The 50912-nt window shown below is 37.5% G+C and overlaps 3 protein-coding genes and 1 long non-coding RNA gene across 4 annotated transcripts; 2 read left to right on the top strand and 2 right to left on the bottom strand.

Annotated features, from left to right (window-relative positions):
* Positions 1-25221: 25221 nt before the first annotated feature.
* LOC147489313 (uncharacterized) lies at positions 25222-25629 on the bottom strand. The gene has a single exon (XM_086574612.1). It carries the CDS (start codon positions 25627-25629, stop codon positions 25222-25224), a length of 408 nt encoding a protein of 135 aa, XP_086430738.1.
* A 903-nt stretch (positions 25630-26532) lies between these two features.
* On the bottom strand, positions 26533-27612 carry LOC147489312 (uncharacterized). The gene has a single exon (XM_086574611.1). The coding sequence runs from the start codon at positions 27610-27612 to the stop codon at positions 26533-26535; it is 1080 nt and encodes a 359-aa protein (XP_086430737.1).
* A 3967-nt stretch (positions 27613-31579) lies between these two features.
* LOC147489310 (choline/ethanolaminephosphotransferase 1) lies at positions 31580-48993 on the top strand. The gene is made up of 19 exons (XM_086570211.1): positions 31580-31737; positions 31820-31962; positions 32176-32185; positions 32284-32334; positions 34773-34850; positions 43829-43904; positions 44026-44048; positions 44133-44233; positions 45380-45474; positions 45601-45669; positions 45796-45865; positions 46156-46219; positions 46294-46334; positions 46413-46497; positions 47275-47337; positions 47721-47779; positions 47919-47971; positions 48354-48426; positions 48711-48993. Exons 2-19 carry the CDS (start codon positions 31826-31828, stop codon positions 48730-48732), a joined length of 1170 nt encoding a protein of 389 aa, XP_086426337.1. The 5' UTR covers positions 31580-31737; positions 31820-31825; the 3' UTR covers positions 48733-48993.
* On the top strand, positions 34859-37682 carry LOC147489311 (uncharacterized). Its single transcript, XR_015200866.1, has 2 exons — positions 34859-36338; positions 36487-37682. It is a non-coding gene; the product is annotated as an uncharacterized LOC147489311 (long non-coding RNA).
* Positions 48994-50912: the final 1919 nt, after the last annotated feature.

Below are 50912 nucleotides of genomic sequence, written 5' to 3'. Positions count from 1 at the left end.
CTTTTTTGGCTATTTTTTCTTGTTATATATACTCTTGTTTTGCTATAATATTGAAGCATGGGATGGTAATCGAATTGAATCAATTGAAAGTGCACCACACTCAATCATGGCATGACTTTCTCCACACATGGACCTAATCACCTAATATTGATTTCAAGAATTTGTTTCATCAATTCTTCAATAATTCATAGCATGATTTTCTCCACACATTTTGACATTGTACTGAGTCTTCTAACTTAAAAGAGAACTGAAAATTCGAGTACGGCTAAGCAACTTATGCTAAATTCAAAAATTTCGTTCATCAATTTTCGGTCATACGACCATTCACAAGAAGCACATGCATTGCACAAGTTACTCAAAGACAAAATAACTTATTCCACCAGATCTCTACATACACTAGCCATTTGGCCCGGCCTATGGCCGGACTTGCTACATAGATAGCTAATGACTAAAAAAATCTAAAGTCCATTTGAATAAATAATATATGTATATTAATAGCTACTGATTTATTGGGCTTATTTTGTCTCCAGTACGTTAAAAGTTTAGTCAGTTGGAGAAATAAGCACAATTATGAGAATGGATTTTTGCTCGCGGTGTACTGTGATTTCATCAATATTAATCTAAAGAGCGAGAAATAAAATGTGTGCAAAACAAAAGAAAAGAAAAATTAAATAAATATGTACAAACCGATTATTTAAAAAAAAAAAAAAATCAAATCCTGTAAAAAGAAAATTTATATACAATTAGATCTCAGGGTGACTCAAACATGTATTCATATTCAACAGTTGAAATGACCACTTTCCAATTTTGTCATCCTTTACAATATGAACATATGACTACAATGAAAAAGTTATAGTAAAAGTCTTGTGCCATGAAGAGGATAACGGAGAATGTATTCAGGCAGTACCAAGAGCTCCTATGCCATAATGATTTCTCACATAGTGATTGGAATCAATCCTCGCCCTTCTTAAATCCTGAGTACTTGCAAACCCGCATTGTTACTACAATTTCTTTATGCTCTTGAAAGAATATATACAACCTTCCTCGTTCAGCCACCTGTAACATGAACTATTATCCCAAGTACTTGCAAATCCGCATTGTTACTGCAATTGCTTTAAGCTCTTGAAAGAGTATAACCTTCCTTATTCAGCCATCTGTAACATGAACTGTTATGAGTTTTCCATTGCCATTTCTTACATATAGTTTTGGTTATCTGCGATCAGCATACAGTTGCCTTGTACTAATGTTCCTATGTTGTTATTGAATAGGTTTGTATGCTACTGAATTGCATAGGTATTCTTATACCGTTCATCTGATGTCTAGCAGCAGTAGAATTAATCATATAACTCAATGGTGAGAACATTTGGTGTTGACTTCATTCTACATATCGAAAAAGAACTTATACGAAAGTGAATAATTTAATAACCTAGGCCAAGTCAGTTTTAAAAAAGACCAAGACAAAGATCTTAATATCTTATATACCTTCGCCCTCCTTTATTAGCAATGTCAACATATAACATGGGACCGCATCATATGCACAAAGGACTAGCTAGAAGTACCAACCCACTGTATGAGAGTTCCTAGGAGACAAACTGAGAGTTGCAAAGATAGCTTCTTAATATTAAAAGTAAATCCTTGAGAAGATTAAAGATGCAAAATAGCTTATTAGGATAGAATCCAAGGAGTTAGAGAAAAAGTCAACCAAAATCAATAAAAAAAAAATGAAGAAAAAAATGTAGAATCTTGCATAATAAACAGTTAAACACAGCCAGGAAACAAAGGTTTGTTTCGAGACTTGCCCTTAGCGATCTTAGCGTTAGGTAAGGAAAATAAAATAGTTCCACTATATCAAAAGGGGAAAGTTTACAATTATCAAAAATCTCGTACATGATGACCAAGTCCCGTGATTATCAATAGCAGTGCTACAAACCCTACAAGTTGCAACTGTATGTGCCACATATGGAGGAACACATGTCAAAAGACCCATCTTGACATGTGTTAAAATACTTCAGTCAGCATGTGTCCACTTCATGGCTTACATGATCCTGACTAACATAATCCTGCTTGGTACCTAAACACCAAAGCATCTACCCACATGAAGCATAGTTACCAGATTCGTCCATACCCCCTGCGTTTCCCGTATCGGTTCGTCTGCGTACCCTTTTAGGGTACTTTTGCAATTTGTGAATTCAAACACTAATTTCAGCTAATTAACGTCCCCAATTGTTATGAATTGAAAGAAGAGCAAGAATGAAGAAAATAACTGGCAACAGAGAATAGAAAAAATTACCATGGAATACTAACCTTTCTTTGTCACTGCAGTCTTATGTCTCTCTCCCTCTCTCTTGTAATAATCTACTTCCTGCTAGATGCTGTATTTCATTCTTTATGCCTGTGTAATGCGATTAATCGTTCATGAATGTTTCAAGCTTTAATTGTTATGACCTTTTGTTCCAATATGTTTTCAATCTAAGTTACATTGACACGGGTATATGTATCCATATCCAATACTAACACACAGTGTCCGACAAACTTTGAGGTATATATATATGAAATAGTTGAATTGTTTTTATGAGAATATATATATATATATTCTCATAAAAACATATTATAGCGAATTACAACTCCAATGAGCCGGTACACTTAGGAGCCAAACTAAAGCGTACTCACATAATTAAATAATGTACCGAAACACAATTAGAATAGATGGATCAGCCAATATATCTCCACTTGTAGATACCATTACAGGATCAACCACCAAAGTTGCCTTCAAATCACGACCATATCAGAACAGATAAGAACCAATACAACCAACCAACTTGTTAACAGCACAAACCTTGAACCGGGAACTCCAGTGACATAACAACTTCACCACACCAATAGAAGGAAGCATGCCTGTTTTTACCTAACACATTACGCCAAAATGCGTAGTATGGATTACCATTTCTAGAAAGTATAATGTGTACTACTGCATATCTAAACTTACCACATCAACATGCATATCGACAAAGACTAACTTCAATTGCTCGTAAACAAAGTCCTCGGGAACACCATGAACTCCTATCAACAAACAATATATAATAATAAAACTCAATAAATATTATATTTCTAAGGCATAGTAATAAAACGAACCTGAACTCTAGTCTCTATTCCCAACTTTAGTTGTGATTTTGGTATTCCTTGAATGCTTTTGTGGGAATTTTACTTGGAGGACTTCATTCCTTATTGACTGGGCTTATTTATGGGGGATTGCTTCGAGTAGAAGGAGCTCGATATCCTTTTTTTTTTTTTTTTTGCTCGATGAAGTAGTGGGGCTATTGTGAACTTTTGCTTGGAATTCTTGATTGGTGGGAAAGGGCAGAACCATCAGAATTACATATTCAACAAAGTATTTCATATAAACTGTTCTAACTTCACTTCTGCATTTTTGCAAAAACCTTTTACACCCGTCACAGAAGAATATGCAGATAAATATACATCATTTGGATCTCATAATATATCTTTGCTTTTTCTGTGTTGTAAATGGAAAATAGAAGGAGGAGTGAATTTGGCATTCATGTTCCATTTAAACTTTTTTTTCTTCTTCTATTGACTACTTCTGCAATTAGCCTTCCAGTGGAATAGCATGTAGGAGTGACCGAGTGAAAAAAAAAAAAGCTTCATATAACATATGGCCTAACACATTTTCTGAAGCAATCAGCGTCATACTCTTTGAGATGCCTGCATGTGCAGATCGAAAGTGACTTCAGATATACGTATAATGATCACCGTGTGGGTTGACAAAATGAACACGTGAACAGAAAACCAAGGCTGAAAAACAAATATACCATTTAGTGCATTTGTCATCTTAACTTAACCAATTATTAAAACGTGAAAAAAATCCAAGTTGCTGTTCCAAAACGGAAGGCATGTCATATTGTAAAACGATCATAAGATGTGAAATTCTAAATTACAGCAGCAATAACATACAAAGCAGAATGCAATTGCATCCCCAACTCAATTCTGAATACATTGTCAAAATATTCACTATAAAATCCACCATTGATCACTTGCTTCTCATTATCCGGTCTTCGCAAAAGGCTCACGGTCACCATTGTACCATGAGTCACTTGGACTTTAACGCTCTCTATCACCTTCACCATACTATAGAGTTGTGCTTTTCAGCTTACAACTACATAGTTTTCAGACAGATGCCAGATATTAGCGACATACGACAAAGATAAATACACCAATTAGAGATATTGTTGCTGCCATCAAAAGATATGCCATCATTCCCTCATGTGTACGTAGAGGTAAATAGAGCTGCTGATCATTTAGCCAAGCTCTCTCTCTCGCATTACCTGAGATGAATATATTTGCTTCATTCCTCCCCTCAATTAGAGTTTGAAGTTTGAACTATACAAAACATAAAAATTTAACAACAAAGTCAAATTAAAACTTGAGCAACAGAACCACATGGTATATGGCATAGTTCATTTGGGTCAAGATTAACAAATGTTATTAAAATCTTGTTGTGGTTTCACTGTAAATGAGAATATCACCAAAACCATTGGTGCTAATCAGAGTATCTTCTACACTCCACCGAGTAACCACTTCTCTTCATGTATTATCCTCTTTGTATTCATGTAGAAAAGTAGATCCGAATCTCAGAAAGTGAGAGAGGATAAGGGCACATAAGCGCTATATTCTAAAAAGTGCCAAAAAAAAATTCTAAACAAAAAGTATATAAATTTAGTTCTATAGAAGCAGTCAATACGGAAGAAAAATGAGGTTAAGAAATCCATGAACTTAAAGAATCATGCAGCCATTAATAAGTATGATAAGCTTATAAACATAAATGTTCGATTTCTCCCAAAACGGTACTTCTACAGAAACAGAAAACATTAACAGGTCTTACTTCAAATTAGCCAATTAGGTGGGCTAAATGATTAATTTTATCTCCATTGTGTATATCGGTTTTCCAAGTTTTGTGGTTACTTTTTTTGTTGAGAAACAGAACGCAGTCATATATTGGTAAGGAGTATGTATACCTGTTGACAAAGGACGTCCATCATCTTACTAAACAAGTTTTATGGAAAGTAGATTACTCGTTTAATCAAATCTCTACTTAGGTGTTCGGTGAGGGTTGGCTTCTTTTGTGCCTCTCAAAGAGTAATGATACACCATTGACAAAAAACGTTCATCATATTAGTAAGTAGATTTTATGGAAAGTAGATTACTCTTTATCAAATCAGTACTTGGTGTTTTTGGGTGAGGCTTGGTTTCTATTGTGCCTCTCTAATAAGCATTACTTTTCTGAAAAACAAAACAAAATATATTAATATGAAAATGTTTTCCCATAAGAACAAAAATGGAGTAGATATAAGATAGATGGAACGGGTGAGAATATAAAAAATAAACAATAAAAAGTTCGATTAAGAATGGAGTTATTGACACGGTAGGGCCAGTTTTAATTAGCTTATTCATATATCTGCATTTGCTTATTTTCCGGCCAAAAGGAGCACGACATGAGAAAAACGTCTATTAGGTTCATTTTTAAAGGTGTCATGCAAACCTGGAAAAGATCAAAAGGTACCTGCCATGAGAAAAAGTATGAGGTGAATCCCTATGATACGTGGTGACCTTTATTCTAATAGTTACTCCAAATGAAGATCAGTTATATGCCCTATCGTTTTCTGTCTAATGAATACATATAAAAACCAATTAATTCTTACAGATGTGCGTGCACTACAAACAGCACTATACTGAAGAAATAGAAACCACTGTTGTTGGACCTGACAAAGTGATGACAAACCTGGGTATGTAGCAATAAGATATAGCACATGCCATTCTATACGGTATACGGATAAAGAAACGGAGCTAAAAAACATCCCATGATCATAATTCAATTATTAATCACATTACACACACATTGGATTCAAAACACCAAGCAATTTGAACAAAAGATTCATCCAATTTTGCAAGTTAAAACGGTAAAACCACACGTGACTTACCGGATTTGGGGAGAGAGAATTGGAATCGAATTGAGCTAGAAAGAGCAAATTTGGAATTCCACTTCGACTTTCTCCACCACCCCCACAGAAAACTAACAGCGAACTACTCAACTCCGAACAGAAAACTAACATCGAACTACTCAACTCCGAATCTTGTTCATCGTTCTCCATTACCTCATTTACTTTTGGAAGAAGAGAAGAATAAGAGAGAGGGTTATCTTGGAAGAAGAGAAGAATAAGAGAGAGGGTTTAAAGAGATGAATTTTTTTTGGAGATTTGGGAGTGTTTTGTAGAATTGAAAAAAAAAAAAAAAAAAAAAGTATAGAAAGAGGTTTTTATCTATTTTGGGTTACGAACAATTGAAATCGCCAAAAAAGAGTATAAAATTTCTTTTTTATGTAAAATCTGATGTGTCAGTCTCAGAGAAAAAAGGGAGGCTGACGTGGGTCACTGAGAGCATTCTCAACTACTCAGTATTAATGGTCTTTGATGCCTGCATGATATACATACTTACAAAAAACAAAATTGTATATATCAACTAGCTAGGCCTTTAGCCAAAAAAAACTAGCCTTCATCAAAAAAAAAAAAATAGCTAGGCATGCATTAGGAATTTAGGATATCGAGAATGATATTGCCGCACGAAGAGATGCCCTCGGTTATGTCAGTATCTTCTCACTTATTATCCCCCATTTACATGCATCTATCGTTTTTGAGTAGACGATATCCATCTTCTTCATAACCTAGGCTTTCTCAAGCAATAAAAGTTTGACAAGCCTTAGCTCGCTCACACTTCCTTGAAAATCATCGATCTTGACGCTCACAAGGCACTTCAGTTGACGCTTGTATACTTGTATCTTGGATCGTCCTTCATTTCTGATTGAGCAGTACGTCTACCAAATTAAAGTAATAACTTGTGAGTTTATTAGAAGGTGAGGTGGACTGTACGTTTTAAACTTTTAATACGTTGTAATAACCACAATTCAATACGCCAATAATATATTTAAATCATTATGTTTAATTTTCTTGTCATACCTCCTGACGATCCACAAATATGCAAAGTCGCAAGTTTGGATAAACCCTCAGTAACAAGAATATCATGATGCTTTATGGTAGGAAGTATATGTAGACTCAATTTTTTTTTGGTAAAGTATGTAGACTCAATTGTTTCAGGCTACGACATGTAGAAGGCAGTAATGCTAATAACTTCGGATCCCTATAAAGAGACTGAGCACAAGAAGTATTCATTGTAAAGCATTACCATAATTAAATTAATAAAAAAGAATGGTATATATAGAAAAAATTATGAACTTTTGCTCATTTTTTATCAAATTAGGCCAAAATTTTTATTTTTTAGCAAATTAGGCCAGCAACTTTGGTTAATATATCATGTTAGGTCACCGGTGTGTTTCTATTACTTCAAATGCTTGTGTATTAACAGATGTCAATGTAGCATAATAGAAGCTTACGTGACACTGTTGTAATCAACACCTAGGAACAACTTATGTGGCCTGCATGATGATGTCATAATGTCATCATCCTTATGTCATTGTAAAATCACGCTTGTTGCACGTAAATTAGAAGCGGTAATGACTTATGGCTAAAAAATCCCCAATATTGTAATCCCTAATGGCAACAATCCCCGCCCTAATTTATTGTAATCCCCAACGACTAGAATTCTCTAGTACTCTAAATTCTCTATTTCTGTCTTTCTTATCTCTCCTCAAAGTTTTAAATTTTCAATTCTCTAAATTCTCATTTCTCTTTAAAATCCCTAAATTGAGGTTTTCGTGTCATTTAAAGATGTCAATTATTTCAAGAGAAACTTCACAATCATTGCGCTCGGTTAACTCACATCCTTACTGCTGCTATGGAGAGCTTTCTCCTATCACTTATTCATGGACGGACAAGAACCATGGTAGAATGTTCTTTGGATGCATTTACTTTGAAGATGAGGAAAGAAAATGTGAATTCTTCCAATGAAGTCGAGAGAAATAACAATAATAATTTTGTTCTAGCACTTTAGTCTAGAGAAATAACAATGATAATTTTGTCCTAGCACTTCAGTCGAGAGAAATTAGGTTTTTGATTTAAGAATTTGGAGATTAGGGTTTCTATTTGAATTTGGGGATTTCAGACTGGCTAAAAAAATGAGAAACGCAACTAAGGGTGTGTTTGTTAACTGGCAAATGAGGGTGGCTAATTGTATTTTCCCACTAGAAGCACCATTTGCCGGTTTTGGGTTTTAAGGGCCCGGCAAACAAACACATTTGGAATTAGTCGACAAATCAAATTATCCCACTAGAAGTGGGAAAATAGAAAACACCTCCCCAAAGTTGAATTAGTCACCCGTTATTTTCCCACTAGATAGAAAAATAAAAACACCTCTCCCTCTCGATCTCTCTCTCTCTTTCTCACTTGCCTCCTCTCTCCTCGATCAACTTCGCTCTCTTCTCCGCGTATTCTCTCTCGCTCTCATCTCTCATCTCTCTTTTCTCTTTCTCTTTCAAACTATGGGTCTCTCTTTCTCTCAATCTCTCTTTCTCTCTCAAACTCTCGGTCTCTCTTTGTGCTGTTGTGGTGCTGATTTAGTGTGTGTGTGTGATCTTTGGCAGCGTGTGTGTGGGTAGTGTGTGTGTGTGTTGCTTTGTGTGTGTGTGTAGTTTGTTTTAGCTAGCACTTCTTTGTAATTAGGGTCATGTTGGGTTAAGATGCAAGTTTGGAAAACAATCATGTGTGTGTGTGTGTAGTGTGTGTGTAGTGTGCTATGTGATAAAAGAGTTAGTTTTACATTTAAAGGATTCTAGATACTTTTCATGTTCATAGCATATAAAATCTGTAGTTTTGTCTTAAAATTTGTAAAACATGTATGTTTACTCTAATAATGTGTTTCATTGAATCCGAACTTCGAAAAGATCTTGAAGTTTTCTTTTCTGGACTGAGCAACAACGGCCGGATCTTTGCATATTTCTCGTTACGATTATCTTACTATTTTAACTTAACTCTTTAAAATCTTCAATTTCTTCCACGTCATCTCTAGCTCTGCGCCATCTCAATCATATGATTTTGGGTTTGATTTCTTTTTTTGGGGTTTTGATTTATTTTGATTTTGATTTAGTTCTCAAATTGGTATTATTTGGTTTGGTTTGGTTTGGTTTTAATTTTGATTTTGATTTTACTGAAAATAGTGTATGTTGAACAAGGCTTATAGATTTTGTTGAACTATTTAGTTGATGGATATTGTATGGTAACAATGATAACAATGCATCACCAATGGTAAGTAAGTTGTATCATTACATATTCATGGTCTGCTTCATTCTTTGCCTTGATTGTTATTTAGAGTTGTAAGCACTTGGCCTATATTCACTCCAAATCCCCTTTTAAGAGCTGAAAACCATTTCAAATATTTGAATTCTACAAGATTAGGACTCCATTAGTAAAAGTGCAATGCTAGTGTCATCTCCTAGTCACGAACCTCCACAATAATTATGCATTTGGAATCGGGCTTAGCAACTTTAGGCTCACCAATGAAGGCATCTATGTGTGCACTATATGAGCAGTGCAACTATAAGCATTGTGAATTTATTATAATCACCTAACATTAAACGCTTGAACTATGGAACTATGGATAATCTTGTGATCCAACATTTTGTATCTTTAATGAAAAGCGTAGTCATTAGCATTCTGCGGCTTAAAGGAAGCAAGTAGAGGAATGGAAACGAAAAGATTGTTAAGATGGAAACTTGCCCATCCCTCCGGAACTCTAGATGAATATTGCAACTGGATGAGGAATATTTTATTTAAGTTATGAATACCGAGCGGGATCTAATGTTGGAGAAAAAGCAATGAATATCAAGAACCATAATATGGGCACCTCAAGTGGTAGAAGCCGACCGGTTTAGGAGTTTATTAACTTCGCCTAAATACATCAGGTATGCACCTTGGATTTGTGGCAGACTCGCTGAAAAAGAAAATTGTTTACGCACTTACCATTTTCATTTGGATTAAACACCAATTTTTATTGCACTACTTTTTCTAGTAGCTTTGAGTCTGTTCCGCACCTAAACACTTCCTATAAGACATACTGAAAACTATCCTTGCTAGAATTCTTGCTAGCACCAATGCATCCTTTTTGTTTATATTACGCTAATATCTCAAATTAAACATAGAATTTGTGGTGGTGGTGGTCTTCTTTAATTATTTGTGTGTGTGTGTTGATTTGGTGATGTGTGTATTGAGTGTTTTGGACTAGTGGTGTGGTGGTGGTAACATTGCTTTCGGTGTTGTTAAAATGATCTTTCTTCTTCTTTGATGTTGTTTTGTCTTTGATCTTTTCTTTGTGTTGCTTGATATGTGTGTGATAGTGTGATAGTGTGACTCTGACTATGACTGTGATTGTGATTGTTTGTACCTACTTAACACTTGTAATATCTGTTGACTTGCATGCTGCATTTTTTATTTTTTATTTGTAACTTTTTAATCACATTAACTTTTCTATGTTCTTACTAGTATTTGTAACGGCATTTGGACCAAGTTTGAGAAGAAGTACTATGAGTACTATTAATGTTGGGTTGTATTGTCTTTACTTTTATTTATTTTGTATTTTGTATTTTGTATTTTGTATTTTGTATTTTGTATTTTGTATTTTGTATTTTGTATTTTGTATTTTATTTTTTGTTTTTTTTATATTTCATTGAGTTTGAAAACTAAAAATATATATTTTTCAAAAGTTGAAATATTATTTGTCATGGGAAAAAAAAACTATGTAAACAAACACGGGCAAACCGGCAAATCTAATATTTTCCCACTAGAAATTTTTTCAAACAAAACAAAAATTGAAATTTTCCCACTTAAATTAGCACGGCAAAACTCTAGTGGGAAAACATTCTAATATTTTCCCCACTGAGGTTTGCCCGAGAAACAAACACACCCTAAGTGTAACTTTTATGTTACAATGGCTATTAGAGCATTCCCAATGCACTACACCAGTTTTGAAAAAAAAAGACAAAGCTACCGACACTTTTGTTTTGTCTTTTTGTGAGCACGCCTACCACGTGTCGTTGAACTCCACCTAAGCGTCGGATCACATTATCACAACCCATAGAAAAAAAAAAACCACATTATCCCAAAAAAATAACCTGTTTCGATCTCTCTCACCAAAATAAGAAAAAACCACTCTCAAAATCACTCTCAAAATCTTCATAATATTTGATCAATTCTCAAATCGCTATCTTCAGCAAATCTACAATCTCTTGAGAATTTCAATTATTTCTTTATCAAATCTACAATCTCTTTATCGAGATCTAAGCGATTTCGTTTAGATTTTAACGTTTTTAAAGATTAATTCATATAATCTTTAAACATGTAATCAGTTCAAATTAGTTAAACATTTAGTGATTCATTGATTTGTCATTTGTTTTTCGCTTTGGTAATGAAACCTAATATTTATTGATGCATTGATGCATAATTAAAAGTTTAGAAATTAAAAAATTACCAAATTCAACATTGTGATGATATTCTTTGAGTATTATTTGTTTTGAGTTTTCATGCCATACTCGTTTTTCACTTTTAAAATTTCAGCTTAGTATAATAGGAAATATAAATTCTCCTCGTGTAAACCTGTTTTCTTCATTCTTTGTAGAGGTTGTGTGCGATGAACATTGGAGACAGATGGTTTTATCGTGATAAGGAAGGAAAAAAGATTTATCGTTCCCTATACAACAACGTCATTTTAACTGCCCTTATCAATTAGGAAATAGCCCCGGATGTGATCGGCCACATTCACTCAAGTATTTAATTGGTTCACTTTCTAGCATAATTATCAAGTATACATAATTATCAATTATACTTTTATCTTGTGGATGAAGATATGCCCGATATATAGCTAAACTAAGCAAGGATGTCATTTCAGAGGGATTGAGTTTCAAACGAGTTGATGTATGCCTATTTGAACTACATGAGAGAAAAAGAGCAATGTGTGGTCCCTCTTTGGAGGAAACTCTATCCTGAAATTATTTGTTACTAAAATTGAAATTGATATTCTTCTATTTCAGATAGCGAAGAATCTCTGAATCGATGGAAGAGCACATTAGTGGCCCCGAAGCATCATTTGTTTAAGATCTACTTCCTGAGATACTGAAAACATACAAACTATTTTGTATATAGATCAGTGAGAACCGAACGTTTCTAGGTACATATCAATTTAACTTCTTGTCACATTCAGATCGAGTTTTACGTGTTTTACATTCATCTTATGTATAGAATATGATTATGATGTATTTAGTTTGACGTGGTTTGCTAAAGATTTTCTAGCTAAAGAGTTCATGCATCAGAACCAGTAGTACCACACATGCCTTCTTGAGAATGCATTTAAGAGACTTCAAGTCCCTCAAGTGGTGCATTAAGTGTCTTTTTTTGTTGAATGTTCCCTATTGATTCTGATACCCCTATTTTTCAAATATTCTTCACTTCATTGGTAAAAAAAGGATAAGCGTACAGTAACTATATGTAGTGTAAATGACATGGACGATGCCCAGTGGCCTACTAGCCAAGCCTTGGGAGGTTGTCCAAGGTCTTGTGTTTGATTCCCACCTTGACCGGGGAATAGTTATCTAAGGCGTTATAGAATAAAGATCTAACTACTGATTAAAAATAAAATACCTTATGAGTTACCAAAGCAGAGATGATAGTGTAATAGCTTACCTTGAAAAGAAGAGCACGATGGCGTAACTAGTAGTAAATTAAGTAATTCAGTAGTTGTCAACAACCCTAAGTGGGAGTGTGGGACTCAATTGAATTTTGCCATTCATGTAAGAGTTCAATGCACAATTAATCCATTTCAACTTTATAATAAGAACTAGTGTACATCGTACACCAAGTTAGGACCAGTAAGTTTATAAAAGACGAGTACCAGTAGGTCGTAGGAAAAGAAAAAGTCAGGTAGGACTCAAAAAAATCAAAGGTGGTAGTTTTTAGGAAAAAAAGATATCATGTAGGCATGTATGTAGCCCCAAGTAAATTTGTTGGCGATTATTGGGGAAATTATTGTTGTAATCCTTTTTCCCATTTCATTAATGCCCTTGTTGTCTAATTTAATGTATTCAATTCAGTCTCAATATTCTGACTTTTGTAACATTTGTTAACTGTTACAACAATATCAGCCAGCTTAACCATTCTACATTTATAGTTTGGTTGTGTGATGTATTTTATGGAGTGCTTCTTATAGTAAAATGTAGGTTTAGTTGTGTGATGTATTTTATGGAGTGCTTCTTATAGTAAAATGCAGGTTTTTAGATTGCTGAAACTTTTTGGTTAAGTTTCTGTATGAGAGTTCCTGATTTGTGTGTGTGTGTGTGTGTGTATACATTGTAGATAGTGGAAAAATACAAAGTGTGACCCAGTAAAGTTACAGCAATGGGATTTTATGTCTTGGAAGAATAGGCACAAAAAATGAGTGTTACAGCCTACATAAAAATGGTCACTAAAACTCCAAACAAAAATCAAATACTCATACATTGCAACTGGCTGATATTGCATGTAGTTACTGGTATCAGCTCAATTGAGAATGCATGGTCATGCTAGTGAAGTTAGGATCCAAGAGTATATATATATATGATCTGCTAAGAGAACGAGTCACTCGCGTTCATATGTCATCTCATCACAACTCACAACCAATCTGATCTTAGCAACAAATTGCTAAGAACATCCAAATGGAATCTAAACTGATTGTCATTGACAATCTACCGCTCTCGTATGGGTTAAAGTCCCAGGCCTCCGTCTTGAATATTGGGAGGTCGTCATACTAATTGGCAGTGGGATTACAGGATGAACATTGGGTTGTCCTATAAGAGTTGTGTCAATACCAATGTACCAATGCCTAAAAGAAAGTTTCACTAGAGTAGATTTCACAAAATAGACAGTACTTTCATGTCTTGAGTTTATGATTTTCAATTGGCAGTAGCATCTCATTCTCAATTTGACACAATCCTATATGGTTCTTATAGTTACTGTTACGCTCTGCTCATTGTCCATCGCTTCAAAAATCTTTTGTTCCAAAGACCCTATTATTTCAAATTACAATCCATGGAGCACCATTTCCTCATTTGTGACAAAATTTAGGAGAACTTTCAAGAATCACTATTTCTCAGTAGCTTGGTCTTCTTTCCTAATGAAGAGGCCATTAGATATCTTTTTGTTTGGAAAACGAATGAAAATTGATCGGGTTAATGGTCGAACAATAATATTTCTCAACGCTCCCCACCCCTGCATTCTCTCCAACAAACAAGTGTTCTTGAAACGAAAATGAAAATTTTGAATTGGGCCTCTTCATTAGGTTGCATGGACAGAAAATAAACAGTTGCTAATATTGGTGCCGAAAGTGTAATATAATAACCTTAGCAAGATACCTTTGCACCATTTTCCCAACAATAACCTTTATGGTTTTAACTTCTTGGTGTTTCTTATATTTGCAATTTTGCATCATGGGGGGGGGATGAGATATGATACAAATACATACAGCTATGTTATTGTCTAGTATTTAGGGCCGGGTTTTGCATGCCATGTGTCCCTCTTTAGTTTAATGTGTTGACTCGGTTGTAGATCTCATTGTGAAAAGACCTATTGCTGCGTGGTTAGAGTAGTTAGTGTGTCTCGGTGTATGGGTTCGGTACTAATTAAGATAGCGGGGAGTGCCCACTATGCTTGTTCGGTTAATAGAAGTTCATTAAGTTTGTAGAGAACTAAGTTTCTCTGTTATGTCGGACTATGCATGCATTTTGAAGATCTTTGATTAATAAATGTATTGTGTTGTTCTCCATTCTCATCTTTCTATTCCAACAATTTTGTGGTTTCATTTTCTTATTTTCCATATTAGTTGGCTTTATACAAAGTTGGAGTTCCTTGGCTTGCATGGACTTATAAATTCCTTGAGTTGATATGTTTTGATCAAAGATCAAACTATCATCTAGCTTTCCATTTTTATGTGCGTAGTCACAAATATTATCAGTTACTCATTCAATTTTCTATTAACTTATGTAAACTATTCAGCAAATTGAGTGATGACGTTGTTTTCAAAATATGTAGCAACACAATACACGGAGGTTGTAGTGGATATGGTGAGGCAAAGAATTTAAGAGACGGATCCGAGAAGATCTAGAAATTGAAGGATGAGTAAGTCCCAGTTACTTTGTTCACGAGTCACATTGTTTTATTTTGCATCTATCTTTGGTTCCCGATACTGCGACCGAAAATACCCGGCGTGCAGCTTTTTAATGATTAACGATAAATTAAGAAGTGTGTTCTGTTCTTCTATCCTCCTAGCCTTCTCTCTTTGGATAGCGGCTTTCTGCTGGTCATCATATCCTTCAAATAAATGTTCAACATCTCCCCATGTGGTCTCGAAGTTTCGTTTCACCTTCCGCGGTCTCAAAAAAAGGTCCAGTTGCTTGTTCGCCTTGACGGTATTGATAGATAGGGAAGAAGGAGCACTCTAGAGTATATATACTTGCTTAGAATGACTAGTTATGGCCAAGTCTATATATCGCTTCTAGTTTAGCTTGTTTTTTTTAAGTTGAATATAATAGCATACAGTTTTTATGGTACGGAAGGTTTTGTTTTAGATAAACGAGAGAAGGATGTAGAACTTCTTTTGGTTATATAGAAGTGTAGAGAAGATGAGTAAGCACCTTGTTTTCACTTTTTTGGAGCTGAGAGAGAGAGGAGAGTGATGATTACCCTTGTTACTAGAATGGTATTTGGGCTGGGCCTTTATAATCGCTTTTATTTGGGCTTGGGCCTTTAATCCAATTAAGGTTTACGCCTTACCCAATTCGGCCACAATAATGTTGGGGAGTAAGTCGGCAATGGTGGATCCAAAAATCCAAATAGACAGATTACCTCTATGTTTATGTCTTTTGTTTTCTTTAAGATTGTCACTCTCTAAGTTAAAGCTCATGGCTGAAAAAGCAAAATACCGACTTTCATCGGGTTGTAATAATCTTGTTCCAAGCTCGAAGCAACCGCAGGCTTTAATAGAGTCCAAAATTAAACTGTAATGTTTTGCTCATATGGGTTCCACTCCAATTGACTTCATTTATGTAATGCTAGTTTCTTTCTCAAAAAAACCATACTTTCTAAGCTCAATTCTACTAACAAATACCTCACATTTGGTACTAAACAAAGGTAATACGGTTGTGGGAACTTAGTTTTTTTTTCAAGAAATTAGAGTTTGGACCGGTGAGATTTTTAGTTTTAAGACTTGGGGTTTGATAAAGTTTGGATATTTATCTGAGAAAGTGTTTATGTATATGGTGTGAGTGGGAAGAGAAGGGGAGGGAGGGGGGAAATGGATAGTGAAGAAGGGCCGGCTTTTATTGGCGTGTGTTGTTTTAGGGCGCTTTTATTGTTTCGAGTTCACTTTCCTTCTTTATACTTTGGTCTATAAATTGGAGGCCATGGAGAATTTACTGACTACTTGTTTTGGCTAGTTCATTTTGTATTACTTGAATTTGAGCGCAATTGAAGTTGTTGAATGGGAAATGTAGTATATGTATATGTATAGTAGTAAGGTTCCACCGTGCCTAGACAAAAATAGGCATATCTTATCGAGGTCAAAGGATGCTTGTGCCTCATAAGTGTCTCTGTTTCTTTAAAGAGTTCTGTTTTTAAAGAAACATCTTATTATCTGTTTCGAGGTTCTCTTGAGTTTTCCATTAATGAATACACAACAAGAGGCGGAAGTCAAGGACCTTGAAATTCCATCAAGATCTGATGTATCTTGAAAGCAATTGGTACTAGAAGAATACACTATTTTCTGTTTTGTTTCTATGGATGGATATCCCGAACTTTTAGGAACTTAGTACCATTTATCAACTAAATGTTTTGGTTGAGTTTTCTATTTTGAGTTTTGGTTGAGTTTCTATGGATGGAATATCCTCAACTTGAATATGTTATGAGAATCGATGGTAGTGTTAGTGGGTTGTAAAAAGTACTAAAATAAGCTGCTGCGATGGTTTGTTAGTAGGAGCCGAGTAACTTCTTGATGGGAACCTTTATATTAATCTTTGCTATTAATTAGGTGAGCTATTTGAGTAGGCTATAAAATTGTTTCTATTAGCCATTTGATGATGGATGATGAGGACTGGGCTTTGTCTATTACTGCACATTTCAAAAGGCACAAGTATCTGTTTATTACTGATGATATTAATGCTACAGAACTGTAGGGGCATTTTTTGGCCCTGATTTAGCCTTTTTTAAAAAATAAATGAAAAAAAAAAAGACACTTGTCAAGTGTTGTAGAAAAAAAAAAGACTGCAAAAAAAAGGGTCACCTTACGACACCCAAAAGTGTTTTTTTTTTTTTTTAAAACGACATCCAAAAGTGTCTTTTTTCAACAAATATGGTGTAGTGATGCAAGTGAGTATGATGGGAAATTGAGAGTTTTGACCGCTTTGGAGCAAAAACCCCTTGCCCAATGCAAGGGTGACAATGACGATGACTTGTCACTAAGTCTAAACGAGAGTACCAGTTGCTACCGAGATAGTAGTTAAGTTGTGAACTTCGGACTGGATGTTTGATTCCGGTCCGTTCCGTTTCGTGTGTAATTGTTTATATATATATATAGAGAGAGAGCAAAAACCCCTTGCCCAATGCAAGGGTGACAATGGCGATGACTTGTCACTAAGTCTAAACGAGAGTACCAGTTGCTACCGAGATAGTAGTTAAGTTGTGAACTTCGGACTGGATGTTTGATTCCGTTCCGTTCCGTTTCGTGTGTAATTGTTTATATATATATATATATATTCGTCCCGCGTGTTTTTTTTTCTTTTTTTTCTTTCGAACCGGATGTTTCATTCTGTCACAGCCCGAATTTCTAAACAATTACAAAGTGAATATTTGAAATATAAATATCTCAAACATCATTATGTTCAATTGTCTAAAAAAAATCCAGACTCTGACGGGGTGGATACAACACAAACAAACACCAAAAACCCATATCATAAAAGAATCAACTTAAAATAAATAATTCCAATATTTATCCGCCATCACTTTATTAATAGGCTATCTTCCGTCCAAAATCATAAAACAAAACACTAAGAATAAAAGTCCTCAATATCATATTCTCATGTTATACTGAATATGTAAGCTACGTTATTATATATATACTTCCAAAAAGAATCGGACCTAATAAAAGAAACTAATGGACTGTTCCAAGAAGGAATCCAAATCATCCACCGTGGTTCCACTGTCTTCCACCTATGTTCCCAAGAACACAACCACGTTGCCAAAACAAAGCAAACATGGGTCAGCAAAATAGAATTTGCTGGTATGAATAGACTAACAACTTAAAAACATTTCCAGACTTTACTTATGTAAACAAACACTTTATATGTACCAATAACTTAACCATTCTCAGCTTGAAAGATAGATAGTTATGTCTTTTCAACCGGCATAGTTTCTTCCCAAGCAAGATTTTCATTCTATTAACTCATTATAATGATCATTTTAATAACTTAGTAATTGAATTAAATCTTACCGATAACCACTTTTGTATAACGGTAGGACAACGTCCCTGAACAAAATATTATTAAGTCATACCCTCCTACAAACGGAAGTTAGAAATTCTTAATAAACATATGTAGCTATTCTATAAGTATTCAAATGCAAGTCCAAGCACACCCGCACAACCAAATCAATTTATCTTATTAATTAATTGATTACTTTTTATACACCCACCCTTTAGTGCCTACTCCACGATTTGCATTCCACACGTTTGCCAAATCACACATTCTTGTGTGCCTCTCTCCCACCGATCGAGTACCACGATATCATAGCCATCTCTGGGATTTCATACACATATTCACAACCTCTTTAGGCATATAATCTCAGGTCATTCATGGCATTGGGTCATTCCCGCCACATTCAAGGAATACCCATCATAACACTAACGGAATACGCAACCCTACATTCCTGTACACTCAAGGAATACGACCGATCCGCAAGGCAAATACCTTAGTTCTTCTCTAGGATAGTCCAAACTATTAGGTCATTTATGGCACATTCAATAAATGCCTACCTATCACATGACATCACCAGTCATAAAATCTCATTTCCAAAGCTTGAGGCATGGAGAGTTCTAAAAGGGTGTGGTAAATTTGTTGAGAACATTATTGAACTTTATTACATATATTCTTTCAGAGTAAAGAGGAGTATCTTGTTTCGTGTTTCATTGTTTACACGTTATTAGTTATATCGATGTTTAAGTGTCATAGCGTCGTATTTCATAAAAGAATTATAGTAAGAATGAAATTTCACATCATAGTTAATACACGTACACACGTATATATTTAAAAAGTCTTAACCTAAAGCCAAGCACACTAATAGACCTAATCTTAGCCAAGTCAAAGTCAAACTTGGTCAACTAGTCAAAGTGTTGACTGGTCAACAACAGTCAACCAGTTCTAAACTCATCTAACCAAAAACCCAAAGACTAAGGCACAAAAGTCTTTAGCCTTTCCCAAGCCCAACTTAAATAAACTTAAGCCCACAGGTTAATATCTAAAAAAAACTCAAGCCCACAAGTCTTATTTCGGCCTAAGCCCAACAAAAAAAAAGAAACAGAATCGCCACCGGCCACCTCCTTCTTCTTCCTCAACAGCTTACCCCTCCACCGATCAACCACCATCAACCACCAACCTTTGTCCCCTCTAAACCCATCGGTTTTAACCTTCACCAAAAACCCAATCTTTTGATACAATCAACACTCGATTCCCCCACTCACAAATCGCGTTCAACGCCATTAACAACCTTGGGAGCTTCAACAACACCCATACAACCCATCGAAACAAAACAGTTGGGTTTTGATCACCAACAAAACCCAACAATATGTTATACTAAAAACTCGAATTCTTCACTTCCACCGAATTTGATCTTGACGCCATTATTGCCCTTCAAAGCTTCAACAGTACCCAATCAAACATCAATTCAACATACCCAACACTTTACAATAACAACCAAAAATTTAAACAACCAAACACTTGATTAAAACACAACAACCCATATATTCACTTTCGACAAGATATACAACCCTGACCCTTACGACCAATCTACACGGCGGATAAAAGTATTCAAACACATTACTTTAACTTTAAAGAGAACAATCTTGACAGAGCACACAAAATAATCTACAACGACACAGAATGAATAACACTTAACTAACACAGTTATAGTTATATGAAATCAGTTTTGTATAAGCACAGTTATATGAAATCAATTTGTTTCGAGAGAAAACACTTAATGAAGTTCAGTGAAAGATTTAAAAATCTACTCACTTATGATACGCTCCTGCTATCAGCTATCAGTAGATTTCCAGTAAGAAGCCTCCCTTCTTCTCTGTGTAAAACTTTATTTTTTCTTATCTGTGTGAAACTCCTATTTTGTTAAAAAAAAACTCTCCGTGTGAACTCCTCTATGTGTCATTTTTTTTTACCCCCCCCCCACCCCAAAAAAACAAGGATGAAGGTTTATCTCTTTACCTTTCCTATCTCCACTAATATTTATCATTTTATTTTATTTTATCTATTATTATCTATTATTATTATTATTATTTATTGTATTAGGAAAAATATATAAAAAAAATGGGGTGTTATACATTCCATCCGTCCGTTTTTTTGATTTTTACATTCAGATTGAATCAAACATTCCGTCTGAGGTTTAAAGTAATTTATGCATTGGGCAACTTTTTTTTTTGTTTTTCACCACAAAGGTAGCAAAGAGGGAAAATAATCCTACGTGGAGGTGAAAAAAAGTGACTTGCATTGGGAATGCTCTTCACATGTGCAACATGCGTGATTTTATAGTGACGTAATGATGACATAATGGAGCCACCTCAGTGGGTATGAGATGTCCACTACAACATAGCCACATGATCTTCCGGTGGGACACATATAACATCTAAAATAACCGAATGGTAATAGTGGCCTAATATGTTAAATTAACCAAAATTGTTGGCCCAATTTGCTCAAGAAAAAATTTTGGTCTAATTTGATCAAACGAGCAAAGTTCATGGTACATAATATCAATTTTTTCATATATATACACATCGTACAAAAAAAAATTATCTTACCTCAAGAAAGTTAGACTCCAATACTAGTGAAACGACATTACTCAACCATGGTGCGTATCCGAAACAGACGAGGGCAAATCATATTGAAAACTTGCATTCACCAAAGAAGAGAGGGTCTTGTATCTACTGTTATTACAACCTATGGGATTACTTGTATTAATTCCTTACTCTTCTCTCTTTTTTCTTCTCTCTGGTTTCTTTTTTCTTTTCCTCCTCTTCTCGTCTCCTCTTTCTCTTTTTTTTATATCTCTTTCTCTTTCTCTCACTTATTCTTGTGGTTCGTTGATCTCTCTTTCATCTAGCGTCCCCTGTCTCTCCACGTGTCGCGGCAGTTTCCATGTGGTTAGGGTTCTGCAGATCTGATCCATTATTGCATATTTTCTCTTTCCTACATCGCATCCGCCCACTTGCCCCACTAACCTCTCATGTCATGAATATGCCCTATACAGATGCCCCTCTCGGTCCCGTTGACATTCGGCGGCCCCCTTTTATGGTCAGAGGACAGACAATGGGACCGAGAACTACCTCTTCCCACCCATCTCTTCTTCATTCTTGGCACGTGCTCTGTCAGTATTTCCACGTGTCCAAAGCGCACTCGTATCGATCATGTCTTTTCAATTTTTGAGGCCCCACACGTCACCTTCCCCCTGGTCCTTTTTCTCTGGTGATTACTTTTTTGCCCTTGTCTCTTAGAATCCCGCTCAAACCTTTGTCTTCCCTCAAAACCCCCACTCCAATATTTCATTTTTTACTTCATCTTCTAGCCTCTTCCACTTCCTCTTATTGTTCTCCATTTTCGTGGGATCCTCCAGCTCCATTCAAGTCTTCCTTTCACCTTGCTTTGTTGCCCCTTGTTGCCTTGCATCTCAGGTTTGTCTCTATCCTTTCTCTTCCAATCAATTGTTGTCTGGTTAAAATCATTTGTGTTACTGCTCCCTTTCTTTTTCCTTTCGCATCTTATTTTCACCATTGTTACATCAGTTGATTTCTCCCTTTATTTTATTCTGACATATCGAGTCTGAATCGGTGAGCACCTCAGCCACTAGATCCAACGGGTCGGAGTCCTCTACTCCCAGATCTAGCAGTCATACTGCGGCTAGATCTGAATCCCCGGCTTCAGGCTTTGCCAGCCCTGCCACTGAACCATCTACTTCAGGAAGGAAAGCCACTCTTCCTCCCCCACCGTCATACCATTGTAGACCTAACTTAGATGCAGTTAAAGCTGCTTATGGTATTCCGACCGACGTGGTCCTTGAGCACGTGTCTGGCGTCACCCATTTCCCTCATTTGGTAAAACCGCTGCCATGTTGTTTTATCGCTACCATATGTCAGATAGCGGCTGGCTTGTGTTTTCCCTTAACCCTTTTGGATATCGAGGTATGTAACCACTTCAACATCCCGCCATACCAAGGCATAGGTAACTTTTGGCATGTCCTATATGCCGCGAATCATTACAATGAAACCCATTCACCTAAAATCCAACTCGGTGATATAATAGCTCACTATTATATAAAGAAGAGCATCAAATTTTGTAGTATAGGGTATCAATCTTTCTGTACGCGTTCGCAGAAGAAGTCTTTTGTCCTCCATATCACAACTTCTGGTAAGGTCTGACATTACTATCCTTTGTATGTGTCTGGTAGTTTTATCTCCGTAGACCTTCAATCTGAAGTTTCTCTGAGGAATGAGGAATCTTAGTTTCCTTAAAAGTGGTACGTAAAATCTTTGGATTTGCAGTGCTACTTTCTATTTTTGATTTTAACTTGTCTTTCTTTTCTGACTCAGGTTGGAAACCTGACTTGCGATCTCAAATTTACGCCGGCATCTCATCCGAAATTTTTCAAATACTCCGTGACTTGGGAAGTGCCCAGTGTGAAGTTCTCGGCATCGATCCAGAAAAAGGCAACCCTCTTCTACTTGATGATCCCTCATTGAAAAACATTGGTAAATACCAAGGCCCCCTTTATCGCCCGCCACCTCCCAAAGAAAGACACCCCAAATCCTCACCCCTCCTTAAAAGAAAGGCCCACAAATCCTTCAAGTACACCACCAAGATCTACCACTCCCAAGCCGTTGCCCGACGATCCGCCGCTCAATCCCACAAAGCTACCTCAGATACCGCCGCCCCCTCTTCGTATTCTGCTTTAGCAGACTGGGAAGATGATTTTGCTCATCCCTCCTCTACTGTTCCTACCGCTGCCATGGCCCCCAACAAGCTCAAATTGTGGGAAAGCAACTTCGAAAGTGATGAACCCACCGAAGTCGCGGGCAAGAGGCCCCCAACAAAAAAGGCCCAGACCGCGCCTCCAAACCCCACTGAACCCCATGTTGCACCGGCGCGGCCCTTGGCTCCCACGCGCCATCATGGGAAAGACCCTCGCCCATCGGGGCCCCTGTCTTCTAGTGTAGTTGCCATTTGGCAACCTCAATTCAAGGTTAGAGACCGCGATATAACTATTCGTGACGACTCGACCTTGGAGAACCCTGCCGTCGCAGCCTCCCTCTTCTTCAACTCTCATCTTCCCAAGGATCAAGTATATGGTGACTCTGGCTCACTGGCCTCTCATAGAGCATCTATCTACCATGGCTGGGAAAAGGTTTGTCTCTTTCCCTCTTCTCCTATCTTTTCCTTTATATACCTTGTTAACAAGTTATATTTTCAACTGAGTCTGGACATCGGCTACGTGTTGCGCGGTCTAACCAACACATTGGAATCTCTGGAGGTCGCGAAGCAGGAGATTCAGGGGCCTAAAGGCTGGAAAGTGAAGTATGCCAAGCTAGAGAAGGACCGGGACGATCTTCGAATCGTAGCTGTGAAGGCCCAAAAAGTGCTCTAGCTAGCTGAAGACAAGCACCGCGATTATGTAGCGGGGTCACTTCCAAAATGAAGAGCCATAAGGAGACGGATAAGTTCGCCATTCAGGCCGCTGTGGATAAGGTCGTGAAGGATGTCGTGGACTGCTTCTGAAGCTTAGCTGAGAAGAAGATTGCCCGCGAACTTAAACAACAGCTCGAAGAGCTTATCTGCGGACGCCCTTCTTCCAAAGACCGCCTCGATTGCGACCCTCAAATCTCAGTTCCAACTCTGGTCACCTCCCCGATTGAGGCTGCTACACCAGTGCTACCCCTACCTACTCCCAGTGCGGTCACCTCCCCTATTTCGGTGGATGATGATCCTAACTCCGCTGTGGATGTGGATGAAGTTTTCTCTCAGCAGGACGCGACCGAAGGACAACAGTGATGTAGCGAAATTGTGTTTTTGTATTTTTGTTCTTTTGCAGTTCACATACTCTGACTAGTTGTACTTTTTGTATTTGTGTATGTCTCTTTGCCTGAATTTCTGGGTATGCCCAGCAGGTCATCAATCAAACTCGTTTCTCCAGCTTCCCCCTTCTCATGATGTGAGATCCCAACTTTCTTAGCAGGTCTAATTTCAATTGAATTACTTCTGAGGTTTATGTTAGCTTTGAAGCCTGTTGGAGGCCGTTCAGTTTGCCCCCTATTTGATTTGGACTCGTGGTCTGTGAAAGGCAAATCCCCCCTGTCTTTGGGCGGCTGTGAAGCCTGATGGGGGCTTTTTTGTGCCCCCAAGTTTGATTCGGACTTGTGGTCTGCGAATGGCTCATCCCCCCCGCTGTCTTTGGGTGGCTGTGTAGCCTGGCGGGGGCTTTTCTCTACCCCCAAGTTTGATTCAGACTCGTGGTTCGCGAAGGGCTCATCCCCCCCGCTGTCTTTGGGCGGCTGTGTAGCCTGGTGGGGCAACTCAATTTGCCCCCAAGTTTGATTCAGACTTGAGGTCTGCAAATGGCTCATCCCCTCCTTCCGTCTTTGGGCGGCTGTGAAGCCTAGTGGGGCAACTCAATTTGCCCTCAAGTCGATTCGGACTCTTGGTCCGAAGGGCTAATCCCCGTCTTTGGGCGTCTGCCTGGAAACTGGTAGGGCAACTTGATTTGCCCCTAAGTTTGATTTTCTAAAATTTCCTTTTCAACACATTTGAAGGAAGTGCATTCTTTATTCATCGACATAATAATCTTTAACATAAAACATCATTTCTCTGTTCACATAGCTTTAACTACGATACTCCGTGTTTAAAAGACTAGATAAAAGACTCTACTCATGGAACTTTTTCAACAATCTAATGTTCCACGACTTCTCTATCTTGTCCCCTGTCGCAGTCTGCAATCCATACGTTCCAGAATTACCCTTCTCCCTGATGACATAGGGTCCCTCCCAGTTTGGACTTAACTTTCCTTCATTTTCCTTCTTGGTGGCCAGGGTAACTCGTCTCAGCACGTAGTCACCCACCTTGAAAGATCGCGGTTTCACACGTTCATTATACTGTCTCTGTAAGGTTCTATGATATTCTTCCAACCGAATGCGGGCTATTTCTCTTCTTTCTTCAATGAGATGCAAATCAGTAGCTAATATCCTCTCATTCACACCGATTTCCACAGCCTGGGTCCTAGTCGTGGACACTATCATCTCCACTGGTATGACGGCCTCTACTCCATATGCCATTGCTAATGGTGATTCCTTAGTGGATGTCCGCGGTGTGGTACTATAAGCCCATAACACGTGATTCAACTCGTCCCCACGCGCCTTTTCACTCATCCAATTTTCTCTTTAAATTATCCATTATGATTTTGTTCGATACCTCAGCTTGTCCATTCCCCTCAAGATTGTAGGGAGTTGAGAACCCCTGCTTTACCCTAAACACCTGAAGAAACTCTCGCACTTTTCCCCCAGTAAATTGAGTTCCATTATCTGCGATGATCGTATGCGGCAGCCGAACCTACATATGATATTCTCCCATAAGAACTTATTCACGTTCTCTTCCTTAACTTGTTGCAAAGCCACACCCTCCACCCATTTGGTAAAATAATCAGTAGCGGCCAACATAAATCTCCTCTTTCCGCTCGCCATAGGTAGAGGCCCTACAATATCCAATCCCCACATGGCGAAAGGCCAAGGGCTGAACACATTATGCAAGGGCTCAGCTGGTAAATGTATGAACGGTGCAAACCTTTGGCATTTCTCACATTTCTTGGCGTACTCTATGGCATCTCTCTTCATATAGGGCCAGAAATACCCCTGTGATATCAACCTGTGGGTAGTTGTTCGCCCTGCAGAATGACTCCCACAATCACCTTCGTGAACCTCAGCCAGAACTTCTTGCACTTGCCGCGGACCTATACATTTTAGCAATTGTCCGCTAAAATTTCTCCTATATAGGTCACCCTCCAGCATTGTGTACCTCTGACTCAGTTGTTCCATTCTTCGCCTCTCCTGCTTATTCTCTATCTCTACTCCCCTCAAGAAAGTCTTTATTAGTTCCATCCAACCCTGATCCCTCTCGGTGGTGAGCCAAACCCCACCCTCATCTGATGTACTTGGCTTGCTCAAAACCCTAACTTTAATAGACTAACCATCTAAACCAGGAAGAACCACCGCCACATAAGCCAAAGCATCGGCGTGTCTATTCTCTCCGTGGCCTAAGTGGGCAAACTTTATTTTGTCAAACTTGCTTGCCTTTCGTTGTAGGACCTCAAGGTATCTCGCCATCCTTGGGCAGCGAGCCGCAAACCCTCCATTCACTTGACAAACTACCAAATTGGAATCTGAGAAAACAGACAACTCATTCACCCCTAGATCTTTGGCCAAGTCTAATCCAGCTATCACAGCTTCATATTCAGACTCATTATTTGAAGCTACAGGGGACCCCAGTTTCATAGATAGCTCAAGGCGATTGTTTTCAGGAGTCACTAACACGACCCCAATTCCATTTCCTGTATCAGTGGCAGAACCATCTGCGAAAACTCTCCACCCATTGCGAATATCCCAAGGATCCAAAGGATCGCGACTAACCTCCCCTTCAGATTCAATTACCATTTCCTCTCCCCAAGTGGGGTCTTCTGCTGGAAATTCAGCCAGAAACTCCGCCATGGCTTGTGCCTTTTCTGTCGTCCTGATTTGGTATGTAATCTCATAAGAACTGAGTAATACCACCCATTTCAGCATCCTACCTGACTTCTCGGCCTTCAACGCTTGCTTGAGAGGCAAATTTGTTACTACCACCACAGAATGAGCTTCGAAGTAAGGCTTCAACTTAAGAGCTGAAAATATCAAGGCCAAAGCATACTTTTCAATCCTACTGTACCGGGTCTCTGCGTCCAGTAGGGTTTTGCTTTGAAAGTAAACTGACTTTTCTATCTTGTCGATCACCCTCACCAGAACTGAACTTATCGCGTACTCGCTAACACCCAGATACAAATGCAACTTTTCTCCCTGTTCCGGCCATGATAGCAGGGGTGCCTTCCCTAGGTAATCCTTCAACTCTTGAAAGGCTCCTTCACATTCCGTGGTCCAATGGAAATCAGGTGTTTTTCTCAGCAAGCGATATAGAGGTAGGCATTTGTCCGATGACTTGGAAATAAATCTATTAAGTGTCGCGACTCTCCCAGTTAGCCTTTGTACTTCCTTCACATTCTGCGGAGACGGCATTTCAATCAACGATTGAATCTGCTCTGGATTCACCTCTATTCCGCGATGGGTGACTATGTAGCCCAGAAACTTTCTTTAAGTTACCCAAATGTGCATTTCTCAGGATTGAGTTTCAGCTTATGCTTGTGCAGTATGCCAAAAGTCTCATGGAGGCCTTCTAAGTGTTCCTTTTCCGACATGCTTTTTTCCACCATGTCGTCAATGTATATTTCTATCCCCTTTCGAATCTTGCTTTCGAACAACTTTTCTCCCAACTACTGAAAAGTAGCTCCTGCATTTTTTAAGCCGAAGGGCATCCTGATGTAACAATAGGTACCACCCTCCACCACAAAAGGTGGTTTTCTCTTGATCTGGCCCGAACATTGCGACCTGATTGTATCCCATCGATGCATCCATGAAGGAAAACACTTTGAATCCTGCCGTTCTATCTACTAACTCATCCACCCGGGGCATAATGTAACAATCTTTCGGGCATTCCTTGTTTACATCTGTGAAGTCAACACACATTCTAACATTGCCATTCTTTTTCGGTACCGCGACCACATTCAACAACCATTATGTAAACTCTACTTCCCTTATTAGCCCCGCCCCCTTCAGTCGTATAACCTCTTCGCGAATCCCCTCAGCGTATTTGGGCCTTATGCTTCTCATCTTTTGTCTTACAGGCTTAGCATCTTCATTCATATGTAAGTGATGACAGGCATACTCTGGGTCTAAACCCGTGATATCCTCAATTACCAATGCAAATATATCGGTATTTTCTGTCAAAAACTGCACCAGGGCTTACACTTCCATTCCTCCGACAAGTCAGCTCCAACCGATGTAAACTTTTCCTCATCTCCCACCCTAAGGTTCACTACCTCCAACTCATCCAAAGTTTTCGGTCCGAGCAAAGGCTCGTACACTTCTATTTCCGCTGCCTCCTGTAATTGCTATGTTGATCCTGGTTCGTGTGACGACCCCTCCTCTTTCGTTATGCGGACCATACTCTTTACAGTAACCTGGTGGATGTTCTGTGCTGCCACTTGATCCCCCCTTATCTCGTATGCCCCCCCCCCCCCATTAGTAGGGAAGCGGATCACTTGGTAAAATGTCGACAGAATGGCCTTCATTTCTTGGATCCATTTTCTCCCTAGAATGGCATTATACCGGGAACTAGAGTCCACCACCATAAACTTGGTGAATACCGTTGTCGGACCTACTGTAACTAGTAGCATCAATTCCCCCATGGGTTCTGTCATACTGCCGTTGAACCTATACAGATTGGTTTGAGGAGCTTTTACTTGATCTTTACCAATATTCATCTCCTCCATGGCTCCCTTAAATAACAAGTCCACTAAACTTCCGCAGTCTATCAACACTCTCTTTACCAGATAATTGTCTATCGCTATAGTAATCACCAATGCATCCTCATGCGGGGAAATTATTGACTTTATGTCTTTTGGGGTGAACATTATGCTTTTCTCACCCATCGCGGTTCCGCGAACTAACCACGGTATGCTCACCACCTCATTCACCTGTTATAAACTCGCTGTCTTTCTTATCTTTTCTCTGTGTGCATTTCTTCCTAGGGTTTCTCCACTAAAGATGACATTGATGGTACCTAAAATTCTAGCCGGAGTTGGCACTCTCTCGGCTTGACGAACCTCCGCGACAAACTCCCTGAGCATCCCCTTTTCGATCATTATCTCCACTAACCACTTCAAGGCATAACATTCATTAGTGGCATGATTCCTGATCTGATGATATGCGCAGAATGATTTCCCTTTTACCTCCACAGGTGTACTCCGCGAACCCTCAAAATATTGTTGCCCCTTAATTAGAGGCAAGATTTCCTCTAAGGGCCTGTTGAGCGGAGTATGTTCGACTTTGCGGTATGGCTTCCTCTCTCGGATATCGTTTCTGCCTCGGTCCCCCGTCCTCTCCGGACCTCGGCTCTCCCCTCTGTATGCTCCTCTCTCTCTTTCTTCTATCTTACTTTTTCCCTTTCGGTCATCTTTATCGATAGCCTACACTGCCTTCCTTGATCTCTTATGTTCGTTCGCATTCCTTTACATTATATCCTCGTATCGTATGTATTTTTCTACCTTTGGATACAGAGCATGCAAATAAGTGATTTCGATTTTGGAAACCGACTCATGAACTCTAGTTCCCGACCTCAAGCCGTGCTGGAAGGCTATGACCGCTGTATATTCATCCAAATTTTCCACTCTTAGCGTCTCCTTCTTGAACCTACACAGAAACTCTCTTAATAATTCCATGGACCTTTATTTTATGTTGAACAGAGCCGCGATATCAACCACCCTTCTTTTTTATTGTATGAAGTGGTCAACAAATGCGCGCTCCAGTTCTTCAAACCTTTTGATGCTCCACGAAGCCAACTTGTAATACCAATCTGAGGCTCCCCCCTTAAGACTGGCGGGGAACATCATGCGGCTAAACCCATCATACTTATTCTTCTGCCATAACGGCATCTGTTGCTGAAAATGGTGCAAGTAATCAGTCGGGTCTCTCTTCCCATCATACCTCTCAAATCTGGGTTGGGAGAATCTCTTAGGTACTTTCGAATTCCATATCGAATCTGCCAACGGATTTTTGTTGGGGCTTGCAACCTCCTTCTGCGTTGCGCTCTGGTTCGCCTTTTCTGCTACGCGGTTCATTTCCCTATCTTTCTCAATCATAGTATGTACTACCTCCAATGTGATCCCCGCCGTTTGTTCTACGTCCGGTGGCGGGTACTCCTCATTCTCCCCCTCCACTTCGCTACTCCAATGATCCCCCTGCTCCGTTTCACCATGTGTAGTTTCTCTCTCTTTTCTCAACTCGTCATTCTCATTTCGTAACCTAACTATCTCCTCCTGGAGAAGTCTGGTAGCATCTGCCGCCACGTCAAATATTTCTTTCTCTCCTACCCTTTCTATCTCAGCGCTCTCTGTTTCCTCAGCCGTCTCTCTAAATGTTGCTTTCTTAGGTCTCCCTACTCCTCTTTTTACTACAGTGGTCATTTTCTTTCGGTCCTCCACCGACAGCGCCAAATGTATCTACTGTTATTACAACCTATGGGATTACTTGTATTAATTCCTTATTCTTCTCTCTTTTTTCTTCTATCTGGTTTCTTTTTTCTTTTCCTCCTCTTCTCGTCTCCTCTTTCTCTTTCTCTCACTTCTTCTTGTGGTTCGTTGATCTCTCTTTCATCTAGCGTCCCCTATCTTTCCATGCGGTTAGGGTTCCGCAGATCTGATCCACTACTATATGTTTTCTCTTTTCTACATCGTATCCGCCCACTTGCCCCACTAACCTCTCATGTCATGAATATGCCCTATACAGGTCTCCAAACTAATATTTGGTGTTTTGAAAGATGCACAAGCAATATACAAAGTCTTAAAGTTACGAGGACAGATTGTAATAATTTTTTTATAATCATGCATCCAGCAATATATGATGGATAAATCTTCTAGGACAGGACAACATGAGCTTGAAAGAAGTTGATTACATAGTCTTTCATCGCAAAACTCAACATGAGCTAGAACTAATTTTTTGAGCTAGGAAATCTGATTGCTGGGGGCATTTTGAGGTTGATAGCACCCAATTCACTTCTTTCAGTCGATAATGTACCCAATACCGGCAATACGCATAGAGACAGATATGTCATACGTACGTTGTGTTGTAGAGCAAAAGTGATCCATGAAGCAATATCGTCATCCTGAAACCATTGACAAGCCTTGAACACAATCTTTTGTATGTCTGTCCCATCATGTAGACCAAGAAAATTATTAACCATCTCCTTAAACTCTACATTAATATATGAGAATTCTTAGTGAGCAACTTTTTAAAATATAGTTGTTGATCAAATTCCAATTTAGAAAGAGAAGAACATATATATCTCCATTGCCTTGATAGTCCACACTAGTTCGAATCGCTTTCTTCCATTGGCAGCAAACAAACTATATCACTTGGTATTATTCTGTCATGTTAATACCTTCAGTCAAAAGCCCTCACGTAAAAACGAAAGGCCCAAGCCCAGGCCCATGACCAGGTTTGTCAGTGAAACAGTAGTAGTGGGGGCCGCATATTATACTACAATATATTTTCTGTTCCGGTTATCTGCCTGCACACGTCCCAAAGGTACATCTATGTTTCTTGGTTTATTTTTGTTTGTGTTTTGATTTGTTGTTACTAAATTTATTTACTTGTTTTTTGGAATTAGAAGAAAATGGGATATATTGGATCACATGGAGTAGCAGCTTTACATAGATACAAGTACAGTGGTGTGGATCACTCGTATCTTGCTAAATATGTTTTACAACCTTTTTGGACTCGCTCTGTCCATCTTTTCCCTCTTTGGATGCCGTAAGTTTGCCTTTCCCTATACATCAAATCATACTTTTAATTTTGATTTATTCTATTTAGACTGAATTGTATCTATATTGGTAAAATGCATTTTGCCAACTAAGCTAGCTGACTCATATGAAGTGGGTTTGATTATCTAGTGTAATTCAATGAAAGATACTGAATGCATTTTGTTTATTTTGTTTGCATATTTGGATGCTTTGCCACTTACAGACCAAACATGGTAAGATATTCTTTAATCACCGTTTTTCTGGACACTTTAAATTGAAAGTTTCGGAATACTATCTCTGTTGTTTACACTGTTGTTGTTTTGTTTTTCAGATAACATTAATGGGTTTCATGTTCTTGCTGATATCAGCGCTACTTGGTTATGTAAGTTTTAGTTTCTCCTCTAAGCGTTTTGTTTTGTCTCAAATCGCATACTGTAGTATTTTACAAATTGTGCTATTTATATTTGTCTTTCTATAGCTGTTGACCTGTAAAATGACATCTTAAGTTGTGTCCTTTTAGTCCTATTTTATTTTGAATTAGTTAATTATTATTTTTTGAGCAGCTATCCATTGAGGACTTCATATTAATTTGATTGATATGGGCATATGGCTACTGTTATGCCTTTTTTTATTTGTTTATTTATTTTTCAAATTAAAGTGACAGTCGTACTTGCTTGGTTCGTTATCTCCTTTTGGTAGAATCTTGGTGCTATATTTGATAAAAAAGACAAACACAAAAGATTTACAACGTGTCACTTTGGAGGGCGATTGCAGAAATGTTTTGCTAGCTTTGGGAGATAGTAGTTTGTCTAATGTAGGTTGGAACGTTTCTTCTATTGTATGACATAATAAACCTCTAGTTGCAGGCCTTACTGGCTGCAATGTTGGGTAGGCGTACTGGGAATGTTTTGGCACATGAGATTGCTTCTTGGGCTATAAAAGGAGCCTCGTGAACCCAACATCCACAAAGTATTTCAATCTCTGTAACTCATATCTATATGCTTTAAGATAGTTTAGGTGGTGGCCATCGAAAAGAAGAAGAAAAGAGACAAACATAGAAGGAAAAGAGTCACAATATTGGATTCCTTGGTGACGAATATTTAGTAATATACTAATATATAATTGCGGCTTTGATAAAAGTTTGATTTTGATCAACTTAAATTATCTCACTTAATTGATAACTAAGACAAAAAATGCACTCCTAGTTGGCATAAACTTAGAAGATGTATGAAGACGTGAAGCCATTTCCTTGGAATGCTTGGATGGATCATTGATCTTCTTGCTAGAACAAACCTTTCATTTCATCCTTCTCCACTTAATAGTGTCTACATTTTTAGTTGTTTAGAGTAGTGCAATAAGCATATAATAATCCTAATTCGATAGGTGTTACCAAGGTTAGGTGACACAGGTATGATGCTATTTAAGTATGATTGGCTACTACAAAGAGGTTGACAGTGTAAAATGTCTAAAATTAGATTACAGGGAATGTAAGGACGATCATGCTGTATAGAGTGAAGTTCTCTATAATCAATATTTTATTTGTGGGCGAGAATGCTGAGATGGATAACCTGTGGGATTGGAATTTGTTCAATCAAAATTAGGCAATTAATATGTCCATATTTGGTGTATTCCACACATTCTTGTTTATTAAATTTTTTGTGGGAGCAGGGAACCATTTTTTCTTTATAAGAACATATTAATTAATGTTGCATCACTTGTGATGGTCTCTATACTTTTTGGCACAAATGCCGATTTTCACCGTTAGTTTTTTTGTTTTTTTTTGTTTTTTTTTTTCACTATTAGGTAAGCATTATGATGCTTGGTTCCTTTTCTGGTGAGGTTGGAATGTGAGATCTATGCCTAGAACTCAGTAGGCAGAACTTTGAACTTGTTTCAGAAAGTTTAAGGGGATATCCTATATATTAAAGCACCCTCCCTGTCCCCTCTCTCTGGTTTTTCTTTGAATAAATCAACATCTTGAATGAGTTCAGAGGGATTCATTTGGGCTAGGGTTGCTGGGCTCCTTGTGGCTTAATTTTGTCTATCCTTTTTGTGTACTTGTACGCTCACTAACCTATTTTCAGTAAAAAAAATAATAATAATAATAAAATAAAAATAAATAAAAATAAAAATAAAAATAATAAAAAAAATAATAATAATAATAATAATTATTATTATTATTATTATTATTATTATTATTATGATTATTATTATTGGTATTACTATTACTATTACTACTTTTACTTTTATTCCCTTTACTCTTAAATACCCCGATGAAGGCGAGAAACGAAACCAAGACCTTGCCTCCCAAGGCTTGACCAGTAGGCTGTTGGACACCTTCAAAAAGAAAGGTCCTTGAGAACTTTATCGACTTGTACTTTTTTTCAATCTTCATATTCTATGATTTGATGTTTAAAGTTTGTTGCTTCCGCCTAGTCGATTAGTGGAAAAATGTTTTACTCAATTCTTAGTGGTATTATTTTATGTTGCTATACTGCTAGACAACCAAAGCACAACATACCAATGTCAGTCTATATACACCGTTACCTTTTCTTGGATGAATGTGGCATTCATTTTGTTTTAGGATTGCCAAACACTGCTAGTGGTGTTATCTCGGCGGTTGGCCGTTGTTTTGTCACAATTCTGTTAATATGGGTTTCTCTTGCTGGATTGTATATGTTATGTGGGTGCCTTTTCTCAGTATTTTTTATTTATTTTCCTAAAATGGTTACAAGATCAAGATTATTCACTTATTTGTGAAACCTTTTTTCATGTTCGACGGTCACTTCCTTATGTTTTTTCCATGTCTGCCACTTCCAGGTATATTCACCTCATTTGGACTCACCTCCTCCGAGATGGGTACATTTTGCACATGGTTTGCTCCTCTTCTTATATCAGGTTGTGAATCTCTCTTATGCCCTTGCACTGTTAAATGCATTCTTCTGAATTTACAGATGTTTATTCTTAGATTGCTTGATACATGTCATACAACACCTTGATGTTTTTTTTTGGTCGGCGATACGGCACTTTGTTTTTCTTTCATAATATAGAAATATTTTCTTGGCACTGCTTCAAATTTCTTCCATTGAATTTCTGCCACTATAGATATTGAAGCTACTCAAATTGCATATATATGGCATCTATTCAGAAGATTTTTCTGAGTGGAGGGTATGTAACTGATTTGCTTTAATGTAAATTGTGTAATCAGCCAAACCAACCGTATATTTTTTTGAGGTAATAATTAAACGGTGTACTTTTAGTACACGGCACATGTGGATTTTGCGAAGATAGTGCACAGAGTTTACATATTGTTCTGCTGTAGGTGATATATCATCGGTGATACTTCATGGCCTTTTAAATTCGGTTTACCAGGTTTTAAATATTGGATGAGAAATGCTGGTATTTTGTTTTCATATTTGTGCAAGCCTTTTAAACTGGTGTTAGGCAATCAATTGTCATTTGAGTCACATGTTCGTTTGAATCTCTCTTTTTTTTCTTGAAATAGAAAGACTGGACACACAATTTTGTCAAATTCACTTGAGCACATGGTCGTTTGAACTAATTGATAATTAGCACTTTTTCTATTATTTTGGTTTACGATGTATTCTACTTGTGCTGGTATTTTGTTCTACTTTGTATACTGCTACTGATTAGAAAAGATTTCTGTACATATGGGTTGGTTGCTCATTGGACAAAGTTTCTTCCCTCGGACACCATGCAGTAATCTGTAGTGTCTATATGCGATTTTTGTTAGAAGTATCAATGTGGTGATCAAGACAGATTTATCCTTCAGATTTTAAGGAGGGGAGGGGGATTCGTCCAGGGTCATGTCTATAATATGGTAACAACTTCTTGACTGTGCTGTTGGTTGGTAACATTCTTTTGTGATTGTTGGAATATGAAGTTTCATCTTGTTGCATGGAACAAGCTAAGAAGGTATAATTGTTACAAAATCTTTACGTTATATATAAATCTCTATTGGAAAGTTGATCTTGAGGTATACTTTGAAAGAGGAAGACTTGGGATGAAAGTTTGGTGGTAGAGAATTGGGTGGCTGGCCAAGAATGTTAAAGACCAAGGAGTAAGCATCTCCGTATGGGTGTAGCTTTAGGAAGGGACTGTTTAGCAGCAAGGTATAAACGTAAAATTGCATTTATTTTCCTTCCCATTTAGATGATTTGACCGTTTATGGAAGGTTCCATTGTGTGCAGCAAAGCTGCTCAAACTTTTCCTTCCATTTTCTCATGGAAATCAAGAAGAAAATGCTGGTGCGATATTATGGTCTTTGTAAGAAAATTATTTGGGATTTACAACTTAGGAGACACATCTGCAAAGTGATATTTTTAAACATTGTGAATTAAAGAGATCTCAAGAGGAAAATAAATGGTATGTAGGGTTCAATAGTGGTATTTTTATTGTTCGGTCTCCGTGCTCCCATCTAGCAGGTCATTTGTTATGAACAATTGATTTTGAGTGCTGCTAAAATTGCTTGAGATGTTCGATTTCAACAAATAATTGTTTTTTCAATTGGCAGTTCCTTAACAAAATCCTTGCGATGGACAGTTTGAGAGGACAGAGGGATTCAGTTCCCAGTTGATGCATTTGATGTAAACCAGAGCAGGTGAATTTGACCAAGTTACCTTGTAGCATTCCTTGAAGATAACGGTATAAATAGTAGGTTCGAAAGCACCTCACTAAACCTCATTTAGGACAGCGTCTCGTTCCACATAACATTTGTTGGACGTTATGCAAACCATAGGAATAGCCTGTCTTTGAGAACAAGTCAGCACTCAGCAATGGTGGAGAATATCTGTCTGAATTTGAAGACTACTTGGTATTAAGTTTAACTCTTATGAGGGGGACGGGGTGTTTTAGGAATTTGTTGTTCAAACCATAGTTAGCAATTTGTAATGTAGCAAAAATTCGATACAGAGAGCCTCGACAAGAATTCGTTTATTCAATTCGGATTAAAAAAAACGGAAATGACAAAAGTTCGGTTCGTGAATAATTCGAGTATAATACGAAACTTAAAGTAAAAAATACGAGAAAATTCGACAGTAAACATATAGTGAAAATTCGGGCATCCATTGTTACCTCAAAATGACATGAAAAAGAAGTAAATAAGTAATCATTTCCATATTATCAGTTCCATACATAACTAAAGTCTAAAATCCATTAGAAATTTAGAACCAAAAAAATCCACATAAGAAAATGTCGTTCAAACTTCAAGCAAAGGAGAAAAGACAAATTCTAACTTCTAAACAAAAAACAAAAAAACTTTCTATGTAATTATCACTGGTGAATATGACCAAATAGGTTGTCAAAGATGATATCATCAGGAGTAGGAGCACTTGCAGGAGTTGTAGCTCCAGTAGAATTTCCAAGGGCCACATTTTGTTCTTCATTTCTTTCTTCATACTCAGGAAGTTCTCTAAGATTCTCAAGATTAATAGCTTTTGTATCCTTTCTCTCCAAGTTCACAGATTTCATTTTCATCTTTGAATTCATACGTATGTAAACCAAATCTTCCAACATATCAGGTGACAAGTTGTTCCTCTTCTTTGTTCGAGCAGCTTCAAATGCACTCCAATTTCTTTCACACGCTGACGCACTACATGGTTGGCTCAATATGCAAACTACAATCTTTTGAACTACTGGAATTGAACCACCATTTTGCAACCACCACACTCCTACATTAAACACATTTAAATTTTATGTAATCAAGAAAAATGAGCAAAAGAATCAAAGTCCGTAAATCTAATGTACTTACGAGGATGTATTGTTTCCATTTGGTGATCTGCAATGAAGGTAAATATATATTGACTCTTCGTATTGTATTCCGTTATTTGCAGACTAAAAGCACAACGCTCTGCATCTGTACTTAGCATATTTTTTGCAACATACACTAAAGCCTTCTTCACTAATAGGTCGTTATAGCTTATCCTTTCACTTACCATAAACAACGGATTCAAATATGTTGCAAGTGCATGTATACAATGAAGTATGTTCCCTGATCTTCTTGAATCAAACATGTCCCACAATTGCAAGTACTTTGTCTCATCATTATTACATCTTTGCTTCAATGCCTCTCTTGCTCTTTCCAGTGCCTCGTACATATGTCCCGCTGTGGATCCCTCTCCATCTACTAGACAAAGTACTCTAACAAGAGGCTCCAACACCGATATTACTTCTTTTCCATTGTCCCAAAAGACTATTCCTTGAATGATGTCTGTCACTTTTTTCCCTACTTTTTTCCCTCTTGGATCACTACAATGTTTATTACCTTTCTATTGAGGTGATGCAACCATCTCGTGCAACCCATCTTCAACATCAATAATAGATTGCAACATCAAAAAATTATAAGCAAATTGAGTAGCACAAGACTTCTTCAACTCTCTATCATTAGTCTTCTGCCTTAGCAATGTTGTGATTGTGGGATACCAATAAATAAAATTCACTATCTCCTTAGCTTCTTCGAAAACAACTCGTATCCAATCAATTTCTTTATTAATGTCCTTGAGAAGCAATTGCACTCCATGAGTAGCACATCGAGTTTTATAGATATGAGGATATTCTATCATTACCATCTCACTAGAACTTTCATAATTGGAAGCATTGTCGGTAATAATTTGCACAACATTATGTGCTCCAATATCCTCAATGGCACGACAAAGTAGATTTTTAAGGTATACTCCTATTTTCCTTTCACCTGATTCTTCAGAGCAATGCAAGAAAACAACCCCTTTCGGTGAATAGGCGATCATGTTAATGAAAGACCGACCTTTCATATCAGTCCACCCATCTGACATAAGTGTACACCCTGATCCAGATTTCGACCATGATTCTTTGACTTCAGAAACATACTTCACAACTTTAGCCTTAGCATTTTGCACTAACTTTGTGCGAAGGGTCAAATACGACGGCACTTTATACCCACTTCCATAATCAGACAGAGCTTTATAGAAATCCAGAAATGATTGACTTTGAATAACATTGAATGCAATGTTCTTATCAAAGAAAGAGTGAGCAAGAGCTCGATCAACTTGGTCCTTATCCTTTTTATCACAAATTGCTGGTAATGTAGTTTGATGTAAAGAAGACAAATCAACAGGTAAAATGTTAGAGTTTGGTGTATCAACATCAACTACCCCAACAAGTGACGCAGTCTTCCTTTTCTTGTTTGATTTGTTCACAGCCAAAACAGTTTTCTCTTTGACATCTTCTGGAACATGTGGGTCCTAGTATTTTAGACAAATGCATTTTCAGCCTTGATCCTCTTCCAGAATATCTCTTATTGCAATATTTGCATACAAAATGAGTTTTCAAATCCTCTGCATATTCCCAGGGTCTTTTGCTCTCACCATTTTGACTTCTTCTTCAAGAATTATTTCTGTAAACTTGCACCTTGGTTTCTTCTTGACTTTTTCTTCAATGTTGGTGGGAAGTGGGAACGATGGGTTAATTTGTTCTTGGAAAGTTGCAAACAAGAAAAAAGAAAGAAAAATCTTTCTTATTGAGTTCTCTGATTTCGCTCAACTAATTGATCTTCTCTAGGAGTCTAGGATATAAATGTTAAGTAGTTTCCCACTCTCCACTCTCTATTTTCCCACGCACCATTTAGTTTATCCCCCTTTTTTATTAGCTTCCTTTTTAATTTCAGTTATAATGAATCCCGATTTTTTAGGATTTTAATTAATGGGTTAACGAGTATTATCCCCCCCACTAGATGAGCCAATTAGGATCTCCCCCCCCCCTAGATGGGAAATTAGGGTCTTCCCCCCAAATACACAAAAAAAAAAAACACGGTCAATCCAAGTTTATTTTTTTTTTGTGTGCACTTGGGGGGAGACCCTAATTTCCCTATCTAGTGAGGGGGAAATCCTAATTGGCTCATCTAGTGGGGGGTAATACTAGTAAACTCTTAATTAATTTGGGATTACTATTCGAGAGAATAATTAATGTCTGCCGAATTAACAAATTAATCCGTATCATTGAAATATTCGACCTTATTAAACGTTTGCCGATTTAAATGGTGGATTCACGAATTATTCGCCGAATTGGTAACTATGGTTTAAACTAGAAATATTTTATTTTAGGTGTAACCTTTGTTGCTACGTTTTTGTTTCGGGGCTTTTTGCAGTTTTTGCGCCTTCACTGGGGAGGTACTGCCTCACATTTTTTACTTTAATCTTCTTCTCTCAATAAAGTGTTGTTATATGAAAAGGAGAAATGATATATTGGTTACCAATAGAAAAAGTGGTGTAGGTAAAGAACTTTAAGTGTCTTAATTTGTATATCCTTACTAATGGGGAGATCTCTGCAATCTTGCTCATATAACCAAGCTGGGAAGCATGGGGTGTTTTTCAAAAGTGTTGTGTGATCGATGCATTCCAATCTAAGTAAACCGTAAGATATTATTAATGCCAGTTGTTATGTTGAGCAGTGAAGAGTAAGTTATTTCTAAAATTTAGAGAGAGGACGTTAAAACCAATAAGTACACTAGGAAGAATACACTTTTGGAACAATCATAGATCAAGGTGGCTTGGCCATCTGCAATGCAAATTGTCAAAACCTACATTAGAAGGAACTTTCAGGCTGAGGATCCTGTAGTAGGGAGAGGCTAGAAAAAGAGACATGGCCAAGTGGCGGGAACAATGTTCTAAAAAACGGCCTAGGCGGCCACCTAGGCGATCTCTAGGCGCTAGGTAGTGCCCAACCGACTCGTCTAGGCCCAATGTAAATTATATGCCCACTACAAGAAACATAATATGTTTTTATATGAAGTCACACTTGCCATCTTCTTCAACTGTTACTCCTTTTTTATGATAAGTACTTCTGTTTGTGATGTAGATTAAACTGGCGGAAACTTTAGTTTATCAAATATACTCTTGAATTAAACAAAACAACTAAAACTAAAACTAAAACAAATTTTTATTTCTCTCTAAAATATTCTCAATAACACAACTCTCTCTGAACCCTAATTACCAGCCCATTATTTATACTAATCTTAAAAACTATAAACCAATAGGAACACGACATGTGTCAATAACTAAAATAGAATAACTTAAACTAGTAGGCTCACGACCCATGGGTTTGGACTCAGCTAAGGGGCGCACACGTATAACACTTGACAGACGAACTAATGCTTTGCATCATTCTCCCCAGTTTGAAAAGAACTCGTCTCGAGTTTGTATACGCAATTGACTGATGAAATTCGTTGTAGCTGATACCCATCACTCTTCTGCTGTTCAAACGAATTCGACCTCGAATTTTGCCCAGATAATTACTCACAAGAATAAGAATGCACCATAATGTATGCAAGTTTGCAAAATCACCATCATGATTTCTTTGCTCTATGGGAATACTACCACATCCCAAAACAGCAAATACGCATACCTCTAATTGTAACTTTAGATGCACGGAACTAAAGAGTCTTGTATAATTAATATCAAAATCCTCCTAAACCGGATCGGCATACTCAACAAAAAAATTCCCAGACAAAGAGGGAGTAGTGACACAAAATTCAGATTCATCTGCTCCGTATTCATTAAATATTGGTGGATTATCTAAAATACTATCATGGTCCTTCTCGAGACAAACATCAAAAATAGGAAGGGAATCCCAATCAACACAGTTTAATTCCATATTACAACCTTCACCAACAAATAAATCCTCAGTAAAAGAAGAAGTAGAATAAGCCATAACGGGCATAAAAGTGGATGCATCATGGCTATCCACTGTAGTGCTTGGTGCGGCTTGAACAGGGCTTGCTGTCTCGATTTCTGGTTTTTTAGCATACTTATTTTTCTTATGTGATGTAAGAGAGAAAAACATATCAGATTCCCGTGCTTTAGCCAAGAATGTTGTACACATAATAGTTTCTATATCTGGTGGTTTGAGCGGTTCCAAGATTAATTTCCTACCGTTATGCAAGAATGAGTGAGTGTTCTTGGTGCTATCATGAATACTCCTGTGATCAAACTGCCAAGGACGCCCTAGTAGGAGATGACAAACGTCCATTGGAACAACAGTGCACATTACTGTATCTTCGTAAGGTCCGGTTTTGAAGGGGGGAAATCCTATAGGAACCTATCCCAATTTTTCTTTTGCTAGGCCCGTAATTAAAAACCACTTTCTTACGATTTACGAGGTTCATTCGAATATGAAATCCAATCATGGAAATCTGATTATCCCACTTTTTTTACTACCCAAGGCTTCGATACATTTCAAATCGAAAATATCTACCGGAGTGCTATCGAGAGAACAATTAGCCGATCCGGTTTGCGACTTATTACTGATTCTTCATTGTTAGAATGGAAAGAATTAGGTGAAGAAGGCCCACCGGTAATGAATGGGAAGATAGAAAATTGGAAGAAGAAAAGATTTTTTGGTTAGACGTATGGAATTAGTTAAGCATTTTATTCGAACAAACGTAGAACCAGAACGGATGGTTTTGTGCCTATTGCCGGTTCTTCCTCCCGACCTATAGTCAGTGGAACTGAACACTGATGATTGACTGCCACTGGATCTCCCTTTTTAAACCATTGGCTAGAAAATGATTTAGGATGTTTAGTGGTCTGTAGTCCTAGTTTATCGACCATCTCTTGGGAAACTAGGTTATCAGTAGAACCACCATCAATAACAACAGTACACAACTTACCTTTACTGATACATCTGGTTCTGAAAATAGAATGGCGCTTCCATGTCTCCTTATCACCCTCCCCAATGATCACTGCTAGTGTTGCAACTAAGGAGAAGTGTGTTGCTGACATTACTGGGTCTTGTGGATGCTGTGTCGGGGAACTCTGAGCTGACGGTTTTGCTTGAACAGTTGAAGTCAGTGTTCTTAACACGGTGTCCTCAGTACTTGGTGCTTCCCACAAAGGCTCACCTAGATTGGGATTAGGCGCATCCCAGTTAATTTCAGCGCCAGTACCCCATCCTACATCCCAGTCGTCTTCATCAAACTGATTTAACTCTGATTCTTTCATGCCAGTCAGATCTATCGACATAGCTCTGTAAAGATTGAAACTTTAATCTTTAGAAGTAAAGATAATCAGGTGTTTTTTATCTTGAAAGAAGAAAAATTGAATCTCCAATGAGAAAAGAAACAAAAGAGTGAAATTTAATTTCGGGTGAACAGTAACGCGATGAACAGTAACACGAAAAATTAAAACGAATAAGAAAAAAGGAAAATTGGATTTTACTCGGGAACGATTCGTACTCCGATACCAAATGATGTAGATTAAACTGACGGAAGCTTTAGTTTATCAAATCTACTCTTGAATTAAACAAAACAACTAAAACTAAAACAAATCTTTATTTCTCTCTGAAATATTCTCAATAACACAACTCTCTCTGAACTCTAATTACCAGCCCATTATTTATACTAATCCTAAAAACTATAAACCAATAGGAACACGACATGTGTCAACAACTAAAATAGAATAGCTTAAACTAGTGGGCTCACGACCCATGGGCTTGGACTCAGCTAAGGGGCGCACACGTATAACACTTGATAGACGAACTAATGATTTGCATCAGTTTGTGTGCATTGTGTAACTATATATATTAGTAAAAAACACTGCCTAGGCGCTCTCCCACTGCCTGACTACCACCAAGCGTTTTTTGGAACATTGGGCGGGAGAAGTTTTGGAGACATCTGTGCTACAGTTGCTGTGACTTAGATGCAAGTCATTACATGTGGGATAGGGCCTATTATTTTTATCTATGCATTCAGTTACCTTTCTTTTAAAACAGATGATGAGATATGGCCACAGGGATACTTGATGATAAAGTTTATCATTTTTTCTTTCGTCACATAACGTGTTAAATTTATGTTTTGCCCTTTAATTATTGTTCAACATGCATGACAGACATTTGATGCTGTTGACGGGAAGCAAGCAAGACGTACAAATTCTTCTAGTCCATTGGGAGAGCTCTTTGATCATGGTAAATTCCATTCTCCAGTAATAATGTTTTTTATGTACCAGAAAATGTGGCGATTTCTGTTTCTTATTCAATGTTCTAAGAAAATTCATAATATTGATGAAATCTGCAAACTCTATGGCAGGGTGTGATGCAATTGCATGCGCGGTATGTATTCTTACAGATGGTTGTCATGTCTTAGTCCTCGAAGTAGAGTTGCCACTCAATTATTTTTTTTTCTGTTTATTATAGCTTGAAGCTTTGGCTTTTGGGAGCACGGCAATGTGTGGAAAGGACACATTCTGGTTCTGGGTTATTTCAGCTATTCCATTTTATGGTGCAACATGGGAACAGTAAGTTATTATCCTGTCTGGTGGGTTACAGCATTTGCAAGACCTGGTTAGAGCAGGTGATTATTGTTAGTTCACTTCACTGGCCAAATTCATGTTGATGATGTTTCATATGTTGCTTGAGGGGTTTCTTTGTAAGTGAATTGTTTATGGCGGAAGGAAAAAGAAGTAAAAAATAAAATGATGTTAAGATACAATTAGCCCAACTGTCTACTTTCTTTTGCACTTATGTATGCATCAATAAAAGCTACTAATTTGTGTATCTTAATGATTTAGAAGTTTCTGTGTGCTCTGAAATTATTTTGAATCCCAGTTGATCATTTGTATGGGAATAGATGTGAAAGCACTTGGGATTATTGAATAAAGTGATACTATACTTTCTTTTTATATTTCCTTAGAATGTTTTCTAGATTGCAAAAGGGTTGTCTTAGCCAGTTATTGCGATGAAAACTGCTTATCATGAAGGGCAAAACCTTTGCTTGCCTTACTATCATAGAAAGAGGCTTATGGACTTATTGAGTGGTCGCATATATACTTTGATAAATAGTCTATTATTCTAGGCAGATCGCAAATATTTGTTCCTTTCGGGCCTTAACTGTGTAAGATCTTTGAATTTTTTTCCAGTTTAACCTCTAATTTTTTGTTAGTGCCGGATATCATCACCCTTAACTTTATTTCCCGTGTTGTACACTATTTCCGCGGTTAATGCATATGATCTCTGACGTTAATGATTTTGTGTGCGTTCTTTGGCCTCACTCCACCCTTTGTCAAATCATTTAATAACTCTCGTTTTCAGGAGTTTACCTGCCCTTATACGAGTGACCATACATATGTTTAGCCTTGGGTAATTATGCAACCGCATTAAGCCTACTGTCTTCTATGTCTGCTTTCAGAATAGTGGACATCTCTAAGCCTAAAGGGACATTCACTCTTCTTCGTTCCTGTGCTTTTCAACTTTCTGAGTTTATTGTTGATGTCTTCCTTCCTTTTATGCAGTTTGAATTTACCTTTTTCAAATTTTGGTTCTTTAATATGCCACTTTCTAACACTAATTTATCTATACTACTTAGTGGGATTGCTGTTATCTGAAATTTAATGTTTCTTTGTTTTACATTAGTTAATTTACTTTTGATCTTGTTATTAATTCAGCTTTTTCACCAATACGCTTATTCTTCCGGCAGTAAATGGACCTACTGAAGGTCTCATGTTGATATATGTGGCCCACTTTTTCACGGCCATTGTTGGTATGCTACTTGAATTTCATAATCACTCTGCATAAGTTTCTATCTTCTCCCATTTTGTACCAGTTCTCTAAATTACAAGTGTATACTAGTGGTATGATTCCTCTTTTGCGGTTGTTTTCTATTCAGGAGCCGAATGGTGGAGTCAAAACTTTGGAGAGTCTATGGCTTTCCTGAGATGGTTACCGTTTATATCCGGTAAGATTGTGTCCCTCCTCCGCTTCTTTCCCTCCGGCCCTATGGGTTTATAAGACATTCACATCTTAGAAAATAACTTTGTTCTGAGTTAACCACAAGCAAATGTTGTTTTATTTCTTTTTCCAGATATTTCAATGTACAAAGTTGTCTTACTCGTCATGATTGTTTTTGCGGTTATACCAACAGTCACATTTAAGTAAGTGTTCCTATATCAAGTGTTTGAAAGTTTATGATTCATTTCCTTGTCTCCCTACTTACTGGGGTATTACTTATTTAGTTTGTTGTCATAACTAGCAGGTTTTTGAGAACACTTATTTAAATCCCTTTAGTAAAATATCCAGATTATGAACAGAACTAAAATTGAGATTTTGCATTATATTGACTGGTCTAAATGGATTATGCATAAGATTCATTACTGTCTGTCATAGCTAAGTGATATCCCTCCTTTGCTGTTTTTTCTTACCTAATTTTATCATGATATTTCAGCGTGTATAATGTGTACAATGTTGTTCAAGCAAGAAAAGGAAGCATGTTGATGGCACTAGCTATGGTATAAGTTGTTTTTGATCTACCATATCCTTTTAGTTCCAAGATGGCATAACTAATTCATCTGTTTCTTGCCAGCTTTATCCTTTTGTAGTGCTTCTGGGAGGAGTTTTAGTCTGGTTTGATGCTGATTTCCAAAGCACTTGTTTTTTTTTTATATATATTTTGTTTCAGTAGTAAATGAGATTTCTATGCAGGGACTATTTGTCTCCCTCTGACCTCATGGTGAACTACCCACATTTAGTTGTATTGGGAACTGGACTCGCATTTGGATTCCTAGTGGTAAGATACTATGCTTGTGGAACAAACCGCTTGGAGTTATTACTTTAACAAAGTCTTGTCTGGCTAATATGTTCCAAGGGCTTCTAATTATAGGCTTCTGTACGGACTTTATAATGTCTGAATTTGTGGAGGGAATATGTCAATATGGTGGCCTACATGGACTGTGGCTATAAATTCTCTTTGTTAACTCGTCTAGGATGCAGTGCATCGCGTTTGGATCAGAGTATACCTTCTTGGTAATGACCCCAATAAGGAGATTCTTTCATCTGATTTTGAGCTGCAAGCAAATGTACTCTGTCCCATATGCAAATATATCCTGGATCTGATCTGTTTAATATAAACTTGTATGCAGATCTCATTTCAAATGATTTCTATGTATATAAAGAATAAATGTTGTCGATATGATATCTATATCATCCAGTTGATCCTCACAAAGAACAGTAGAACACTCATTTGTATTCTAGCTTGTCAATAATTACAGTCAGAAATTATGAAATCATCTGTTTTTCTGTGAGGTGTCGACTGCGAGGAGACCATCTTCACAAAAATTAGATCCTCTTTTTGTAGATCCACTTTTTGCACTGTAAGTAATGCGGATTAATAATTGGCGAAAGTGACAACTAATTAAAATGCACACTTTGAAAAGTTTTATCGGTACTGCAAAAAGTATTGAATTCCAACTCAGAATCGTGGTCCTTTATTTATTTTAAACTTTGTTTTTCTGGTTTTTTGTTTGGTTCCATTCACCGCTGTCTGAGAAGCTTTATTTCTTGGCAGGGAAGGATGATTCTGGCTCACTTGTGTGATGAACCAAAGGGATTGAAAACTGGAATGTGCATGGTGTGTTTCTAATTTATCCTGACTTTATTTTTATTATTTTTCAGCTACAAATAGCTGATCAATTTCTCATCCTTTTCTTATGCTATTCTGTGTTCTTTTTCCCTGAAAAAGTTCCATGATTGTGGATTTCTTGTTCATTTACACGTAAATAAGAAAAATATTCTTATTAAACTACTACTTCCGCGATCTTTGGGATCTTATCCCTTTGAATTGCTGTGCAGTAACAATTCAAATGGCATTATGGTCCTGTAAAGGCGGAGAAAATTTGGAAGTTAAATTGCATCCAATTGCACAAGTAAAATTTTGTTAGATAATAAAGAGTTTCCTGTATAGTTGTCCCCGAAGCTTCAACATGTTAACATCATTTCATTAATTTTCTACAGTCACTGTTGTATCTTCCTTTTGCCATCGCTAATGCGCTTACTGCCAGGCTTAACGACAGGTATTCTACTGATTGTCTTTACACAGTTTTTTGTTTTTGGTGAAACATAATTGAGTTTGAGAAGATAATATGTATATGGTTGCAGTCCTCGGAGTAAGTTCTTTGTCTAATGATCTTCCTTTCCACCTTGTTGCCACAGGATTCCTTTAGTTGATGAGAGCTTGGTTCTTCTTGGCTACTTTGTGTTTACAGGTAAATCTCTCACTCTCCATTTTAGTGTAAATTTGCAGTCATGAATATTGGCCAGCAGGAGCGATCCCTGCAGTTTCCTTTTAATAGCTTCATAATGTGTCAGTTTCCCTTGAATGATAATCCAGTATCTTTTTTGATTGGGCTTCTTGCTTTCTTCTTTACCCACTTATTGGAAGAGAAGAAAGTTTATTTAGTAATGCCAAGTGTTTGGTCAACTATGTTGGTATTAGTGAAATTGGCTTTTATCAGAGCTAGAAAGCATATTGCTATGACTTCAATATTTTTTATTAGTGAAATTTCCTAGTTGGTGCTACAGTCATTATTCTTGATGCTTCTATTTGACAAATTTGGTGCCTCACATTTTCCTTTTTCATGAATTTAGTTGGACTCTACTTACAATTTGCTACGTCAGTCATCCACGAAATCACCTCTGCTCTGGGAATATATTGCTTCAGGTAGGATCTTTGTGGTTCAAGCTTACATATAAAAAAAATGGAAGTTAAACTTGTCCTCTGAGCCTCTAGTGTCTTCTAAGGATTTTCTCAGGGATTTGGAAAACAGCCTATCCAAAATCCACTTTTTGTCGTGGCAAATTGGCAATGACTTCCATTTTTCATGTGTTGGAAAGCCCCTAGCTTCAGAACTTACTGATGCTGCAATTTTCATTTATAAACCCTAAGAGAGAGAGAGATAGATTTAAATTGGTTGTAATAGTTTTTTTTATTTTTTTAAATGGCAGGATTACCAGGAAGGAAGCTTGATTACGGAAGACTTCTACCTGTTAAGCGTAATGTGTTTTTCCTTGTATTAATGTACTATATGTTTTTGACAGTTAAAGCTCTTTTGGGGTGTCTACTCTATTGTTGAAGGTGTGGGTAAACTGCCCTCCAAATTTAGCTGTTAACACGTTTACCCTAATGGTATTATACTGGGAATTTTGTAACCATAGTGTTCTTAGTTGACGACCGAAAGACGTGGTTATTATTTATCAAGAAAAAAAGAAAATGTCTTTTGGTTATCAAGTACGTTTGAATTATTGGACCTCAAGATTTCTTAGATTTCAGGCACCTATGTTAAAACATCCTTAGGTGAGAGGAGATCCTAGAACATGTCAATATGGAACAACTCCAACAATCGGCACCCATATTAACCTGCTTTTACTAGCGACGCTTCTTTTAAAGGCTCCATGGGCGATGGGTGTAGGACATGAACTAAAATTAACACCGTAGCTTAGCAAAAGCAGAAAGGCAGACGTTTCCTACTACTAGCTGGAAATATCGTGAAGAAAGTCCCAACTCTGCATAGTTTATCATGTTTGTTTAGCCAATTCTTGATGATTTTGTTTTCCTGATAATGGATATATATTGATTAGAGAGAAATAGTCTGGACATCTAACACAACATTACAAGGTGGAAGAGTATTCTGACCTGCAGCCTTTGAAGCCCAGGCTGCCAGTTCATGAGCCTCCCCTATAAAAGTTCTACTTAACCAAATAAAATTAAAAGCACCTATAGAGTTCTACTTAGAATATGATTCATCACACTTCTAGACTGCCAACAACACTCCTCAGGAAGACTATTCAGAGTCTTTATAACAATTTGATTATCTCCAAAGAAGTCCACCCTCTCGCATCCTAGGTCCTTAGCTATCAAGACTGCAACTTCAGCAGCCACTAATCCAACTTCCTCTGACGTAGTTGTTCTGAAATTCCTAACTGTTGCCTTTAGAATTTCACCTCCCCCAGATTTGGCTATTGTTCCAGCTGCTGCTCTGCCATTGGACATGTCAAAAGATGCATCAAACAAGATATTAGTATTGTTGTTAGGCATCACATTATTAAGACTATTGGACTCATTGGTTTCTACAAAAATATTATAGGAGTCAGAAGTGTTAGGGGATTGAGTAGATGTTTCTTCAAAGGTCTTTATAGTTCTGGTCCAGAAGGCTTCTGTCTTCTTGATGATGGTGATCCTGTTCTTCTGACCTGCATCAAACAAAATGCTATTCCTGTGCTCCCAAATATTCAGAAGCAACAGTAGTGCGTATATACCCAAGCTCCTTATGTACTCTTCTTTATTCGCAGTCCATCCTAAAAACTCATCTAACCGTTCTTTGGTACTTCTATTAGGATACATATCTACTCTTATACTTGTTATAGCAGTAAACCACACTCCTCTTATCCACTGGCATTGGAAGAAGATGTGCTCGGTTGATTCAACACTAGTTTGGCAGAAAGGACAATAAAAGTCTCCTTCTATTCCTTTGCCCAAAAGGACATAAGAAATGTTTGCCTCTAGCTACACAGCTGCAAACAAAATGCTATTCCTGTGCTCCCAAATATTCAAAAGCAATAGTAGTCTCTTTCTATTCCTGTAGGTAGCCCCCCCATATAGGTTTTCCATAAGAAATGTTGGCCTTTAGCTGCAATCTTGGCATTCTCTGAATAGTTTTATTTTGGAAAGATGAACACTCACCTTCCCATCTGTCTTGAGTGTGCATTTTATATGCAAACTTGAATGTATACTTACCTTTTGGGTGGCATCTCCAGGTTAGGCAGTCCTATGAGTTTGAAGGCCTCACCAGAATGTTTCCAATGATATCAACAATAGGTTTTGGGAATAGAAATTCAAGGAAATACTTATCTTCCACCCATCTTTATTCTAATTTAGAATCCCTGTTACAGATGTATTTCTGTCAAAGTATGGGTTATATTACAGATGTGTTCTTTCAAAAGAATTGGTTTATCATTAAGACAAATCCAAAGATCATTACATACAGAGGTGTGTTCTCCATTATTTATGGCCCAGATGAGCCCTGACCTAATGAGATCATAGCATCTAGCAACTCCTCTCCAAAAGTAGGAGGCATGTTGTGAAATACAAAGCCTGGAATCCCCCCCTCCTCCTGGCCACCACTTATTATAGATAGATCTGAAAGTAGT

This window comes from Coptis chinensis, chromosome 7 (genome assembly GCF_015680905.1).
Source record: "Coptis chinensis isolate HL-2020 chromosome 7, ASM1568090v1, whole genome shotgun sequence".
Taxonomy (NCBI): domain Eukaryota; kingdom Viridiplantae; phylum Streptophyta; class Magnoliopsida; order Ranunculales; family Ranunculaceae; genus Coptis; species Coptis chinensis.
This window is presented reverse-complemented; position numbering and strand designations above follow the sequence as displayed.

What these genes read in the sequence shown, in the direction of transcription:
- LOC147489310 (XM_086570211.1), top strand. Translation starts at nt 31,826, where the DNA reads ATGGGATATATTGGATCACATGGAGTAGCAGCTTTACATAGATACAAG. An exon ending in CTTTTTCACGGCCATTGTTG is followed by an intron (nt 45,475 to 45,600) that starts GTATGCTACTTG and finishes TTTTCTATTCAG; the next exon opens with GAGCCGAATGGTGGAGTCAA. An exon ending in ATGGTTACCGTTTATATCCG is followed by an intron (nt 45,670 to 45,795) that starts GTAAGATTGTGT and finishes TTCTTTTTCCAG; the next exon opens with ATATTTCAATGTACAAAGTT.
- LOC147489313 (XM_086574612.1), bottom strand. Translation starts at nt 25,629, where the DNA reads ATGGCATATGGAGTAGAGGCCGTCATACCAGTGGAGATGATAGTGTCC.
- LOC147489312 (XM_086574611.1), bottom strand. Translation starts at nt 27,612, where the DNA reads ATGCCGTCTCCGCAGAATGTGAAGGAAGTACAAAGGCTAACTGGGAGA.